The sequence below is a fragment of the Lycium ferocissimum genome, chromosome 3 (assembly GCF_029784015.1).
Source record: "Lycium ferocissimum isolate CSIRO_LF1 chromosome 3, AGI_CSIRO_Lferr_CH_V1, whole genome shotgun sequence".
Taxonomy (NCBI): domain Eukaryota; kingdom Viridiplantae; phylum Streptophyta; class Magnoliopsida; order Solanales; family Solanaceae; genus Lycium; species Lycium ferocissimum.
In genome coordinates this window covers 38,125,113-38,197,201 of record NC_081344.1, presented here as the reverse complement: position 1 = coordinate 38,197,201, position 72,089 = coordinate 38,125,113, and the positions used below count along the sequence as shown (strand labels likewise).

Below are 72,089 nucleotides of genomic sequence, written 5' to 3'. Positions count from 1 at the left end.
GTCATTACTATCGTGGTTCATTACATCCATCCGTAGAGGATTACTCATCATATAAGGAATTTAGTACAAGCGTAACATATCAAGAATCATGAGCTTAGTAGCTTTTAAAGATAGAATCATTTGGAGGACATCATAGGCTCATGGAAGAATAGATATTTGGCCAAGGAATCATTCCTTATGAAACAAGGGTTAGCCTTACATACCTTTCCGTTCAACTATTCTACCACTTGCACGTTCTCCTTCAATGCTCACGTTTCTACCTTCATTAGAGTTATACTGTCATTAGAAAATCGATAGCTTAGCATACATGACTAAAGCTAGAGAAAATTGGACAGCATCTCCTTTATTTATACGACTTCCTCCATGTCATCTATCAACTCCCAAACATCAATAATAACATTCACAACATCATAACAATAGTCTTTATTCACCTACATGATCCTTACTTCTAAATTCACTTCCAATCATCCACATCCATGATCATAGCACACTATTACATTCATTCATATACAATGTCCATCCCATGTTCGTAACCTCATTTATAACATAACCATAATCACAACATATCAAGAATCATGACTCAATCCAAGCTATTACTCAAAAATGACAATATTCCCACATTCATGACCCATTTTCTATATTCTTCTACAATCCAAGTGTTTCAACGTCTCAATAACTTAAACAACACGAAAATACCATAAAACTTACCTTAGATGGTGTAGGAATGACCCTTGGGTGGAAACACTTCACTTGAGCAAAACCCTAGTTTCACCTTCACTCGGATTCCTTGTCTTGGATGAACTTTAATGGTTTCTTACACTTGATTCTCTTGGTTTGATGAAGTTGATCACTAATATCCCTTGAATTCTTGTGGCATAAGTATGGAGAAATGTTATAGAGAGTTCTAGAGAGAAGGGGTGTGAAGGGGAAATGAAATGAAATAACTTGGACCCCTTATTAATAATACTCAAATCTGTCCCGCTCCAAATCTACGGACCAACATACGGTCCGTATAAATTTCACTGACCGTATGTCTGGCCGTAGATTTGGTCCAGTGAGGCTGGCCATCTGGGCTGATTATACGGCCAAACATACGGCCAGTATAATTTATACGGCCAGTATGTTGGGCCGTATAATGCCCAGTTCTTCCGAACTCAGTCTCGTCGACTCGTTTGATCTCCAATCCTTATGGAACCTTCTTGACACTTATTTATCACCTCATTAACAATCTAAGGGACGTTATAACTCTTCTCCAAAGCATCATTAAATTATCATTAACTTGTTACTCGTAAATCCTTTATGATACATATCGTATGCCTTGCCTTCTCTTGGCAAACTTTCTCCTCTTACCTCGAATGTCTTTGAAATCTTAATTAGGATCATCAAATGTCATTCCTTACTTATTGAAATACCGTATACTTCGTGCTCTTCGTTAGTCTATTCACTGTGCATCAACGAAAAAATTTTCGAGGTGTAACATTTTTCCCCCCTTAAGAACATTCGTCCTCGAATGTTAAGTCCTCCACACACGACCCAAATGCATAAAACGGAAAACATACATACCTTATGATCTTGATGTCTCATCTTGGATCTCTTCCGGGGGCTGAAATAAGTGCGGGTACTTGGATTTCATAATTTCTTTTGCTTCCTGTGTCATCTCTTCTCGGTTATTGTTTCCCCATAAAACCTTAACTGAGGCCACTTTTTTGTTTCTAAGCCTCCGTACTTGCCTATCTAATATGGCAATGGGTACCTCTTCATAAGTCAGCTCTTCTATCACTTGAACATCATTTACTGGCACGATCCTAGTAGGATCTCTAACACATTTACGAAGCATCGAAACATGGAAAACTGGGTGAACTGACTCTAAATCAGGAGGTAGATCTAACTTGTAAGCCACTTTGCCTACCTTGCGCACAATCTCATAAGGCCCAATGTACCAGGGACTAAGCTTTCCTTTTTTGCCAAATCTCATAACGCCCTTCATTGGTGACACTTTTAAGAATACCCAATCTTTAACTTGGAACTCTAAGTCCCTTCGACGATTATCTGCATAGGACTTTTGACGACTTTGGGTTGCTAATAACCGATCTTGTATGAGCTTAACTTTTTCTATAGCTTGCTGGACCAAGTCTGGCCCTATCAATTTAGTCTCTCCTGCTGCAAACCACCCAATTGGGGATCTACACTTTCGCCCATATAAAGCCTCATACGGTGCCATTTGAATGCTAGAATGATAACTATTGTTATAAGCAAACTCAATAAGGGGTAAGTGATCATCCCAATTTCCTCCGAAATCCAACATACATGCCCGTAACATATCCTCAAGAGTTTGAATGGTACGTTCAGCTTGTCCGTCAGTCTGCGGATGAAATGCCGTGCTAAGGCTCACATGAGTCCCCAAACCCTCTTGGAAGGACTTCCAAAAATTAGCTGGTAAGCGAGTCCCTCTCGTAGAGATAATCGATCGGAACACCGTGGAGTCGCACTATCTCTTTAACATAAAGCTTTGCATAATCTTCTGCCACATATGTAGTTCTGACTGGTAAGAAATGAGCTGACTTCGTGAGCCTATCCACAATCACCCATATAGAGTCATACTTACGTCGAGAATGGGGTAAGCCTGTAATGAAGTCCATGTTAACTACTTCCCACTTCCAAGTTGGAATTTCTATAGCTTGCAACAATCCACCTGGCTTTTGGTGCTCAATTTTCACTTATTGATAGTTGGGACATTGAGCTACGAATTCCGCTATATCTTTCTTCATCCCATTCCACCAATATATAGATTTAAGATCATGGTACATTTTCATTGCTCCGGGGTGGACAGAATAGCGGGAGCAATGGGCTTCTCTCAATATCTGGTGGCGTAACCCTGCCACATCAGGAACACATAATCTTCCTTGGCATCGGAGAACTCCGTCTCCTGTAATCTCAAATGATGACTTCTCCTTCTGAGGGAGTGTATCTCTGTAATGCATTAGCATGGGATCTTCGTATTGTCGCTCTTATCCACTACTAGCGACGAGGCGCTAAATTACGAATGGTAGTTCACAACACTACCTCGAGTCCACTACTCGAACTCCTAGGCTAACTAGCTCGGAGCTCACGAGCTATTTCTCTTTTCCCCGGTCGTGCATCACACAAACTTCCCATGGATCTACGGCTAAGAGCATCAGCCACAACATTTGCCTTTCCGGGGTGATATAGGATATCAACATCATAATCTTTTAGTAATTCCAACCATCGTCGTTGCCGCAAATTCAACTCTTTTTGCTTGAAGATATCCTAAAGGCTCTTATGATCTGTGTAAATATCCACATGAACATGATACAAGTAATGTCTCCACATCTTTAATGCATGAATCACTGCAGCCAATTCAAGGTCATGGGTTGGATAATTTTTCTCATGTTTTCGTAATTCCCTTGAAGCATACGCAATCACCTTACCATGTTGCATCAACACACCTGAAGCATCGCAATAAACAACATAACCTTCCAATCCCTCTGGAAGTGTCAAGACTGGGGCAGAAGTCAATCTATCTTTTAGCTCTTGGAAAGTACATTCACAAGCACCGTCCATTGAAACTTTGATTTACGGGTCGACTTTGTGAGTGGTGCGAGAAATAGAAGAAAAACCTTCAACAAATATCCTGTAATATCTGCTAAGCCCGAGCTACGAACCTCCGTAGGAGTTGTGGGCCTTGGCCAAGTCTTCACGGCCTCAATCTTTTGGCTATCTACCCGAATACCATCCCAGAAACAATGTGCCCCAAAAAATGTCCTTGAGTTCAACCAAAACTCACACTTAGAAAATTTTGCAAACAACTCTCGAGTTTGAAGAACTCTAAGGACAGTACGCAAATGATCCGCATGTTCTGCCTCGGATCTAGAATACACCAAGATGTCATCGATGAATACAATCACAAATGAATCTAGGAAGGGCCTGAACACATCTATTACACCCCCAAGTTTCGGTACATTGAGATTTATTAGGAGTTAGCTAGTTAACTATAGACACCGGAGTTATTGTCGAAAGGATGCAAGATCATTGGTGCTCGTTTTGCAATACAAGAGTCCGAGTTCGTGTAATAGGTTATGGAAGGACGGGAAAACAAGTGAACTAAGGAGATTAAGCTTCCGAGGCTTTGAAGGAAAGTTAAGGGCAAGGCCATTTTCCGGTTTTGATTTAATGCGCAAGTCGCTTATAAATATTATTGGCATGGAATATTAAGGGCAAACTTGGAATTCGGAAATTATTATTAGTTCATGAAAATTATTATTAGCTCATGACTTTTTTGAGAAGCCAAGTGGTCGTGGGTCCCACCCATGGTTGGCCAATTATCTTAAGCCATGAAGATGTACATGTGGTCATCTTATATTTTAAGGATTAAATGTACGTATGTAGACAAGATGACTAGGAAAGCAAGGAAATTTGTCATCTTTTATGACTTAAGAAAAATTCTAGAAACTTGGAGAAGAGAAAAAAAAAAAAAAAAAGGAAAGAAAAGAGAAAAAAATTGCACATGACCGGCCATGTGCATGTGTGTATATATATATATATATATATATATATATGTGATGAATAATACAAGGCAAGTCATCATATTCTTCCCTTAGAAAAATTTAGAAGCTTGGAGAAAAAGGGAGAAAAGCCATTCGGCCAAGGGGAGGAGCCGAGCAAGGGCAAGAAAAAGTGATCAAAAAAAAATAATTCTCTCTAGCAATTCCACTCCTTAGAAGGTGCATGACAACGTAGTGGAGTCGTTGGAGTAGTAAGAACAAGCGTCGATTCAAGGTGCAAATCATAGCCAATTTGAGGAACTAAGTGAAAGAGGTATGGTTCAATCCTATTTTTCATATGTTATGCATGGTTCGTGTATGTTGTGGAGTGTGGAAACGAACGAAATCCATGAAATTGTGGTGTTGTTGTGGTGGCCGTGTAGTTTGCCTTGGCCGTGTGTATGCCATGTGTGTACGAATGATGAATTCATTTTACTTAGTCTTGTAGTTGTGTTTGTTGTAGATTCTATGATGAAAATGAACGTTTGATGACTCATGTTGACGTTGGAATTGTTGTGGGCTGTTTTGGAAAGTAATATGATGTTAATATAGGTTCTTGTGCTCATAAGAATGATGATTGTTTGCATGCGGATTGTTGGTGTAGTTTATGAATTCGGCAGAACAATTAAATGGTTGAATAGTGAATTGACTAGTTATGGAAATTGGAAAACAGCGAGTGGGCTGTTTTATGGAATATTTGATATGGGAAATGATATTATTGATGTTGGTATTGTTGTTGTTGTTGTTGGTTGATGAATTGAGAATTCGGGCTAGGCACCTAAACGGGGAGATGCGCCGATTTTCGATAGAATATAAAATAGCTTAAGTTGGAACTTGAGATAAGTATGTGATACGGAGACTAACATTAGTGTGAATCCTCTCAAATGTAGATTTGTGAGCTCGGGGCGGATAGACGTAGCCAATAGGAGGTCGAGCGAGGTATGTTAAGGCTCGCCCCTTTCTTTCAAAGGCATGATTCTTAGATTACGATTTCATAAATGCCTCCATAACTTTATTGTTGTCAAAAGTTAGAAGTCTATAATTCTAAGGCATGATTTCTTTTCCCGATGACCCGTAAATGCTTTCTAAAATGTCTGTATCTTTCCAAAATGGAGGTTTATGACTCCGTAAGCTTTCACGACAACTCGATGGATATGTTTTACAAGGACAACGATGATGTCAGAAATGAGAATATTTTCCTACGATGAACATGATGATGATGATTCTATGTTTAAAGGTTCCAAGTTTATGATTTCAATGACGATATGAGAATGTTGAGCTATTTCTTGATTTCTCAATTTTATTCATGAATGATGGCTATTTTTTTTAAGGATTCCAAAGTATATGAACTGATGCCTTATGATCCTATTTTATGTTTCCTCGTGAAGGTATTTCCTCGTGAAGCTATTCTTCATTGACAGTCTCACCTTATAATAATCGTTCCTCCAAAGTGAGACAAAGCGACCACGATTAATCCATAATATGATCGGAGGCTACCGACCTTACGTCACTCCGATAGATACATGACTTTCTTTGGGCTCTCATGCATGCTACTTATATGATATATGAATGTGAAATATGTATGTGTATATGTGGAATATGGGAAAGGGCGAGAGCGTTATATACGCGTAACCACCTGATCAGTTGGTATAATATGACATGATACCGTCCCGGACGCGGGATGCCCGGACGCGGGATATGTGGTTACGGATCGGGCTGCACGTTCCGCAGCAATATATTATATGGATCGGGGTGCACGTTCCGCAGCAATATAATATCTATATATATATATGGATCGGGCTGCACGTTCCGCAGAACTAAGCATGCATGGTACCCGCCTAAAAGGCACTCAGATGTACGTGTGTTACTCTTTATCTCATGATATGTTCCATATTTTCGTCTTGTTACTATTCATGTTTTGTATCCTTCCATATGTTGTTACTCATGCCTTACATACTCGTACATTCCGGGTGCGCGTCCCCTTTGTGGACGGTTGCGTTCATGCCCGCAGTAAACGGGTAGACGCATCGATCCCTAGGAGCTCCACGGCGGCATATTGGGAGCGCTCCGGTTGTTCGAGCTTCGGTTTACCGGTACTACTTTTGTGTACATACTTGGGCACGGTGGAATCCGGCCCCGACTTGTGGATATATGTATCTTATTTAGAGTCTCGTGACGGACGTGTACGGTCAAATGTTTCGTAGTCCTGCTCGCCCTTATGGTTGTATAATCTTTTGGTAAAACCTACTGACACTCGTTCACGAGTATGCTATTGATGATTATGTTGAGTAAGATATGATTGTTTCGTCCATATGGCCCACTCAATAGTACGAATAGAATACATGATAAGAGGTGTCGGTATGATATTATCGGGTACCCGTCACGGCCTCTGGTGGGGTCGTGACAACATCGTTCATCAAATCCATAAATACTGCCGGTGCATTAGTTAGTCCAAATGACATCACCCGGAACTCAAAATGGTCATATCTTGTTCTGAAGGTACGTCTTAGGGATATCTTTCTCCCTAACTCTCACTTGATGATACCGGATCTCAAATCTATCTTCGAAAACCATTTGGCGCCTTGTAATTGGTCAAATAAGTCATCAATCCTCGGAAGAGGATATTTATTCTTAATCGTCACCTTATTCAGTTGCCGATAGTCAATGCACATTCTCAAGGAGCCATCTTTCTTTCGGACAAATAATACGGGTGCTCCCCACGGGGATGAACTAGGCCTAATAAAGCCTTGCTCAAGCAAGTCTTTCAATTGCTCCTTCAACTCTTTCAACTCTACGGGAGCCATTCTATAAGGTGGAATAGATATAGGCTTGGTGTCTGGCAACACATCAATAGAAAAATCAATCTCCCGCTCGGGAGGGAGGCCGGGAAGCTCTTCCGGGAATACATCCGAAAATTCATTCACCACGGGGACTGACTGAAGAGTTGGCAGTTCAGCTTCTACATCTTGATCCCGAACTAGGTGATAAATGCAATCTTTTGTGATCATTTTCCTTGCCTTAAGATAGGAAATAAACCTACCTTTTGGTTACGCGATATTTCCTTTCCATTCTAAAAGCGGTTCTCCGGAAATTGGAAACGAACCATTTCATTCTACAATCAACATTGGCATAGCAAGAAGCCAACCAATCCATGCCCATAATAACATCAAAATCCACCATTTTTAACTCATGTAAGTCAACCATAGTATGATGGTCACAAATCACAACTACACAATTTCTATACACTCGGCTGGCTATTACCGATTCACCAACGGGTGTAGACACCTCAAAAGGTTTGATCGACTCCGGTTTGACTCTAAACCGACCCGCAATATATGGAGTAATATATCACAATGTGGAGCCCGGATCTATCAAATCTCTGGCCTGAAAACCGTGGAGGCGCACTAGTCATAGAATGGCTGGAATGCCTCGCGAGCTGTTGTCTGTGCCCGCCTCTATACTCACTCATCGGACCCGAAGATCTAGCCTTCTTGTTATACCCTCTATCATGCTCACGCTCACTTCTTTGTTGTTGTAGGCTTTCTTCTAAATTTTGAGCATGGGCTTGAATGCGTGAAATATTCATGTTGTCCTGAAGGGATGCAGTCAAGCACCTATCCATCAAATGTGGCCCTAGGCCTTTCACAATTCGGTGCACTCGGTCACCCATATCCGCTACCATGGCTGAAGCATACCTAGCCAAAGAATTGAAGCGGAGAATATACTCTAAAGCACTCATGCTTCCTTGCCTCAAATTCAAGAACTTATCAGCTCTAGGTCGCCGAATATCTAGAGGCAAATAATGTCGGAGGAAGGCATCTACAAATTCTTCCCATACCGGGGGAGGCGCATTGGCTCCCCGTGAAGCCATCCAAACCGTGTACCAATGAACCGCAACATCCCTCAATCTATAGGATGCTAACTCCACCGAATTCGATTGTCCGAAGCATGTATCAACCGAAGTGTCCTCAACATTCCATCAATAAAATTTCGAGGGTCCTCATCGGCTTTGATCCAAAGAATTCGGAGGGTTCAAGCTAATAAAATCACGGGCCCTTGCACTAACTCCCTATCACCTTGCCCCTATGCCGGGTCCGGGCACAACCAATTGAGTAAGCAAATGAATGGCCTCTTTTACATCTTGGCTGAACATCGGGTGGCGGAGCCGTGAGGTACGCGAAGGCAGGCCGAGGGTCCTCGATCCCAGGCACCGAATGAGAGGACCGAGATTGAGCGCATTCCGGGACTCACTCTCCTCTGGCGGTTGGCGGTGCTCTTTCGGCCGTTTTTACGCTACATCGTTGTCTTCCACGCCTTTTGGGTCGCTGTAGCCTTTCTCTTTACGAGCATCTCGAAATACATAACACACGGTTAAGGAAAAAAGAAGTTCTTATGTCATAGCTCTATCGCACGATCTTATGAAGAAAGAAGGTCATTCATTCCTAAAATACCCGCAGCCTCTTATTTATAAGTGTGGCGCGCAACACACCCATAACCAAGACTCTACTGGACACGGCTCGTTGATACACTCTAGGACAGAACTGCTCTGATACCACTTTTGTCACGACCCAACCGGAGGGCCACGACGGCGGCGGTGCTAACCCACCCGAGCACCTCTTATCATACTTTCACATTTACATCTAGGTGAGCCACATAGCTAAATCATACTTTCCATCCATTATTCATACTAATTCCATTGAAGCAACGGTACATATATATCATCATCAATAACAATGCCCGTATAGATGTACATAAGCGACGAGGCTAACAAAATGATATCCAAAATATGGCCGACAAGGCCAAACACATCTAACCATATACACATGTCTACGAGTCTCTAAGGAGAGTATGTCATATCATATAGGCGGGACGGGACCCGCCATGCCCATAAATATATACACAAAAGAATAAATACCAAAAGTCAGAACTCCGAATGAAATGGAGCTCCGCTATATGTAGCCCCTAAGTAATAAAGCTATGGATCAAGTGTGTCTCCGGCAGCACACTGCGGGCATGCGCAGCGTCCACAAACAAAATGTTCGTACGAAGAATGTGCGAGTATGTAAAGCATGATCAACATCATTATGAAAGCATAATAGACAACATAAGAAATAGCATAGAATGGGAGATAGTAGTATCATCGTTATAAACACTTACTTGCTTTTCATAGGGACTTTCCATTTCTAATGCGTGGTTGTGTACATACATCCGTATCCGTTTTCGTACTCATTTACATTTCGTATCCATTTTCGTGTTCATAGCATATTCGTATTTATATTCATAATTCGTTTACCTATTCATATTCATAGCATACCCGACCATGAAGGATCGGTGTTTCACATACCCGCCATGACGAGGCTCGGTGATTATACATACCTGGCCCTTCCAAGGCTCAGGGTTATCCGTACCCAACTGCAGTGGTGTGCGTGCGATACATAACATACCCGGCCATATAAGCTCGGTGTTACATAATAATCATACATAGACACATACACATAGGAGCTCATAAGCATCTTTGACGTCATTACTATCGTCGTTCATTACATCCATCCGTAGAGGATTACTCATCATATAAGGAATTTAGTACAATCGTAACATATCGAGAATCATGAGCTTAGTAGCTTTTAAAGATAGAATCATTTGGAGGACATCATAGGCTCATGGAAGAATTGGCCAAGGAATCATGCCTTATGAAAGAAGGGTTAGCCTTACATACCTTTCCGTTTAACTATTCTACCACTTGCACGTTCTCCTTCAATGCTCACATTTCTACCTTCATTAGAGTTATCCTATCATTAGAAAATCGATAGCTTAGCATACATGACTAAAGCTAGAGAAAATTGGACAGCATCTCCTTTATTTATACGACTTCCTCCATGTCATATATCAACTCCCAAACATCAATAATAGCATTCACAACATCATAACAATAGTCTCTATTTACCTACATTATCCTTACTTCTCAATTCACTTCCAATCATCCACATCCATGATCATAGCACACTATTACATTCATTCATATAAAATGTCCATCCCATGTTCATAACCTCATTTATAACATAACCATAATCACAACATATCAAGAATCATGACTCAATCCAAGCTATTACTCAAAAATGACACTATTCCCACATTTATGACCCATTTTCTATATTCTTCTACAATCCAAGTGTTTCAACTTCTCAATACCTTAAACAACATGGAAATACCATAAAATTTACCTTAGATAGTGTAGGAATGACCCCTGGGTGGAAACACTTCACTTGAGCAAAACCCTAGTTTCACCTTCACTCGGATTCCTTGTCTTGGATGAACTTTAATGGGTTTCTTACACTTGATTTTCTTGGTTTGATGAAGTTGATCACTAATATCCCTTGAATTCTTGTGGGCGAAGTGTGGATAAATGTTCTAGAGAGTTCTAGAGAGAAGGGGTGTGAAGGGGAAATGAAATGAAATACTTGGACCCCTTATTAGTAATACTCAAATCTGTCCCGCTCCAAATCTACGGACCAACATACGGTCCGTATAAATTTCACTGACCGTATGTCTGGCCGTAGATTTGGTCCAGTGAGGCTGGCCTATCCGGGCGATTATACGGCCAAACATACGGCCAGTATAATTTATACGGCCAATATGTTAGGCCGTATAATGCCCAGTTCTTCCGAACTCATTCTCGTCGACTCATTTGATCTCCAATCCTTATGGAACCTTCTTGACACTTGTTTATCACCTCATTAACAATCTAAGGGACGTTATAACTCTTCTCCAAAGCATAATTAAATCATCATTAACTTGTTACTCGTAAATCCTTTCCGATACATATCGTATGCCTTGCCTTCTCTTGGTAAACTTTCTCCTCTTACCTCGAATGTCTTTGAAATCTTAATTAGGATCATCAAATGTCATTCCTTACTTATTGAAATACCGTATACTTCGTGCTCTTCGTTAGTCTATTCACTGTGCATCAACGAAAAATTTTCCGAGGTGTAACATCATGGCCAAAACCTTTATAGGCAAGGATCATTTCTTTCTTTGACCCTTCCGTAGTTCATGATAAAAATGCTACAATATTTGTGACGTACTAAAGTAAGTGACCAATGACTGTTTATGCCAAAATAAAATTTCTTTATTTCTCGCAAACCTCTCGTAGAGGTAAGTTATGGTATTTATCCAACCATACATAAGTACATTCTTATCCATAACTTTTATCATACTTTGCCACATTTACTTTCAAAAATGAGTCTGCGTTCACAATACTTATCTCAGGTCGCATTCTCTTCAAGGAATGGACAATAATCATCTGGAAGTGCTTTATTATTTTTTCCATACCACATTGATGGCAAACATTGCTTCACCTTTTGAAGGATTATCTTGAAAACACTTATTGTTCTTCCTTCCTAAGTACCATAATAATGATTAACATTATTTTGTCCTTTGCCACGCCCACATTTATTTGTTTAACCACTTGTCTTTATTCAGACTTATTATGCACTCTACCATATTCCCTCATGAAATGGAGCATATCAAGTGGGATAGACTTCATGATTTTCATCAAAAGCACATTATTTTGTAGTTTCATATCTTTATATCATCAATATGGTGCATTAGGACTCTAACCCAATGCCTTAATCCATATAAAGGCGTATTAGGCCATAATTCGTTAGGACTCGAACCCAACATCTTATCATCATGGTGCACTAAGACTCGAACCCGATGTCTTATCCTTTTGGTGTGATGGGACTTGAATCTACCGTTTTACCCTTAACCAATAGCATAATAGGCCAAAGTGCAATATGACTCACCCTCGAGTCTTTTATAATATTACCATTTTAGTGATAATATATATATATATATATATATATATATATATATATATATATATATATTATAAATATAAATATAAACACAATCAGTCATAACAACACCTTGAAAAAAATACTCCTCACTTCTGGTGATTCAAGCATAAACATGTTTACTTTAGTGTAAACAATTAGTTTCTAACATATAAAATTCTTTTACAAAAAACTAAAAGAAACTAGTAATATAAATAATTATATCGTGATGAAAAAAAACATAGTAAGAATTACTAATATTCTTATTACTATGTACCAACCCAGTAGAGTTTTCAAGTACCAAACCAAGTACAATCAGTAATCAAGATTAAAATTTGCATTTAAAATTAGGTGCGGTTTATTTCAAGAGATTTGAGTAAAAATGCTTAGAGAAGCAGTACAGGATGTAAGTTTTGTATCCAAATTTTTTTTCTTTAATTGTTGTCAAGTATGTTTTGTATGAAGTAACTCATTTTTCATGCATAATATTTTTAATATTAACCAAAAAAAAAAAGTGGAGTGCATCAGAAATAACTTTTAATTAAAATACAATTTAACTAACAATCAGAAATTAATCCATAATAGCAGAAAGATTATACCTTTATGTTCTAAGATTTATTACCTACACACCCTTTCTTCTTCGACCAAATCTGAAATTTGTTGAAGGGGTGATCCTATCACATCACATCAAGAGAAATCAATAACATATAAGGTTGTTACTCGACTTTAACTGTCCTAAGTTGTTAGGACAACCCATATGTCCAACTTTCTTATTAGATGAAACGAAATTTTAAATAACTAGAAAGAAAAAGGAAATGAAATTGGGATAACATTGCGACTGGTGAATTAAATGTCTATATGTCAAAGCAAACATATCAAGAGACACAATACATGGAACCCGTTTGATATGATTATGTATGTAATTTTTTTAGGAAAACACACTTCACATCTCAAAAGGTTCCCAAATTAAAACCACAACCACAATGGACATTTTAAGGCTTCTGTTAATATATATACTCAAAACATAGGTATGACAACTACGTGCCTTCAATTTTCTTAGAAAAAAAACTAAACTCCACTTACATTTGATGATGAAATTGAGAAGAGCCTCATGCTTCCCTAACAATTTAATCTCTAGACCAAATTTGCTTCAACAAACTAATTCCTCAATAGATGAACAATCGTGCTGATAACGTGTTATAAAATAAAAAGATAAAAAGTAATAATACAAAGAGAATTAACAAGAATATGTACAAAGGAAGAGAGATCTTTCTTATAGCTTCCAAGTATTTCTCAAGTGTATACAATATGAGTTCTTATGTCTCTATTTATAGTGTTACAACGTAACAGCTACATAAAAGCAAACAAAAGGTAGTAAAATTTGCTGAAGCCTAAAACAAGTAAAGCACTTCCTTTAGGCACCAAACATTTTAAGGCCCCTAAATTACTAAATATTATTATATGATATATATTACAATATATAGTTTATTCTAGTGAAATAATGATTTTAGCTCATAAAATTTAACCTTTTTACAAGTGAAATTCATTTTAGCTCATAAAATTTAACCTTTTTACAAGTGAAATTCATGTCCAAACATAGTTTCAACATTCAAATACTCTTTTTCAATTTCAATTTCAAATATTCATTTTTCAATTTCAAACAAATATTGTCCAAACAAGCTGTAAATATTTGAAGTACACATATTTTTTTTTTATTCGTTCCTATGCTTTTTGTTAGATTCTCCAATTACATATTATTTTATTATTATTATTCAAACAAATATTGTCCAAACAAGCTGTAAATATTTGAAGTACACATATTTTTTTTTATTCTTTCTTATGCTTTTTGTTAGATTCTCCAATTACATATTATTTTATTATTATTATTCAAACAAATATTGTCCAAACAAGCTGTAAATATTTGAAGTACACATATTTTTTTAATTCTTTCTTATGCTTTTTGTTAGATTCTCCAATTACATATTACTTTATTATTATTATTACTATTTATAACTGTCAATAGGGGTTTTTTGTAGTCCTCACAGCACCCTTTAGGAATCTTACACATGGCTGTTGTGAATTGTCCTTGCATATTTTCATTTTTTCATTTTTATTTCATTCATTACTAAAGGCCACTTCCCACATGGGCTTTTGTAATTGGTGTGTTGTGTAAATTTTTGAAAAATCTCGTCTTGGTGCTTATTAGATCATTCCTCTAATCCATATTATATGGTGATTTTAATTTTGATATTTAGTTTAAAATAAAAAATTATTTATATAACTAAGCATGTATTATTTTTTTTAAAAAAATTTATCCTTATTTCCGATAAGTGAATTGTTACATAATTAAGAAGTATTAAATTGATAGCATTTAATTAAAGATATTATAGTCTAGGGGTGAGTATTTTTTAAAGGGTGTCTCCAAACTAAAAACGTCATATAATATGAACTGGGGAAGTACCTTTTAAATTATTTGTTTTTAGACTGGTACAATTTAAGTAACTTTGACGCCAAGTTTTCTTTTTCAACTGAAGCATTTATTAGGTCTTACTTTATATTTAAACATATCTTACGTCATATATTCCTCACCAACATTTTCTCTCAATTATTTTAAACTTCCAAAGTTTTGCTTCTTTAGTGAGATCACATATGCTTACAAATATAAAAAGTAAAATTTATTGAATGGTGTTGTAGAGTATTGAAGATTGAAAGTAGCATTATTAGTCAAAATTGAATCTTTATAATCTCTTGTTTGATTGACTAGGAGCTAATCCTTTTAAGCAGAAAGTACATACGAAGAATTAACTTAATTCTTAAGGTTCATCTTAATGAATTTAAGTCATTTCTTGAATTTCGTCTAAAAGTAAGGTTAAAACCCGCATCTAACTAGCATAAAGCCACACATAAAATAAATGAGTGAAAATTTAATTAACATAAAAGACTATTTTTATCTATAAATGAAAATCGCATTCTCACAAAATCATAAAAATACAAAAATATTTTTCAATTTATGATCTTCGCTCCAGTTGTAACTATGATATTTTATCATGTTTATAGAATATTGAATTACTTATGTCACTTTGATATTTGCTAATTTTCATACCAAACTTACTTTCTCATATTATCCAATTATATGACAAAGAAACTTTGATAATTATGAAAATTTATCGATAAGATATGTTTAACCTGCAATTACATTAAATTAATTATGTAGTAGACATATGTGACACAAATTATACTTATTTTATAAAAGTTACATACTATTTTTATATTTTGAGTTTGGACTCGGGCTTAGCACGGGCCTGCTGCAACTAGTGTAGATATATATGAGACTATGAGTCGTACCAAATACTCCTTCTACCTGAAATATTTATGCGCCTCACTTTCTTTTTTAATCTATTTAATAGAAATGCATTTCATATTTAATAAGTTTCTGATCATATTTTCTATTCTAGCCTTGATAACACACTCTCTTGTAGGAATGATATAACATGTTTAAGATTATAAGATTTAAAGAAGATTTTTGATATGCTATACACGTCTTTAGTTTAAGAGCACCAAATTTTACATTCTTAAACTTCATGTCGAGTCAAACGAAGACACATATAAAAAAAAAATGAACGGTATATATTTATGTCGTTCTATTCAAATTTGGCTTTATGCCACAAATTTCACTGAGCCGCCTATGACAAAAGGTAATCATAAATATGACATTAACCATGAAGGTCATGGAGGAAAATCACGAGGCAATTGAAGATATGACATTAAGCCTTTGAGATCATAGATGAGGTCAGGGTTTACTTTTAAAGTAGTGGATATCCACACTAATTATTTCATAACACAAATGATATTATATTTGATTGTTTAAAATTCATTTCCGCTATCACATGAATCCAATACTAGGCCCCCGTGGGATTGACATGTGATTGTGGAATCGATTTGGGTTGGGGGGGGGGGGGGGGGGGAACCAGACCATATTTAGTACTTTCTCCGTCGCAAATTTCAAGACATCTTTTTCTTTTTAGTCGGTTTAAAAAATGACACATTTCTAGTCACCTATAAGTTTAACTTTTTACCCGAAATGATTTCTAGCCACACAAATTTTTATGATTTATTTTAGACTATAAATGTCAAATTTTTTATTTTATTTCTTAAATTTTATATCAAATCAAATATCTTAGTATAAAGTGCGACCTACTAGACCTTTTACGGTAGTTTTGCATTTCAGTGTACCAAAAAAAAAGGCCAAACTCATCGACAGACACCTGTGGTCGTCCACTTCTTTCACTTGAGCACCTAAAGTGACCCTTGTTCCATTTAAACACTTCAGGTGGGTCATTCCTATTCCACTTAGACACTTTTTGCACCGTTATCGGAGTAAAGCCAACACCAAAGGGGGCGCCACCTCATTGCACATCCAACTATCCCAAAAGCTCCCATTTTTACTGGTCAAAACTCCACGAATTTACAAATTAGTGAATTTACAATTAAAATGAGTTGGCATAATTTAATTGAGTTGGCACAATTTAAATGAGCTGGCACAATTTAATTGGCCACTTAATCCACGTACGAGACGGCCAGTGTTGGTTTTGCTCGATAATGGTGCAAAAGTGTCTAAGTGGAATAGGAATGGCCACGTGAAGTGTCTAAATGGAACGAGGGGCACTTTAAGTCTTTCGAAGTGAAAGAAAGTGGACGACCACAAGTGTTTGTCGATGGGTTTGGCCAAAAAAAAAAAAAAAAAAGAAAAGGTAACCATACATAGGTGCCAAATATATAATAATGATTTGTAAAATAGAGTGATTAAACCTACTTCCCCCCCTTAAACCCCATTTCTTGGTTCTCTGTGATACTCTCTCATCAATCAACAATGGCATTCTCATCTCCAATTTCTCCATCTTATTCATGTCATCTCTCCTCTAAAGATAATAAGGAATTAAATTTCAAGCCGAAGGGGACGAAGCTTAACAAGATCTACCACCCATTTTCTCTGCTCCAACGCTCTCCTTTTCTCAAGTAACACTCTTATTTCCTTATTACCCATTTGCTTGCTTTTTTGCTTTTTGGTTTATCTGTGCATGTTATGGTAATTGAAATGTCAAGAGTCTTGGATTTTCCTTAATTTTTTATGTTCTTTTTTGGGGGATGAGTGAGTAATATCAGCTTTTACCCAAAGCTCAAGAAAGTTATCTTTTTTTGATGGGTTTGTGCACGGTTGCATGGGATTGAAATGCATCTTTATTGTGAGATAGAATCTGCAATTTACATCCTTGTGGTATTACATCAGCAGCCACTTTCCTAGAGAAGGAAGGGGTGATTATTTGCTACTTTGTTATGGGTATTAGTCTTGAACTTTAGTAAAAGGAAACTGACAACGGTGGCGTTATGCTAAAAGCATGATAAAAACACTGCCTTAAACTATTTGAATAACATCATCATTCTGCTAGCTTTTGAGCACTAGCCACCTTTTGTGGTTTTATGGTCTTCTACTGACTAGTGAGGAGTGACCCTAGATAGGAAGGTATGGAGGTCCAGAATTAGGGTAGACGGTTAATAGGTAGCCAAGTATTACCGCACTTTTTTGTGGGAGAGACAGGGGGTTAACCTCGTCTCCTCTCTGCTTATTAGTAGCAGTAGTTAGTAATTGCGTGGTTTCTTATTTTCCCTGCTTTTGCTTCAAAAACTTCTCTTTTGAGCCGAGGGTCTATCTGAAACAACCTCCCTACCCCACCAAGGTAGGGGTAAGGTCTGCGTACATCCTACCCTCCCTAGACACCACTTGTCGGACTACTCTGTGTAAGTTGTTGTTGTTGTTGTATTGACTAGTGAGGAGGACTAGGAACTTCCTTTGACATAATTTTAATGTGCTTTGTTTTGTGGGTCCACATTTAGGAAGTCTAGTATCTATGTCTAATTACTCCATCAGAGAATTACTTATCTTGTACTCTAATTAAGCTTTGAATTTCTGTACCATAGCAATGACTGTAAAATGGATAGAGATATTTACTTGCTAGAATATTGGGGAGGGGATTTGTAAAATCACTGGATATTGAACATTTTCCATTGTTGGTCCACATCTTAGATGAATTGTATTCATCTATACTGAGGCTTGCATTCAATTTAAAGAGAAAAAAAAAATCGTTAGTATTGTGTATGTGTTGGCACATAGAGGAAAACAGGAAGAAAAGAAAGAGGGCAAGTATATCTTGGTGAAAGAACATTTCTCTAATAAAGCACTTCTAATTTGCTATTTCAATTAAGGGCAAACTGTTATCAATATCACTGTGTTAGATCATACCATCTTCTTTGGTTTGGCACTATAATTGATGTAGGACAATAGAGGGCCTCTTTAGCCCACAATTGGGAAGAAGACAGGGAAGTTGAGCCTAAATATAGACGCTTATGTTACTGAATCTGGGTTGAAGAAAATAAGAGCATTTGATGGGTAGTTAACTGGTATGGGGTGGGGGACTCTGAGAACGAATAATCAAAGATTCGGGACCTTTTAGGAAGCAGATCAGAGATACCTCCATATAAAGTGTGAGCAGTGAAATTCTCAGAAAACTTTGAAGGAATAAAGAAATGCAATTAACAACTGAATCAACAAATAGTTGTTGAAATGAGCAAGTCCAAAATGTATTCAACTGATATTGTTTCACTATTATGTCCATAAAAGTCTTTATCCATTCTTCTTGTAAGAAGAACAAGGATTATTTTGCACATTCAAATCTGTAATAAGGCTACCAGCACAACCTATTGTGCTGATGATGTTTACAATGCTACCTTTCTGGAAAAAAATTAACATTCATTCAGATACAGCAGTTTGATTGTAGAAAATTTGCCTCATCTGTGGTTACTGGAACAACGTCATCACCTTAAAGAAATAACATAAACAGAAAGCAGCTAACTGATGTCCGCACGATATTGATTAGCAAAGAAGTGAGGATATTCTGCAAAGGTCAAGAGAATAGTTATAGAGGAGCGTGTGCTAGCAAATGTAAGCCTGATGTTTGATCCCGTAAGAGATTGAAACTTCTTAAATAAGCCTGATGTTTGATCCACAAAGAGATGTTTCTCCGACATATCTGATTTCTTCTTTGGTGGAATTTAAGGCTACAAACATTGGAAAGAGAAAGAAAGAAAGAAAGAGAAAATTATCCAACTCAGGGGGATAAGGTGGACTAACCATCTATGAATGAACATGTACTTTATACAAATGCAGATGATGTATAGAGCTAATTGACTAAGGCCATTTTTAATGCACAATGTGTCCATTCATCAACATGAATATCCATATATAATGCAGTTTTACTATTCAGATTCTTTTTTTTGGTGAACACAAGAACAAGATAGCAAAAGACTTGGGTACCATCGAAATGCGAACCTTATAGATCATTATAACAAAGAGCTAGTGCCATGCTTATTAAATGATACACCTTTCAGACATACACAAACCTACATTCATACCTGCATAAATGCTCTTTAATTAAATCGTTTCGGTCATTTATATATCATGAGATGTGAAAAAGAAAAAGTAGAAAATTGATTTTAGTTGCATCTTTATCATGGGAATTTTCTCTTCTTTTTTTTTGTTTTTGCTTTTCCCCCTTTTTCTCCTCTAAAAAAATGTTGTGTCTGCATTTATTTGGTCCATGTTGATGTTACAGAAAAATAGCAAGTAATGATCTGCAGGTAGTTGAGGCAGTCCAATTCCTTTTATCTTCTTCTTGCTAATTTAGAAGAGGTTTCTGATCCATTAGAATTGCATTTACATCATTCTACTTATTCCCTTCTGTTGACTGTTGTAGGACTATTCAAAATTTTGCTGGTCTTGCTAATGCATGACATAACATTGAAGTGGTCCTCATATATAAATAAATTTTGGGCTAATGACCGTACGCCATAAGAAAGTAATGGAGTAGTTTTTCTCATGTCTAAACTTCCAGTTCAATTTTTAAGTTACCCTCCCAAAAGGTGAAAAGAGCGAAGGAGAAAAAGGAAAAAGGAAGAACGAATTTAAGGACCATAGTTGTATACAGTCAGACCTCTCTATAACGGCATCCGCATATAACAACACCTCTCTATAACAGCCAAGTTTTTTCGGAACCGATTTTTTATGTTATATTTTACTTCTCTATAACAGCATTTCACCTATAACAGCAACAACCAACTTTATAACAGTACGCTCTTTGTAAAATTACCCCCCATATAACAGCTATCTTCTTTTTTTGGTAATATAATAATTAACCATCTTTATAAAAATAGAATATCTATGATTACCAATAATAAGTGTAGAGATTTTGACCAAATATTTGATCCTTTAATACAATATTTATGACAAAAAATATCATATGAATATATATATATATATTGTCATCATTAAAAGATTTTCCTTCGTTATACAAAGTGTGATTAAGCTTAGAATTTGGCAATTAAAAATGAAAAATTAGATTTTATGCATCTTTTTTGCCTATAACAGCAAAATATTATTTAAATGCCAATCTTTGTTATAGGTGTATAACAGCAATTCTCTATAACGGCCAAAAAATTTCGGACCCAACGATCTTTGTTATAGAGAGGTTTGACTATACTTACCATTCTCAGAAAAAAATAATGACCATAGTTGTAAGGACCCGCCACCTCGACACATAAGGTTGAGGTTTCAAGTCATCGAAGGAGCGAAGTTGGCAAGGCCACTGTTAGGCTCATGGGTAAGGCGTTCGGAGGGGTGGGGTTTTCAAGATTCCCCCACTCACCCCACCCCCAAAAGAAAAAAAGAATAAGCAAACAAAAAAGAAAATTTTGTTGCCATCTGTGACATATACTTTAAGCTAAAAGGTCCTTATGATATTGTTATTTTGCGAACAAAACTTCTAATGAGCATCCTAGACACTTACTATGTTTGTCCCTTTCCTTTGAGAATCTTCTTTTCACCTCATTGTTTCTCTTCTGGTAAAGTCTTTCCTTGATTTTTTCTTATAATTTCATTTCAGAGTGGATTTTAGTTCACAATGGGAAAGAGGAGAATCATCAAAGTTCAGCATAAGTGCTGCTGTGACGAGCAAAGGTCTAATTTACGCTTAAAGATCTTGTCATCCATGTGTGATTTTCCCTTGTTACTAATTTCCTCTTCCTTTATCCAATGTTGTGACAGAATACATGTTGGATGGAGCGCTAGAAAATAGTCAGCTCCCTAAGGGCGATTGCTGGTCTGTTCATAAATTTGGTGGTACCTGTGTGGGAACATCTGAAAGAATTGGGAATGTAGCTGAGATAATAACTGCTGATCAATCAGAGAGAAAGTTGGTAGTAGTATCTGCAATGTCAAAAGTCACAGACATGATGTATGATCTGATTTATAAGGCGCAGTCTCGAGATGACTCATATCTAACGGCACTTGATACTGTTCTAGAGAAACATAAATTAGCAGCTGTTGATCTACTTGATGGAAACGACCTAGCTAGTTTCTTATCTAAACTGGAAGATGACATCAGCAACCTTAAAGCCATGCTCCGTGCAATATATATTGGTATGGTTGTTTTCCCATTTGTTTGCCTGATGTCCGGAGGAAAAAGCTTCCTGATGCTTCTTTGCTCAAACTGAGTAAACTGCAAGTTTCTAGTTCGAAAAGAATGCTGTAACAGAAAATTATTTTTAGAGCACCCCGATCCCCCTTCCCTACACCTTTGCACATGGTTAATTGGAAGCATATCACGGGCAATAGTTATGGTTATACTTCAGTCTCTGGTTAGCATATTGGTTGTTGCTTCAGTCTCTTGTTTTTTCTAGAACTGAATTTGTTCCTTGTTGGAGTTCCTTTGATTGACCCCCTTCTTTGGCATTAACTTTACAGCTTACTTGTTTTGCAGCTGGTCATGCAACCGAATCTTTTTCCGATTTTGTAGCAGGGCATGGGGAGTTGTGGTCTGCTCAATTGTTGTCATCTGCTGTCAGAAAGGTGGGTTTCTTGTAGATTTCTTCCAATCTTATATAGCTATTATGTCTTCTAGTTATGAAATTAAAATCGTTCCACATCTTGGCTCTACCTTTTAAATTCATGTTTGCAGAATGGCGTAGAGTGCAAGTGGATGGACACAAGGGAAGTGCTTGTTGTGAACCCAACAGGTTCTAACCAAGTTGATCCAGATTATTTGAAGTCAGAGGAGAGACTTGAGAAATGGCACTCTAACAATCCATCTAAAACAATCATTGCAACGGGCTTTATAGCTACCACGCCGCAAAATATTCCTACTACTTTGAAGAGAGATGGTAGTGACTTCTCCGCTGCTATAATGGGGGCTCTTTTAAAAGCACGTCAAGTTACAATTTGGACAGATGTTGATGGCGTATATAGTGCAGATCCCCGAAAAGGTATGTCTAGTGAATGCCTTTTCCAACTTGATGCCTTTCTGGACTTTCATGAGCCAAAAGTTTATCAAGTATTTATCATTGATGTTAGGATGTTTTCCAACTGAAAGATGCTTCATTTGCAGTTAGTGAGGCAGTAATACTGAAGACACTGTCTTATCAAGAGGCGTGGGAAATGGTGAAGTCATGACATTCTATGCCGTTGCTGAATTTAGTATGGCTTCTTATCTGGCCCTTTCTAACAGCAAAATTTCTCATTTATGTGCAGTCCTATTTTGGTGCCAATGTCCTACATCCTCGAACAATTGTTCCAGTGATGCAATACGACATTCCAATAGTTATAAAAAATATCTTCAACCTTTCTGCACCTGGAACAACGATCTGCCGATCCTCTGGCAATGAATATGAAGATGGACAAAAATTGGAATCCCTTGTCAAAGGGTTTGCAACAATTGACAATGTAGCCCTTGTGAATGTTGAGGGGTAAGGCTGCACTTGATTCAGGAATAGCAACACTCAAGAATTCTTATTTTACGTGATGCTTATTACCCTTTTTCAGAACCGGAATGGCTGGTGTTCCTGGTACAGCTAGCGCCATTTTTAGTGCAGTAAAAGACGTTGGTGCTAATGTAGTCATGATATCCCAGGTACATTTATCCAGTGATTTCCTGTTGTGCTTATTACTGTTATGACTACATGAAATTTAATTGGCTGCTATAGTACAGGCTAGCAGTGAGCATTCAGTGTGCTTTGCTGTGCCTGAGAAAGAAGTGAAAGCCGTTGCGGATGTTCTGGAGTCTAGGTTTGGTCAGGCTTTGAGTGCAGGGCGACTTTCTCAGGTATTATGCTTTCCTGATTTCGTTTGAGAAGTTAACAGTGTTGTCGATCCAATAGTAACAGAAATCAAAAAACGGGGTGTAATGTTGTGTTCAGTTCTCGGTTCTATCTTTAGTAAATGCCTTTTGCATCAATTGCACCTTCCGTTTCCTGGTTAAGGTTTGAGCCCTGCTACGTGATAAAGGTCCCCTTCTCTTCTTATATTTTAACTTGTTCATTTAGATGTTGTACAAGACCAGTTAAATGGAAAAACAGAAAATTTGCAGTAAAGATGCAGTGTGAGTGTGACAGAGCTTCAATAGGTCTTCTCGTGGAGAATATAATCCCGTCCTTATGGGGTGGTTGTTAGATATGCATTATGTAACACTGAGAGCTCCAAGGATCATGAAATCTTGCTTAAGAAAAGGCCAAGAAAAGTTGATGTGTTGCTGATTCGATCAGAAAAAGGAAGAGTATAGTTAGGGGTGGCAAATGGGTGGGTTTGGTTGGATTTGGTTTGGTTGAAAATGGTTTGAACAAAAATGGGTTGGGTTTCAAACCGCCCATATTTTATGTGGGTAAATATGGGTTGGGTGATAAATGGCTGGGTTGGTTATGGGTTAACCCATATTATACAAGTGGACTGTTATTTCAAGTATATGTTTATAATTTTTTTCTTTTTTCAAGTTAAATTAATTTTTTCATATAAATTTCAGGCGTGAGGGGTGGGGGTAAGAATTTTTTTTTTTCATTTTTTATAATTTTTTTATAAAAGTAAAATATATGAAATTGATTTTTTTTTTGTTGGGGGGGGGGGGGGGGTCGTGGAGGGGTGGGCCGGGGGTAAGAATTTTTTTTTTTCTCCATTTTTTATAAAACTTTTATAAAAGTAAAATATTTGAAATTGTTTTTTTTGTTTGGGGGGGGGGGCGGGGAGGGGTGGGGGTAAGAAATTTTTTATTTTTTATAAAAGTAAAATATTTGAAATTGAAATTTGTGGGGTGGAGGACTCGTGGAGGGGTGGGGGTAAGAATTTTTTTTCATTTTTTATGAATTTTTTATAAAAGTAAAATATTTGAAATTGAAATTTGTGGGGTGGAGGAGTCGTGGAGGGGTGGGGTGGGGGTAAGAATTTTTTATAAAGGTAAAATCTATGAAATTGGGGGGGGGGGGTATGGTGGGGGTGGGTGTACGGATCGGAGTGGGAGGTAAGAAAAAAAATTTCTCCTTTTTTATAAGCTTTTTATAAAAGAAAAATAAAATATATGAAATAAAAAAAAAGTGTGGGGTGGGGGGGCATGGCGGGGTGGGTGGTGGGGTAAGGGTTGGGGTGGGAAGTAAGAAAGAAATTTCTCATTTTCAAAATGAGTTGTTATTGGGTCTAGTGTGTTCTTATATGGATACCCATATTTTACCCATATTTGCCCATATTTTTATGGGTTAAAGAGAGACTTGAAGCTCATATTTACCCACCTGAAATATGAGTGACCCAACTCACTAACATGTGGGTAAAATGGGCTAATTTTCTAAATATGGGCTCAAATTGCCACCTCTAATATAGTCATCCTCGGATTGAGCATTGTCCGGCAATATTGGGCGAGTTATGATGATAGTCAGATTGGATATTTGTGCCATTAGGTTCTTGGTTTTACTAATTTTTTTTTTTTTTTTGGTAAAGCAATCAAATGTCATTGGTAAAGCATCAAGAAGATGCAAGGTTACAGGTGGGCAAAAGAAGCTGCTTCAATCAAAACGGGAAGCAAACTTAGACAAAAAACCTGTAAAACAGCCAAAAGGAATCCTGCCTATTGTACTAATCTAAGCTAAAGACAGGGAACTAACAAAATCCAAAAAAGTATCCACACTGTTTACAGGGGTAAGAAAATGCCAACTAAATAAGCTTGGTTTTACTAACTTGAAACTTAAAGATCAGCTGAAGAGAGCTTAAGGATTGGTATGGCTGTCAAATTCTATGGGTAGTAGATGCAAAGAGGAAAGAGGAAAACCTGAAACAACAGCTTTTGGATGCCTGGCAACAGTGATATAAGCTCTAACGCAGTCTCTCTTGAGGCTTCTTTCTTCTGTAGAGTGGATAATAAATATGGCCAGCCAATTGGAAACAAACTGAGAAATTGTGGATCTGGAGGCTTAGCATTGCAGAAATAAGAGGACAGAGGAGGATAAACCCGGAACATCTATATATTGTCTGGGCTAGTCAAACTGATTATGGGCATCACAATCCACTAGTATATTCACACTGCAGAGCTACTCTGATAAAAAAATATTATACAAAACACCCATTAAAGAAACTAAATTTACCTATAATGCTGCTGCTAAACAAATTTCACTATTCAAAGCACTGATTAGATAAAAAAGGACTCGGACTACTCTTTGCCCAACCTTCCAGATTGTGCAATTTATGGTTTCAACAAGTAGGGTCTCTTTGACCTTTGGATTCAGCTTTGAAACAGTGATAGGCTTGTTTCTTTCTACTGTAGCAAAGTGGGTTGGGGTTTTTCTTTCTAACTTCAGATTCTTCTTTTAGTCGCTTCACTGGTGGCAACATTATACTATAGCTACCTGATTAAAGGTACTTTTGAAACAAGCTGATAATACTTTCAATTCTTCTCAGATTGCAATAATTCCGAATTGTAGCATTTTGGCAGCTGTTGGTCAGAGAATGGCTAGCACTCCCGGAGTTAGTGCCACACTTTTCACTGCACTTGCAAAGGTTTGACAATTTTCTACCCTTATATATCCAAAAGATTCTCTTTGAGGCTGTATCTCATGAATACAACAGTAGCACAAACAAAATGTCAAGCAAAGTTTCACAGTGACGATCACTATAATATGAATAATGTAATTTTATATGATCCTGGTAATTTTTCTGAATGATATAGTCTTCAAAAAGTAGCATTTTAGTGCAGGCTAATATCAACATTCGTGCTATAGCTCAAGGCTGCACAGAGTACAACATTACAGTAGTTGTTAAGCGAGAAGATTGTGTAAGAGCTTTACGTGCTGTGCACTCAAAATTTTATTTGTCAAGAACAATAATTGCTGTGGGCATTGTTGGACCTGGATTGATTGGAGGTACATTGCTTGACCAATTAAAGGATCAGGTTTGTCTATTCACCTTTTTGTTAATTTGATCTTTCCTATTTCGTTCTGACTTCTCTTATTGAAATTAAGTAGTTACTTTTTACTCTTTGGTTATTGTTTCTTCTATAATATCAATATCCATGATTGTTTTTAGAACATATTTTGATTTTCCGTCCATGCCCTCTCAGTAATATAGTTTGAGTCTCTTCAGAATTTCAAAGGCTGATCTTTGGAATATAGCCTTATCATTTGCTATGTCTGCTTTACTTCTGTATTTTATCTTTTTAAAACTGCTTTGAGATGAGTTACCTTGAGCCGAGGGTCTTTCGGAAACAGCCTCTCTAGGGGTAATGTCTGCGTACACCCTACCCTCCCCAGACCCCACCTGTGGGATTACACTAGGTATGTTGTTGCTGATCTTAGGAATATAGCCCATAATCATCTCCATCAGAAGGCCAAGTCCAATTTCACATTTCTATCTAGTCATTACACTTGTAAAATGCCCAGAACAATAGGTGTTTCTTTCAAATTTGATTTCCACTTGAAACGATACAATAGAATGATTTATAACCTACTTTATTTCTTCCCAATTGAAATATTACCCGCCTTTTGCAATTTTGATTTTAAATTTCAATTTTTACATGATTTCCTTTGTATGATCTGGGCTATTAATTTCTGGTCATGTATCGTGGAGAGTTTCCTTGTACTTTGATCACTCTTTTCCTCTCCTCCCTTTTTGTGCCATGGGGTTTCTTATTGTTGCTACTGGTTTACAACTACATTTAGGGTGTGTTTGGTACGAAGGAAAATGTTGTTTATGGAAAATGTTTTCCTAGAAAATGCTCTCTTTGAAAACTAGTAGGTTTCTTACTTATTCTCTAGTGTTTGGTAAGTAAGCAAAAAAATATTATCCCAAGAGCATTTACACTTTGTTTGGATGGTTGTTACATATTGTTTCATAATGTATCGTACTGTATTGTAATGTGTTGTATTGTATCGTGTTGTATTGTTTTGATTAACAGAACGTTTGGATAGATTGTATCGCTTCCTATCGTTACATAATCTCACCTATCAGCGATTTGAAGGATAAACCTACAAAAAAAAAAAAAGTAGGGTACAGGATAAAGCTACCATAAAAAGTAGCGTAAATGATAAAATAGAATTATTAGATAATACAAATGAGAAAAAAGATTTACATAAAATGAGACTTTTCGTCGTTACGTAACGATGGATTTAATGATACGATACATTAAAATTTAAGTAACAATCAAAACAACCATTGTATTTAAACTCACAACACAGTACACTACAATAGGTAACAACCATCCAAACAAGCTGTTATGTGTAATCCAGCAAAACACTGTGGGGGTGGGATGGGCTGGGGTGGCAGGGGATGGGATGATCAAGGGGTGGGGGTTGGGTGGGTGGGTGGGGAAAAGACGATGAACTCGGAATATCACTTATGGAACTTGTTTTCCCTACTTCCATTAGGGAACATTTTCCTCATTTTTAAGGAACTTGTTTTCCTAGAGAAAATGTTTCCCAAAACATTTTGACCAACCAAACATGGGAAAATTGGAAAACATTTTCTGGAAAAGAAAATGTTTTCCTCCATACTAAGGGTGAAAATGTTTTGCTCCATACCTAACACACCCTTAGTATGCTGATTTATATTCATAATTTTAGTGACTTTAGTGATGTTTGTTATAGTCATTGCTTTATTAAATTCCTTTATACATTAAGTTTTTCCCTTTTCCCTATCCATTAAATTTCTAAAGATCTAATCTAGTTGAGCCTTTCAGCATTTCCAAGCTGCAGATCATTTTGCTTTTGTTATGAACTTTCTTGTTCGAGTAGTTTACCTTTTCCTCATCTCTACATGACATGTGCCTGGAAGATGTGGTTAACTGTTTCAATTTTTTAGCACTACAAAACATCAGCTAACAAGTCAAACTTGAAGAGTCAAAACTTAAATTTTAAACTTTATGTCTATGTTAGCTCCTGTTTGATAAGATCTTTTGCTTATAAGGATGTTTCAAATGTTGTTCTTCTGTTTCAGGAACAATATTTTTTACGGGTTATGGCTCGTCATTTTTAAAGTGATAATATCTTTTCATAGACCATCTTGCTAGACATAAGCCGTGGTCAACAAATTGATACTGTCTGTTTTAGCTTCCCCCCCCCCCCCCCCCTTGTTTTCTCCTGGAAAAGAAAAAAATAGGAAACAACAGAAGCGAGTAAAACACAGAAGGAAAGCATAACTAGAAAGAAACACATATCAGGATATGAAGGCCCATTTTTGCATGTCTATTAAACATGCTTTCCTGCTTATTTCTTACTTTACTTTCGTTTCTGAAGGGTCTCTCTACTACAATGCTACAGATACAGTATGAAATATTCTGGTGATCTGGTCCACTCGTTGTGGTTGTTAGTTTTTCTGGAAGTGGACCTGAAGCAGAGTAATTATGTGTTTGATGCCACTTGCACCTTCGGTTTCCGAAGCACAGTTTGTCAGCTTTCGTTGGAATGTTGTTTGACATTTATTGAGGACACTTTCAAAATATTATATATGACTTTTATGCTTCTTGTTTTAAAGGTTAGAACTTTGATGTATGTCAATATGGCATGCATAGGAAAACCTTTCATTATCCTCTTAGTAGTTGAATACCGAGGAGATATCTGCAAGCCTGCATACTTGTTCAAGTTCAAAGCCGGTCTTTCTTCCGGTAGCTTAGAATTATATTGGGTTAAATTGATTAAGATTTTTGATGCATTAGTGCTGTGAATGCAGCACTCAGGTTATTGAGGAATCGAAAATAAAGTGCTAATTAACCTTTTAACTTCTTGTGTAATTTGTGGCAAGTTTTCAAGGAAAATTTGGTGAAAAACGCTTCAATAATTTTCTTTCTTTGGCAGACAGCTGTATTAAAGGAGAAATTCAACATTGACTTGCGTGTGATGGGTATAACTGGATCGAGGACAATGCTACTGAGCCAGTCGTAAGTCTTTTCTTTTAGATTCTCACTGATATATGTTATGCTTCTAAATATGGCCTTTATTTATTCCAGCTTTGACGTAAAAGATGAAAGAGCAGCACATTTAAGCTAAGTTACTCGGACTCTTCATTTTCGCTGCCGCACCCGTGTCGACACATGGGTGTGGGTGTGGGTATGGGATCCGTACCCGATTTGGTCAGACAATTTTGGGTACTTTGACCAGAATCGATAGTGAAATTTGAGACAGACAATGATTTCTGAAATCAAAACGAAAGCTAGGGCTATTGCAATAGCCATGTTACACCTCTATATCATTGCAATAGCCATGTTACACCAAAAAACTGAAGGAGATGCATCTATACTTAATAATAATTACACATTCAAACTTGCTCTCAAAATTCGTGCATTCTTTTCCTTCTAAATAGTCCACTATAATTTGGGCATATTTATTATAACTTTATTTTTAGATATTTGAATTATTTTTAGCCGAATCCCAGCACCCGTATACATACCTGGATCCGTACCCCCGAATCTTAAGATTTAGATCATGAAGGATCCGACCTATAGATTTGCACCCGTATCGGACACCCGCACCCGAGTCCGAGCAACATAGCATTTAAGTATGCCGCATAGTAGGAACCTGATTGATTAACTAATGGAACTAAGTCTATTCTGTTGTTTGAATTTGATGAAGTAATGGTCAATTAAAAATATGTACATCTACTTCTCTGAAGTTAGTCCTCCAAGGGAAATTTTATTATGATTTGGTTTGCATGACAGTTTGCCAACAATGCTTGCTGAGGTTGCAGAATAATGGAAGTCAAATTTCAAAATTTGTAGTGCTTCAGGATTATTTTTTTCGAGATTTGTAGTCAATCAAAGGGGAGAAATAGTCTTCTAAATCTCCTTCCATCTTATTCTTTAACTAGGAAAAAAGAAATAGAAAAAAAGTTTGAATGGTTATTTGGTTAGTAATACGTTTAAGATAATAGATTTGGTGTTAAATGTGAAGGAGTTTGTTGAAGAATTAACAAAGAAAATACAAACTTAGTGTGTACTCACAAGGATGGCACTTCAAATGCTTCTTAGCTGGTTGGTTATACTGCTGTACATATCGATAATATTAAATGCTCTTTAGGAGTATTATTCTAAGGCATTCTTGTCAATGTTTACAGGGGTATTGACTTGTCAAGATGGAGAGATCTGCTACATCAAAAAGGAGAAATGGCCGATATGAATAAATTTGTTCACCATGTACGTGGCAATCATTTCATCCCAAACACTGTAATGGTGGACTGCACTGCAGACTCTGATATCGCAAGCCATTACTATGGCTGGTTGCATAGAGGAATACATGTTGTCACCCCAAATAAAAAGGCTAACTCAGGACCGCTAGACCAGGTAATTAAGTACTTACGTATTTGACATTTCTAAACTTGCCCGCTTTCTGGAAATAGTACTTCAACTTCTCACCATTTTCTGGTCATTTTTAGCTTTCACCTTCTTTCCACTCAATCATAAAGGGGAAAAGATGACGATTTTTTTAAAGGAGTTGTTTTTTCTCTTTTACTGAAAATTCTGAAATAGATGAGACGGAGCTTCTCATACCTGTTATCTAAATTGCTTTCCAGTACTTGAAGCTGAGAGCTCTACAGCGACAATCATACACTCATTACTTCTATGAAGCTACTGTCGGAGCTGGTCTACCAATCATTAGCACCTTACGCGGACTTCTTGAAACTGGGGACAAGATATTGCGGATTGAGGGCATTTTTAGGTTGGTACCGTTAATAAGTGCAAATTCATTTCTAAATATTCAATTGTTACTGATAAGGTGACTCATGCTTCACTACCTCATGCACTATGGGAAACAAAATTTGTTAGTTTGGTTTCCTTGTATTCAGTTTCATCTTCTCTCGTTTTTGCAGTGGAACTTTGAGTTACATATTTAATAACTTTACGGACTCAAGGGCGTTCAGCCAAGTTGTGGAGGAGGCAAAAGAGGCGGGTTATACCGAACCAGATCCAAGGGATGACCTGTCTGGAACAGATGTTGCCAGAAAGGTATTTGGTGATGGTTTCAAGTATTTTATTTCTTGTCATTTAAGTGTTAGCCTGAAATAAACTATTCCTCCACTTCCATTTTTCCACAAAGTCCGCGATTCAATGAAGATTTTTAGCAAGAAGAAAATGCTTCTTGTATTTCTGAATAATTATACAACCCATAAGAATGGGTAATTATACATAAGTTCTAAGACTAAATAAGGAAAGACAATATTACACAATCAATTCCTAATCAATTACATTACTACAATATATTTCTAAAATTAAGCTATCAATCTTAATCATCAAATATCAAATCAACATCTCAATCTTAATCATCAATATCAAATCAACATCTCAATCTTAATCATTAATACCAAATCAACACTCCCTCGAGTTGGTGCAAAGATGTCGCACGTACCCAACTTGCAAATCGATGTATGAAAAGTCGTTTGTTGAGGCCTTTGGTAAACACGTCGGCTAGTTGTTTTTCGGATGACACGTGGAACAAACTCGAACACCACCGTGACTTTTTCTTTGATGAGGTGTCGATCAATTTGACATGCTTTGTTCGGTCATCTTTGGATTGGATTTCGAGCTATCTGCGATTGCGACCTTGTTGTCACAACACAAGGAAAGTTTCCTTTTTCGGACAATCTCAATTCTTCTAGTATCTTTTGTAACCACAAAAGTTCACAAACACCCTACTGGGCCATAGCTTTATATTCGCCTCCGCACTTGATCTAGCAACTACACTTTGCTTCGCTTCTCCAAGTGATCAAGTTTCCTCACCGAGTGTACGATAACCGGATGTAGACCTTGTCATCCGGAGATCCACCCCAATCTGCATCCGCATCCGTAAAGGCTTCTTTTGGAGGTGACCATGCGGAGTAAAGTAGATCTTTTCTGGAGCGGACTTGAATCCGCAAAATGTGGAAAACAGCTTGCATATGAGGATCTCGGGGATCATGCATAAACTGACTCACCAGGCTGACTGAATAGGCTATGTCTGGTCTAGTGTGAGAGAGATAAATGAGTCTTCCAACCAGCCTCTGCTATCTCTCTTTATCAATTGACTTTCCAACTTCGCTTTGTAGTTTGTGATTGCTTTCAATGGGTGATTCGCGGTTTGCAACTGTCATACTGTTTCTTTCAAGAGATCCAGAATATACTTTCTTTGAGAAATAAAGATTCCTCTTTTTGATCTAGCAACTTCAATTCTCAAGAAGTACTGCAATTTTCCTAGATCCTTGATATCAAATTCCTGTGCCAACAACTTTTTCAATCGGGTTATCTCCTGTCATTACTATGTCATCAACATAAACTATGAGAAGAGTGAGTTTACCCTTTTGATGTCTTATAAAGAGGGTGTGATCCGCATTGCTTTTCTTTGGTAACTAAAAGAGATCAACGCTTTATAGAATCGTCCAAACCAAGCTAGGAGATTGCTTGATCCGTACAAGGCTTTCTTCAGTCTGCATACCTTTCCTTGACTTTGTTCAGTACCAAAACCAGGAGGAATCTCCACGTACACCTCTTCTTCTAAGTCTCCATGGAGAAATGCATTCTTCACATCAAACTGTTGTAAGTCTCAGTCAAGATTAGGCACTGAACGAGAAGAATTCTAATAGTGTTCATTTTGCAAGCGGAGCAAATGTCTCTTGATAATCCACTCCATAAGTCGAGTGAATCCTTTAGCCCCAATCTTGCTTTGAACCTTTCAATGGAACCGTCACTTTATGTTTTACGGTGAAAACCCATTTGCAACCAACCAACTTCAGTACGGTGGTGATGCGACAAGTTCCCAAGTCTCGTTCTTTGATAAGGCCTTCATTTCTTCCGTCATAGCTTGCTTCCATTTAGAATGCGCAAAAGCTTCCCTCCGATTACGGGGAATAGACACGGAGAAGAAATAGACAAGGTAAAGGCTCTATAGGAGGCCGACAAAGTATTATAGGAAACAAAGTTAGATAAAGGGTGTTTAGTGCAAGATCTGACTCCTTTCCTGTGAGCAATAGGCAAATCTACTCACCATAAGAAGGAGGTTCGGCTTCGGCAGGTTGCATGATGGCTTCTTCTGCTCTATTTCTCCTTGAGTAAGTTATCAAATCAGGCCTATCCAAACGCCCCGACGCTTCCCCCTGAATTCTTTCTCCAATTTCACTTTCCCTTGTGGCAGTAGTTTCAAGTCTCCCCCTGAATTCTTTCTCCAATTTCACTTTCCCTTGTGGTAGTAGTTTCAACAATGGGACTAGGAAAAACCATCTCTTCTTCCTTATAATTCCCCCCCCCCCTCCCGAAGAGGTGATGGTGTAATACTGAAATAGGGCTCAGATTCCGGAAAGGTAACATCCATACTGACAAAGAATCTCCTAGAAGGAGGGTGATAACATTTGTACCCTTTCTGTGTTGGAGAATACCTAATAAAGACACATTTAAGAGCTCTAGGTTCAAGTTTCCCAGAGTTCCTAGCGTGAACAAAGCAAACATACCCAAATATCTTTGGAGGAACAATATAGTCATTTTTACCCTTTAAAGCTTCTAAAGGACTCTGAAAATTAAGAGTTTTAAGTGGCATCTATTGATGAGATAGGCAGCTACTAGAATGGCATCCCCCAGTAAGGCTTCGGCAAATTCATGGTAAACAAAAGGGATCTTGCTACTTCTAACAAATGCTTATTTTTTCTTTCAGCAACCCCATTTTGTGCACTAGTATAAGGACAACTAGTTTGATGGATTATCCCAAAAGACTCCAAGTAAGCTCCAAAAGTTTTATCCATGTATACATTGCCATTGTCGATTCAAAATATCTTTATCTTAGCCTCTGAGTACAAATCATCTTATGAAATGATTGAAAACAGGAGAAAACTTCACTTTTGGCTTTTAACAGATATACCCATGTCATTCTAGTGCAACAATCGATAAAAGTAACAAACCACCGACTACCAGACAAAGAAAATGTTTGAATAGGACCCCAGACATCAGAATGAATAGTCGAAAAGGGAATTGTGCTTTTATTGTCACTCAGAGGATAAGAGTTTTTAGTGTGCTTGGCATATTCACATGCATCACAAGATAAAGATTCAAACTCAGTTCTAGAAAATAAACTAGGGTATAACTTTTTTAAAGCAAAAAAAGATGGGTGCCCAACTACATGCCTTTGTATTATTTCTCGGTTGACATCCTTATTTCCTACAAAAAAGGCCTGACCAGTCCTGAGTTCCATCGATCAAATATAAGCCATCATGCAATCTACCAATGCCAATCTTCTTCCTTGTATGACGGTCTTGAAAAACATAATAATCAGGAAAGAATCTGACACTACAATTTAGTTCTTTGGTGATAGCGCTAACAGATAATAGGTTAATAGGAAAATCAGGCACATGAAGAATGGATGATAAGGTAATATCAGGAGTACAAACGATTGAACCTGTTCCAGAGATAGGGGTTAGGGAGCCATTGGCTATTCTGACATAATCCCCTTTGGGATTAGGAGAGTAATTTTGAAGGCCTTTAGAAGAGCCTGCCGTGTGTCTATTCGCACCAGAATCAATAATCCAACAATTAAGCTGAGCATTAAAAGCAATACCTGACTGCACATAACTGGGGCTAGCAACACTAGAAGAGTCAAGTTTGTTCAGAAGACGGCGAAGATGTTGAACTTCATCCTGAGACAAAGTCTCTCCAGAAGTAGTGTCACCCATATTATCTATCATTTTTGTGTCACCCATAATTTTAACAGATAATAACCCAAACAGAATTTAGAATCTGAAAAGAGCAACTTTAGAACCTGGATGGGAAGGGTCAGAATAGGCTACGACCCGAGATTTGAAAAAACAATTCCAGAAAAAAAATCGCCGGAAAGTTGGCTGCCACGCCGGAATCCTAATTTAGGTGATCGGAAAAAATCAAAACGGGTAGGGATAGGCTCAGAATGTTCCAGCGACCCCAACAGAGAAAAACAATCCAGACTGAACGGGAGGAGTTTTTTGGTGCGGACAGCCACAAAGAGAGAAAAACTCGACCTCTGTGGTAAAACACGGAACCCTAGTCTTTGCGAGGGAGAAAACTCATCTCAAAAAAGTGATGGCTCGATACCATGAAGATTTTTAGCAAGAAGAAAAGGCTTCTTGTATTTACGAATAATTATACAACCCATAAGAATGGGTACTTATACATGAGTTCTAAGACTAAATAAGGAAAGACAATATTACACAATCAATTCCTAATCAATTACATTAATACAATATATTCCTAAAATTAAGCTATCAATCTTAATCATCAATATCAAATCAACATCTCAATCTTAATCATTAATACCAAATCAACATTCACATTTTGCATAAACTAACATCTTGGGAGCACTATATGGCCAGAGTATTATACTCTGATTTTATTTATAGAAAATGGCCAGAGTATAATACTCTGATTTTATCTTTAAAACATGGTCACAGTAAAATGAAATTGCAAGTCATGACTTTTTGTTGCAAATACCATGTTGATCAATTTGTTTCCAGCTGATGCTGTTGTGAGGATTTTCCTTGTCATCTAAACGTTAAAAATAAAAATTAAGTTCCGTATCTACTAATTCTGTAGTTTCTTATACAATGGCTTCAACGTTCCAGGTGATAATTCTTGCTAGGGAAAGTGGGTTAAAGCTAGAACTTTCAGATATTCCTGTTCAGAGCCTTGTGCCTGAACCATTAAGGGTGAGTTCTTAGTTTAACTATGAGCAGCATTAGTTAGATAGCTGTTTTTCTCCATGAAGTAAATTTTGTTAGTTTATTTCAGGCTAGTGCATCTCCCGAGGAGTTTATGCAGCAGTTGCCACAATTTGATGAACAGATGTCTATGCAGAGGCAAGTGGCTGGAGACGCCGGGGAAGTGAGTACTCTGGACTTAAATTTTGCAGAAATGAGCTTGAATGTTACAAATACTTTGTGCTGTGATGGTTGTCTTGTCCGAAAGAAACCTTTGTCTTGCACTCTTCCATCAGAAATTGATGTTTGCCTTTCAATTGAAAATAATTTTCATTTTCCTAGAATGGGAAGTTTTCCCACACATTGGGAAGTTTTCCCACACATTACATAACTTTAGAAACTTTACATGGGACTCATTTAACACTTCAGATCCAAACTTTTTCTCGGTACTCTTGAAAATGCTGTTCTACTTTGGCAAATACACCTTTTCCTATGTCATTTTAATGTATGTACTGTGTTGAACGTGGATGTTCAATTTAGGATAGAGGGAGCAAAACAATTTTATAAGATACAAAAAAGTAGGAAAGAGAAGCATGAAATATTTGTGTATTTCACTCGTTAAAAGTTATTGCATAGAGAAATTGCTGGTTCATTTAGCATTTCAATCAAAGAAGTACCACATTATTCGTATTATGTAGAGATTCATCATTGACTACTGATTTGATTCAATCTTTGAGGCAGAAACTAAGTGAGAGAAGTCTTTCTGGAAGATGCGTGGATAATTGTTTATTTCTAATGTAATGTTTGATTTGGTCACAAGCATCATTTTTGTGTGAATCAATCTAGTTCAGCAGCAGTACATCTGCACATGCATGATAATATTTTCCTGTCTCAAGATTGTTGGAGTAGGTCTCTAAGCATGTACTATAAGTTTTGTTTTCTTGCATTTGTGCTATTTTATATGAAAAAATTGATGTAGGTTTTGAGATATGTCGGAGTCGTGGATGTTGTCAACGGAAAAGGGACTGTTGAGCTGCGAAGATACCGCAAAGAGCACCCATTTGCACAACTCTCTGGATCAGATAACATAATTGCATTCACAACTGAAAGATATGCGAAGCAACCTCTAATAGTGCGTGGTCCTGGTGCTGGGGCTGAAGTGACAGCCGGTGGAGTATTCTGTGACATTTTACGACTTGCATCATATCTTGGTGCTCCATCATAATTCATTTACTGCAAGCCACTTAAATTCCGATTCTCTCACTACCCTATGTATGCTTCACATGATTGGTGTTGCAGTTTCAGCAAAAGTGTGGCTCACTCTGTTGACTAGGTTCTTCTCTTCTTCTATTGGAGTAATTGTAACTTGCTCATTTATGAATTGATTTGATTACGCTGTATTTTGTTCGACATGCACATATCTTGTAGGGATACTCCCTTATTAGTGAAGTGGACTGGTGATGTATGTCGATGTAAGTGAGTGTTCAAGGGGTTGTTTATCTCGACTGTTTAGTGTTAATTATTCCATATCCGTGCTTCCTTTGCTCAAATTTGTTATATGAGCTCATTTTACACTTGGTGGGCACTAATTGGTGCTTTTAGTGTAAAAGATGATTTTGTTTCTTTTAATTAGCTCGTATGTGGCGTTCCAAATTGAGTAGAGAGTTATCTCCACAGCAGATAATGAGTACAATGATGTTGGGGTATTGGCTCCCCTCCCAACTTGTATTCACCACACACCCAGTTTTTCTATGTTCCAGTCATTATCAAATGAAAAATAAGAAAAATCACGTTGTAATGTACTAGGGGCAATTCGCAGGATTGCCCTTCCTTTGGGGTGGTCTTTATTTGGTGCCCCTCAAATTGTTGGTCTTTAATTTTTGCCCTTCGCGTTGCGAATTCAAAACGCGCCAAATCGTGAGGGTTACGGTTCGAAAGCATAAGATTTTAAAAAATATTTTTGCAATGCAAGCCAAAAGCAAGGCTTGGATGCGTGTTTGCCTATACCGGTATAACCTTGTTAAAAAATAACTAAAGTTATGCCGGTAAGTTCCGCCTTATAAGTCAAAGTTTATGCTCAAGGAAAAGTTCCGCTTTAGGGGCATACTTTTAGTTATGCCTTAAACTAAAAGTCTGCCCCCATAAGGCACAACTAAAAGGATGCCCCATAAGGTGGAATTTTTCCTTAAAGCATAATTAAAAGTTTGCCTTATAAGGCAAAGATTATTTCTTAAGAAAATGTTATGCCTTATGTGACATACTTTTAGACATGTTTTAACTAAAAGTACGTAAAGCGAGGGCTAAGCCATGCGCTTAAGGAAAAATTATGCGCTATGGGGGCGACTTTTAGTTAAAGGCATATAAAAAGTACGCCGTAAGGCATAGTTATCGTCTTGCACTGTGATAACTTTAGTTATTTTTTAACAAGGTTATGCCGGTACAGGTAGACAGACACGCGTCCAAATCTTGCATTGCGAAAATATTTTTTAATTTTATGCTTGAGCGGGGGTTCGAACCTAGAATCTCAGTATTCGCTCACTTTTTCAAGCGAGTGGTAAAGCTTAAAGACCACAAATATGAGGGGCAATATATAAAGACCACCCCAAAGGAAGGGCAATCCGCGCAATTTTTTGATGTACTAGATATAAGAAGTTTTAGTGAGTATGAGAAATGTCCCTAGGACCAGGCAGCAAGGTATCGCAAAATGATCATTGTTCAAATGCAATGGGACAGAACAGCAACACTAGACAATCATCAGAACATAACAAGACTGAATACAGTGAACTTTTCTATGAGTAACTATATACCTTTTATTTGAAGCAAACGGTAATATCTTTTCTTGTTGATGTTTTTAGGGAAAAGATACACACAGAAATTTGTTGGGCTTAATACCCTAAGTCGGCCCAAAGAATTGACAAGTGCTAGCCTAGCTGGCCATTCACTAAAAAAAAATAAAAAAAATTAGACTATTTGTGGCCACTAAAGATCGACGAAAAAAATTTATATTGAGCCTTTAAAAAATATCCCAAAACATCTTTTATATGTGTATATTTAAAAAGTATACGTTAATTGAGTCTTCAAGAAACATCCTAAAACATGTATAATATGTGTATAGTTAGTAAGTATACATTAATTATACATCTATTAAACATAAATTATACACCAATGATACATTTTCTAATTATACGTTGATTATACATCTATTATACAACAATGATATATTTTCTATACATATACAGTAGTGATACATATTCTATACAATAATGATACAGTTTCTATACGTATGATACATTTTCTATACATATACAGTAGTGATATATATATGACAATCTGATTTATATACGTATCTTTTGGAATTAGTTGAAAAATGGCTAGAAAATGTAATTATTTTGAAAAGGCTAAAAAATGACTTTTAAGAGTCTTAGGCCATCGGGTGTCAATAGTTTCACCCGAATGACCATTTGTGTCCTTTTCCCATGTTGTCATCCCTACTTGTCAGTTGTAACCAAGAAACTTTCTCGTTAAAATTATTTTATGTATTTTTTTTTGTGTCCTAGCATATGTCATGTTTCGCATTTGAGAATCACCCCATTATCTATCAGTTATGAACTTCACAGTTGCAATTTCATTGAGGAGAGAGAGTTCAAAGTTTTATGCTTGGATAATTTCCTTATTTTGCACCACTATAAATTAGAAGATTTGCACAAATAGGAAACTTCAACATAGCTATTTAATTTTTTTCGTTGTTTAAGGATTTTGTGCAAAAACATCGGGTGGCATAACTTTGGTACACTAGTCTTATTGGATTGATAAAATTTGCCTTGTTCACAAATTATGCCAGACGAGGCATAACTTTGGCATAAATTGTTCGTAACGTTCTGCCAAATTGACAAAACTTGTCTTCTTCACAACTTACGACGAGTAGACATATTTTACTACAAAATTGCTTAAAAGTTTTGCTACATTGGCAAAACTTGTTCATAAGTTTTGTCGGATTGCAGAAACTTCATACTGTCTTCATTCTACCTTCTTATGAAATTGTTCACACAAGTCTTGCTGGATGGCCTAAGCTAGCGAGGTACACAATATATTGTTAAATATTCAATATGACTCCACAAAATCTAATTTCGTCAAGTAACAGGTTCTAGCTAATTAAAGGCATCTTCTGACCATTTATATGTGTTGTTATGTTAATTGTCTCAATGCGTAGGTGGAAGACACAAATTCATCTTCCTCAAGGAGAATCCCCTTGGCGAAGAATTGTAAAGATCTTCCAATCTTGCATTCGCCTCTGAACAAATTTCAAAATTATATAATTTATGTGACACACAAGCATGGAGAGATAGATGAGACAACCAGAGAAAGAAGCGGAAGGAATAAAATTTTTTTGCTTGTGAAGGAGGAAGAAGAAGAAGTTATGACATAAGAGTTTATATTTGCATAACTTTTAATACGGAGAAAAATAAAAGAGCATGAATTGAGGTCATTCCATAATCACATTTTGAGCTGAAATCCCTTTGAAATAGAGTGTAGTTTTAGTCGATAAATTACAAGACTCCACAAATGATCTTGTAGGAAATTGCCAAAGTAGTTGATGGCTGTAACATAAATTAATCCCAATAGAAGATATGTCTAGACTCTAGTTATCGATTAATCTCTGAGTATTTATCCTTCATTGGTATCAAAAGATGTTAGACGTGTTTTCTTCCACCATTGTATGGATAAAAGTTAGAAAAAAACTGAATTTTCCATTTGACAGATGTTGCATGTCAGAAGATTTGTGAAAAATATGATTAATATTTTTATTTTCGACTGCATCATCTTTCCGTATAGGCTTCTTCCATATGTGAGCCTTATATTACTGAAAAGGTCTTTTTGATATCTTTCCCGCAATATATTATTTGTAATATTTTAATAACGGATGAAGGAGATATGATTATCGAAAGTCGGCATGTGCGTCCCAATTTGCCATACGTTTTTTCTCGCTCTTCAGGCTTCAATTATGTGAGTTACATATCACAAGTTTATTTTTATATATATTTCTAACAATATATTATTTGTGATTTTGGTATCCGCTGAAGGAGATATGAGTGTTAAAAATTGGTTGACTAATAAACTGGGTCGGGGCGGGTCAGGGAATTGGGTATTTTTTCCACTAAATTGGGTAATTTAAGAGGATTTGGGTTTTCCATCCAAACAGGGTACAAGTGTTAAGTTTGTAGATGGTAGGGGTATATTTGACCACTTTAGCTAACGGAGGGAAAAGTTGACTAATAAACTAAAGTAAAGGGGTATATTTGACCCTTTTCCCTACTATATATGCACATTTGACTCACGTTATGGACTAAAAATTCTTTAATTTGACAAATGGTGAGTTTTAATATAATCTTTTTGAGTTTAAAAACTTATCGAGAATATGTTTTATTTTATGAAAAAAATAATAATATAGTACGACGTTCACATTGGTTATGTCCACATTTTTATGAGATAGAACAACACACACACACACATATATATTTTATATTTTCGCGTGGGAGTTCTAAAATGGTACACAACTTAATTATCTATAGCTATTATTGACCAACTTGCACAAATTTGATTTAAAAAATTTCTTAAGGTTCATGTGATGAAAGTAAGACAAACATAGACTTTCAAACAAGACCCTATAGTACATCAATGTTAGTTTAGATGCAAATTTGTGGCAAATATAGATATTGTGTTAGTACTTATATGTGCTATGTCTTCTATGTGCGTAGATAAGTTTATAAAATAGCTTCTAAGACTATCATTGCTGCATAATAAGGGTGAAAAATTGAATGTGATAATTATGACATCTGACACCGTAAGATTCGGTTCATCCTTGAGGAACAAGAGGTTTTGGATGTAACACCTTGTGACTTCGGACTATGGTTTGACTCGTAAAATGTAGATATAATGGAATCAAGATGGGAAGTGTAGGAATTGTTTTGAAACCTATAAAAGGTATAAGAAGAGTCTTTGGGCAAATTAAAGTTGGAAGCTACGCAACAGACCATGTCTTCAAATGAACTTTCATAAGGCCTCACTTCAAGCGGGCATAATCCCCTTATTTGTTGGGAATTTGGGAAAACTTCCTTAATGAAAATTATAGTCCTTTGAAATACCTTTACATTCATATAAGGACCGGGCTAAACGGATCTTTGTAAAAGAAGTTATTCCTATTTTTCTAAAGGCAGTGGCCGGCACCCCCGCGTCGCGCGGGTGGCGCACGACAGCACCCTCTCAGAATCTTTTTTGTTCTTGTGTGGCTCCCATGCGACGCACAGGTGGCGTATGAGTCGGGATTTTTCCAGGCTTCGTATTTCATAAGTATCCAAGGTTGGGGTTTATTTCCCCAACTTCCCTAAGTCCGAAAAACGTTCTAGAGAGAGGTAAAGCTCGTTTAAGGCATCAAGAACCCTTCAAGGTGAGTTTTAATAGTGCTTTAGCATTGATTCCAACTCTCCAATACTCTTAGTAACAAGGTTAAACCTTGGGAGTTCATATGTTATCGCTTGAATCTTCATCTAAGAAAACAAGCCCTAGAATCCGAAAGTTTAAGAACTTGATATCAAAAGGTAAGACCATTCCTATGATTCTTAATCACTACTAGCATTAAATACATGATTCTCGAACGAAAACATAGGAATTCCAAGTTATATCTCTCAAGCATCCAAAGCTAGGGTTTTGGTGTTCTTTTTCAGAAACTCAGTTTAGTTCGTTAGATTGGACTGGATACAGGTATGCAAGGCAAATTCTCTACGTGCGTGAATGTTAGTGATCTTCACCACGCCACGTTCGTTCACTATTACTACGAATTGCTTCAGATATAGAGTTATGCTATAGTCTCATGAAAATCTTTAGAACTTGTATTCTTTAAACGATATAGTTGTTGACACCTAATTTTTGACTTCCCGTAATTTATTTTAAGTGCTCGGAGTCCTTGGACAATAAATAAAATCAGCTGTGCACCCTAAATGGTCTAGGTAATTTTTTATGAAATTATAATATTTCACCCTTTTAAATTGATGAAGGAATCTCCAGGGTATTTTAAATTTTGTGGAAATTAATGATATTCAAGGATTTTTTTTTATTAAAGTCAATCAAAGGGCAAAAAACCCTTTTTTTTATAATTATTTGCCTAATTAATTAAATCAAGGTAAATTAGATTAAGGGGTAATTTTATTCCATTTTATTGTCCAAGGTACTTTGAGTAATTAAAAGAATTGACCATTTTGCCCTCTAAATCTTGATTCTGTGTGCGTTTGCGTAGTTGATTAATTTTCTTTTTATCTCGTTAATTAATTCAAAACATATCTGCAAAATGATTTTTATTTATGAGTCATGTTTTAAATTAAATAAGTCCTAATGGACTAATAATTTGTTATATCCCGTGTTTTTGCACATTCGGAAATTTGGACATAATTGTGATTTGTAAGAAATAAGGCCACTTTTGGATCTTACTAGTACGAATATGTCGGCTATGGAGACATTGGTGCGGAATTATCGAGGAAGGTTAAGGTTAAAATCGGAATTTTGGAAGTTGGCTTCATGAATTACAAAAAAAATATGGCCAACAATTGGGCTAAAAAAAATAAGAAAAGGGGCCCAAATGGTGGAGGTGGCCGGCCAACCTAGCCCAAGTCCATGGAAATTTAATCCATGTGATTAATATGTATAAAAAGGGGCTAGTCTTCAAGAAATTTCAAGAAACACAAAGCAAAAACTAGAACAAAAAAAGAAAGAAGCAATCGGCCAAGAGGAAAAAAAAAAAAAAGAAAAGAAAAAATTCTTGGAGCCTCAATCTTTGATGCAAAAATCTTGTCCTTCTTGAATTCTTAACAAGTTCAAGACGCTCTTCGACGTGGTATAATTAGTTTGGTGAAAGAACCACGTTTGCGGCAAGTTGGAATTTCAAGAAAGAGGTAAGAATTCTATTCTTTTATGTCATGGAAGATGTGTGTATATTATAATGATTAGAATTGAATGAGAATTATGGAAATGGTGATGTGTGGTCGCATGGCCGTGTGTGTGTGTGAAGGGGATGTGGCCGTGAGCCATGTTGGATGAAGGAGAAATGAATTAATTTTCACTTAGTTGTTAGTTGTGTTGTTGTGATGTTTGCGATGAAAAGAAAGGTTTAATGAACCAAGTTGGTGTTGAAGTGGGTTATATGTTGTTATGAGAAATTTATGTGATTTTTATATAGTTTTTATATAATGATGAAAGTAAGATCTTAGATGTGAATTATGATTATGAATTGTGAAATTGGAAGATGGAAAAATGTTATGAATATCCATGTTGAAGATTAGAGGTTTTGGATAGAATATGGAATTGGTGGAAATACTTGAATTCGTGAATATTGTTCGGAAAGTCATTGAAATATGTTTGAATAACCTTGAGATAGCAAGTGAATATGAGAATAATGATATTAGTTGGATATTGTGAAGTTGGAATGGAATTTGTTGCCTTATGTAGAAAAGAAGACTATTTATCTTATAGCGTGTTTTGTGGCGATTACTGATATTCTTGGTATTGTTGTGTTGTGGTTGTTGATATTTTGGGCGAGACGAGTCTAGGGATGTGGAATTTATAGGGAAATGTTTGAAATTTCGGTAGACAAGTATGGATTTAAGTTGAATTCATAAAAGCTTGAAACTCACATTTGGTAACAATGACCAATTGTAGATTCTTGACGAAACGGGAATCGAAATTGGACGAGCGTAAAGCTTAATTAAGGTATGTAAAGCTATTCCTTTCCTTCTCTTGGCATGTCCTAGGTGTGCTAGGTTCGGGTTTGAGCCACACAGGGTTATTCGTTCATAGAAATCCAAGTACGAATTTGAGTACTATTCATTCAGTGTGACTGAATTAGGATCTTTATATCTTGTTGGAAAATACTCAAACATCTATAACTTTCATAAATGTAATTGAATTGCCTTGAAACTTTCATAAATGACTCCATTAAATTTAGCGTATGTAATTTGCGTGCGCCACCTCCGTTGACCCGGAGCGGGCCCACTATTCCCGAATCCCTCTATAATTTTATTTGACTTATTTCTGTACCATAATTGAAGAAAAACCTTTGGCCATTGTCCCAACTACTAAGCGATAGTTGTTTAACTACCTCATTAAGTTCTATAATATATTTTGTGATGTTCCTAATATGATTATCGCTGCGGTTCTCTAAGAATGGCTCCTGAAATACTCGTAACTTCCTCGCACTAAGTCAGGTTGACTCGAAACTTGTTTCTGGGCTTTTAGGTGTCAGTAAGTAAACGTGAGTTCGATTTTTTTTTTCAAAACCACTCCGAAGGGAGTGCGATACCTTATTATATAAGACTCTTCAAACCACTCCGGCGGGGTGCGAGATTTTACTATTTCATTCCACCTACGACTTATGTCTACATTCCACAACGCTATTATTAATATTATTATTATTATTATTATGCCGAAGGGGGCTAGGATTAGTATTATGTCACGAGTGGCATGCCGAAGGGCGGGGGTAGCCGTATGTCACGAGTGGCATGCCGAAGGGCTAGGAATATTATGTCGGGGCCGAGATGTATCGAAGGGGTCGGGATAGAAGTATGTTGGACCGGCATGCCGGAAGAACCATCGTTATTTTCGGGACGGCATGCCCGAAGGGGCCAGGATAAACGTATGTCGGGACCGGCACACCCGAAGGGGATTATTATCATTATTATCGTTGTTGTTATCATTATTATTACTATTATTATTATTATTAGGAAGCGGCCGTCCGAAGGGACTATTTTATTTGGACATTAAATTCATACTGGGTATCTAACTTTGCCATCGTTGTACTTTTCGATTCATGCTTCCGTGATGCTTTACATATTCGATATATTCCACCGACCCCTTTCTTCGGGCTGCGTTTCATGCCGCAGTCCGAGGCGCGACTCGGCGATCCGCTTATTGGGGGACCGATCGGGAGTCGACGACTTCTCTTGTTTCGGAGGCTGTCCCTGTTTTGGTATAGTTTCATAGGCCTTTTTGGCTCACCTTGTTCTATGCCGTATATATATACAACATGTTTGGGGATGCTTGAGCTACGTGTTGATTTTGGTATTTCATTTACAATTTTTAATTTGAAAAATAAATAAATTTTGAGTTAACGTTTAAGGGTTCGCTCGACTCTGATGAGAGTCGGGTGCCCATCATGCCCTGACAGAAATTGGGGCGTGACATAATTAGTTTTTATTTTTATTTTACTTATTCATTATTTTATTTTTCCCCGACCCTCTATACATATATATATATACACACACACCATGTATATACCAATGTACATGGTGCGCGTGTGTGTGTGTGTGTGTATATATATATATATATATATATATATGTATATACAGATAGTGAAAGGACCAGGCCCAGCGTTTTTAAAGAAAAGGACCGAGAGCCCGAGTTAATATGGACCAAGACCCGGTCCAATAAGAAATTAAAAGGGAGGGAGTATATACTCCTCTTCTCCGTCCATTTTCAAGTCCCTAGGGGTCTGTTAGCAAAGCAAGAAGAGGGGAGGCGGCTAGGGGTTAAACCCTAGCACCGCCCCCTGTTCCACCACCTACCCTGCCCCTTTTTCAGCCATGTCCCATCGTAGTGGGCATGTAGCATGAGGAGAGAAGGCGAAGCCATTAATGCTTCGTTCTTCTCTCCACAAAATCAGGCCAAACAGGCCCTTGAAGGTACGATCCCCCCCTTTTCATATTTTTTTTGTCATTATTATTAGTATTGAGGCTTGTAGACCGTTGATTTAGTTTTTGTACCTTGAATATGACCGTGTGTTGGATTTGTGAGTGAGACTTGCATAAATTTTCAAGTCCCACATCGTTGGTTGCAATTCTAAGAGGCATTCTAGGGCTTCTATAAATAGAAACCCCCATTTGTTCAAGAAGGTAGGGTTGGAAACAAAAAAGAGGTTGAAAATTGCTATTTTTAAGTCTTAAGAGTTCCAAAGTCAAAAATTTTAGTTTTAAACCTAAGGGTTTTCAGTTTTCTAGTTCTAAATTTTTTCTTTCATTGTTTGTGTGGCCTGAGTTTGGCATTGGAGCACAAAAGCCTCCAAATCCATCGCTTGACCCCGATTGCACTCACAAAAGGTAAATACCTTTTAGTTTATTGCTTTATATTTAGATTTATGTTAATGTTTAGTTAATAAGATTACGTGTGGTTTAAGTTAGTATTGTAGTTTATTGCTTTTCATACTTAGATTATGTTTATGTTATGTTCAGTTAGTAGGATTATGTGTGGTTTTATGATAAAGTTTAAGTAGTTTATTGCTTTTAATACTTAGATTCTGTTTGTGTTATGCTTAGGTAGTATGATTGTGTGGTTTATGAGATTTAAGTTAGTGCTTTAGCTTATTACCTTTATATCTAGATTCTGTCTACATTATGCTCATTTAAGGTGCTCTAAGTGTGGTTAGAGTGTAGTTTCAAGCTAGTAGGCTGGTTTGACTCAGTCTTTTATTTAGGATTTCTGTTCATATTTAGTGACTAATTGTTCCTTTTTCTCTACATATAATCTAGACTATAACATTAAGCTGATGCACTTGCTTGACTTAGACTTCCATTTAGCTTTCCTATTTGTACCGTTGCTTGTTTAGTTGTGACTAAGGGTCTTTACGTGTGGTTTAGAACTATGGTTTGAGTTGAGGAGTTTGTTTGATTTGGATTTCCCTTCTGTGTTTTCTGTTCTATCATGTTTGTCCAAACATCAGTAAATGCTCTATGTGAGGGTCTGGGATGTATTTTAAACTAATGTATTGCTGGATGTAAATCCTGTGTTTTTTTTAAAATAAAGTCAAAGAAGGTCTATTAAATGTCATGAGTGGTCTAGTCCCATGTGTCTCATGTGATAAGCTTGGTTCATGGGGGTTAGTTTGAAGTCACAGGCTCTTTGGTACTGATTTACCTTATGTTCTTGTTGTTGTTCACTTGGAGGTATGTCTTGGTCTGGAGGTCAAGAGGCTTGTTCAAACAGGGAAGTTGAAGTCTTGTTATGTTGAACTTTAGTCTGGTTGTTGTTGTCCTATGTGACCAGGTGTTAGTTTGGAAGTTTGAAGTCTTGAACCTAGTCTGGGTCATGGTTTGTCCTACCTGATCATGTATTAGTTGGGAAGTCTTGAAGTTTTGAATTCAGTCTGGTTATTATTGTCTTACCTGATCATGTACTTATTTGAAAAGTTGAAAGTCTAATAGGAACTAGACTCAGTCTGATCATTACTTGTCTTTCTTAATCCTATTGTTTGTTTGGAAGTTGGAGTGTTGATATGCCTTAGACCTAGCCTGACCATGTCTGTCCTATCTAATGATGCCTTGATTCTAAAAAGTGAAAGTGTACTGTGTGCTCTTTGTGGAATTCTACTTGTTTTACTTGGTAACCTGCTTGGCCTTAAGGGTGTTGGGGGTTTCAAGGGATCAGATGTTACACCTCGGAAAATTTTCCGTTTATGCACAGCGAATAGACTAACAAAGAACACGAAGCATATGGTATTTCAATAAGTAAGGAATGACATTTGATGACCCTAATTAAGATTTCAAAGACATTCGAGGTTAGAGGAGAAAGTTTGCCAAGAGAAGGCAAGGCATACGATATGTATCGGAAAGGATTTACGAGTAACAAGTTAACGATGATTTAATGATATTTTGGAGAAGAGTTATAACGCCTTTTAGATTGCTAATGAGGTGATCAACACGTGTCAAGAAGGTTCCATAAGGATTGGAGATCAAACGAGTCAACGAGAATGAGTTCGGAAGAACTGGGCATTATACGGCCCAACATACTGGCCGTATAAATTTATCTTTGGCCGTATGTTTGGCCGTATAATCAGCCCGGATTACCAGCCTCATCGGACCAAATCTACTGCCAGACATACGGTCAGTATAATTTATACGGACCGTATGTTGGTCCGTAGATTTGGAGCGGGACAGATTGAGCATTATTAATAAGGGGTCCAAGTTTATTTGATTTCATTTCCCTTTCACACCCCTTCTCTCTAGAACACTTCTCCCCACTTCTCCCACAAGAATTCAAGAGATATTAGTGATCAACTTCATCAAACCAAGTGAATCAAGTGTAAGAAACCCATTAAAGTTCATCCAAGACAAGAAATCCAAGTGAAGGTGAAACTAGGGTTTTGCTCAAGTGAAGTGTTTCCACCCAAGGTTCATTCCTACACCATCTAAGGTAAGTTTTATGGTATTTCCATGTTGTTTAAGGTATTGAAAAGTTGAAACACTTGGATTGTAGAAGGATATAGAAAATGGGTCATGAATGTGGGAATAGTGTCATTTTTGAGTAATAGTTTGGATTGAGTCATGATTATTGATATGTTGCGATTATGGTTATGTTACAAATGATGTTAAGAACATGGGATAGACATTGTATATGAATGAATGTAATAATGTGCTATGACCATGGATATGGATGATTGGAAGTGAATTGAGAAGTAAGGATAATGTAGGTGAATAAAGACCATTGTTATGATGTTGTGAATGTTATTATTGATGTTTGGGAGTTGATATATGATATGGAGGAAGTCGTATAAATAAAGGAGATGCTGTCCAATTTTCTCTAGCTTTAGTCATGTATGCTAAGCTATCGATTTTCTAATGATAGTATAGCTCTAATGAAGGTAGAAACGTGAGCATTAACGGAGAACGTGAAAGTGATAGAATAGTTGAACGGAAAGGTATGTAAGGCTAACCCTTCTTTCATAAGGCATGGTTCCTTGGCCAAATATCTATTCTTCTATGAGCCTATGATGTCCTCCAAATGATTCTATCTTTAAAAGCTACTAAGCTCATGATTCTCGATATGTTACGATTGTACTAAATTCCTTATATGATGAGTAATCCTCTAGGGATAGATGTAATGAACGACGATAGTAATGATGCTAAAGATGTTTATGGGCTTTTGTGTATATGTGCCTATGTATGGCTATTATGAAACCCCGAGCTTATATGGCTGGGTAGAATATAGAATATATATATATATATATATATATATATATATATATATATATATATATATATATATACGGATAACCACGAGCCTTGGTAGGGCCAGGTATGTATGAAACAATCGAGCCTTGGTAGGGTCGGCATGTAACCTTCATGTCGGGTATGATATGTATATGTAAATGATATGTATATGATATGAATATGAATACGAATATGCTATGAATACGGAAATGCTATGAATATGAATATGTAAATGAATACGAGTATGAATGGAAATATGACTACGAATACGAATATGGATATGGAATGTAAACGAGTTCGGATACGGATATGGATGTATGTACACAATCACGCATTAGAAATGGAAAGTCCCTATGAAAAGCAAGTAAGTGTTTATGACGATGATACTATTATCTCCCATCCTATGCTATTTCTTATGTTGTCTATTATGCTTTCATAATGATGTTGATCATGCTTTACATACTCAGTACATTCTTCGTACTGACGTCCTTTTGTTTGTGGACGCTGCGTCATGCCGGCTGGTGGCCAGGGAGACGGGCTTGATCCATAGCTTCATTTCTCAGGGACTACATAGTGGAGCTCCATTTCATTCGGAGCTACAGCTTTTGGTATTTATTCTTTTGTGTACATATTTATGGGCATGGCGGGGTCCTGTCCCGCCTATATGATATGACATACTCTCCTTAGAGGCTCGTAGACATGTGTATATGGTTAGATGTATTTGGCCTTGTCGGCCTATATTTTGGATATCATTTTGTTAGCCTCGTCGGCTTATGTACATCTATATGGGCATTGTTATTGATGATGATATATATGTATTGTTGAATGGAATTAGTATGAATAATGGATGGAAAGTATGATTTAGCTATGTGGCTCACCTAGATGTAAATGTGAAAGTATGATAAGAGGTGCCGGGTGGGTTAGCAAGGTGCCGATCGCGCCCTCCGGTTGGGTCGTGACAAAAGTGGTATCAGAGCAGTTTTGTCCTAGGGTGTGTCTACGAGCCGTGTCTAGTAGAGTCTTGTTTATGGGTGTGTTGCGCGCCACGCTTATAAACAAGAGGCTGCGGGCATTTTAGGAATGAATGACCTTCTTTCTTCATAAGATCGTGCGATAGAGATATGACATAAGAACTTCTTTTTCCTTAACCGTGTGTTATGTATTTCAGAGATGCCTGTAAAGAGAAAGGCTACGGCAGCCCAAAAGGGCAAGACAGTGGCAGAAAAGCGGGCTGAAAGAGCACCGCCAATGGTTGTAGAGGAAAGTGAGTCCCAGAATGCGGCTCAATCTCAGTCCTCCCATTCAGTGCCTATTTTGAGGAGCGTGAGGGAGCCTCGGCCCGGCTCCGGCACCTCCGGTTCCTCTCACGGATGCTTCGAGGGCCAAGATGTAAAAGAGGCCATTCATTTGCTTACTCAATTGGTTCTTTGCCCGGACTCGGCGGCAAAGTACGGGGCAAGGTGATAGGGGCTGTTAGTGCAAGGGCCCGTGATTTTATTAGCTTGAACCCTTCGAAATTCTTTGGATCAAAGCCGGATGAGGACCCTCAGAATTTTATTGATGGAATGTTGAGGACACTTCGGTTGATACATGCTTTGGACACCGAATCGGTGGAGTTAGCATCCTATAGATTGAGGGATGTTGCGGTTCATTGGTACACGGTTTGGATGGCTTCACGAGGAGCCAATGCGCCTCCCCTGATATGGCAAGAATTTGTAGATGCTTTCCTCCGACATTATTTGCCTCCAGAAGTTCGGCGAGCTAGAGCCGATAAGTTTTTGAATTTGAGGCAAGGAAGTATGAGTGCTCTAGGGTATAGTCTCCGCTTCAATTCTTTGGCTAGGTATACTTCGGCCATGGTAGCGGATATGGGTGACTGAGTGCACCGATTTGTGAAAGGCCTAGGGACACATTTGATGGATATGTGCTTGACTGCGTCCCTTCAGGATAATATGGATATTTCACGCATTCAGGCCCATGCTCAAAATTTAGAAGAAAGCCTACAACAACAAAGAAGTGAGCGTGAGCATGATAGAGGGTATAACAAGAGGGCTAGATCTTCGGGTTCGATGAGTGAGTATAGAGGCGGGCACAGACAACAGTTTTCGAGGCATTCAGGCCATTCTATGACTAGTGCGCCTCCACGATTTTCAGGCTAGAGATTTGATAGATCTACTCATTCCGGGCCGAGTCAGAGCTTTTCGGGATCTCAGTTCAGGGGTGATTCGGGTCAGGCGAGGCCACCCGTGCCATGATGTTCCCAGTGTGGGAAGTTACATTGGGGTCAGTGCCGATTGGGTTCAGAGGTTTGTTATTCATGTGGTCGGCCAGGCCATATTATGCGTGATTGCCCCTCAGTTGGTGGTAGAGGTAGGACCCAGCCTTCGGGGTCGGTAGCGGATCTTCATCATCCATACGCCCTATGGGGCCGAGGTTCACATGCGCCCGGTCGGCCATGGTAGAGGAGAGGAGAGTCCCCAGTTCTAGCGGTCCTCAGCACCGTATTTATGCTTTGGCTGGACGCCAAGATCTTGAGTCTTCTCCTGATGTTGTCACAGGTATATTATCGGTATTTTCTCATGATGTATATGCTTTGATAGATCCGGGCTCCACATTGTCATATGTTACTCCGTATATTGCGGGTCGGTTTAGAGTCAAACCGGAGTCGATCAAACCTTTTGAGGTGTCTACACCCGTTGGTGAATCGGTAATAGCTAGCTGAGTATATAGAAGTTGTATAGTTGTGATTTGTGACCATCGTACTATGGTTGACTTACATGAGTTAAAAATGGTGGATTTTGATGTTATTATGGGCATGGATTGGTTGGCTTCTTGCTATGCCAATGTTGATTGTAGAATGAAAATGGTTCGTTTCCAATTTTTGGGAGAACCAATTTTTAGAATGGAAAAGAAAATCTTGCGTCACCAAAAGGTAGGTTTATTTCCTATCTCAAGGCAAGGAAAATGATCACAAAAGGTTGCATTTATCATCTAGTGCGGGTTCAAGATGTAGAAGCTGAACCGCCAACTCTTCAGTCAGTTCCCGTGGTGAATGAATTTTCGGATGTATTCCCGGAAGAGCTTCCAGGCCTCCCTCCCGAAAGAGAGATTGATTTTGCTATTGATGTGTTTCCAGACACCAAGCCTATATCTATTCCTCCTTATAGAATGGCTCCCGCAGAATTGAAAGAGTTGAAGGAGCAATTGAAAGACTTACTTGAGAAAGGCTTTATTAGGCCTAGTTCATCCCCGTGGGGAGCACCCGTATTGTTTGTCCGAAAGAAAGATGGCTCCTTGAGAATGTGCATTGACTATCGGCAGCTGAATAAGGTGACGATTAAGAATAAATATCCTCTTCCGAGGATTGATGACTTATTTGACCAATTACAAGGCGCCAAATGGTTTTCAAAGATAGATTTGAGATCCGGGTATCATCAAGTGAGAGTTAGGGAGAAAGATATCCCTAAGACAGCCTTCAGAATAAGATATGGCCATTTTGAGTTTCGGGTGATGTCATTTGGACTAACTAATGCACCGGCAGTGTTTATGGATTTGATGAACGATGTGTTCAGACCCTTCCTAGATTTATTTGTGATTGTATTCATAGATGATATCTTGGTGTATTCTAGATCCGAGGCAGAGCATGCGGATCATTTGTGTACTGTCCTTAGAGTTCTTCAAACTCGAGAGTTGTTTGCAAAATTTTCTAAGTGTGAGTTTTGGTTGAACTCAGTGACATTTTTGGGACACATTGTTTCAGCCGATGGTATTCGGGTAGATAGCCAAAAGATTGAGGCCGTGAAGACTTGGCCAAGGCCCACAACTCCTACGGAGGTTCGTAGCTTTCTAGGCTTAGCAGGTTATTACAGGAGATTTGTTGAAGGTTTTTCTTCTATTTCTGCACCACTCACAAAGCTGACGCGACGAGAAATCGGCAAAGTTTCAATGGACGGATGCTTGTGAACGTAGTTTCCTAAGAGCTAAAAGATAGATTGACTTCCCCAGTCCCGACACTTCCGGAGGGATTGGAAGGTTATGTTGTTTATTGTGATGCTTCGGGCATTGGGCTAGGTGTGTGTGTTGATGCAACATGGTAAGGTGATTGCGTATGCTTCAAGGCAATTACGAAAACATGAGAAAAATTATCCAACCCATGACCTTGAATTGGGCTGCGATGATTCATGCATTAAAAATGTGGAGACATTACTTGTATGGTGTTCATGTGGATATTTATACGGATCATAAGAGCCTTGGTACATCTTCAAGCAAAAAGAGTTGAATTTGCGGCAACGACGATGGTTGGAATTGCTAAAAGATTATGATGTTGATATCCTATATCACCCCGGAAAGGCAAATGTTGTGGATGATGCTCTTAGCCGTAGATCTATGGGAAGTTTGTGTGATGTACAACCGAGAGAAAAGAGAAATGGCTCGTGAGCTCCGGCGGTTAGCTAGCCTAGGAGTTCGAGTAGTGGACTCGGGTAGCGAGGGGAACTACCATTCGAATTCGACGGTCTCGTCGCTATTAGTGGAAGTGAAAGAGCGACAATACGAAGATCCCATGCTAATGCATTACGGAGATACACTCTCTCAGAAGGAGAAGTCATCATTTGAGATTGCAGGAGACGGAGTTCTCCGATGCCAAGGCAGATTATGTGTTCCTGATGTGGCAGGGTTACGCCACCAAATATTGAGAGAAGCCCATTGTTCCCGTTATTCTATCCACCCCGGAGCAACGAAAATGTATCATGATCTTAAGTCTATATATTGGTGGAATGGGATGAAGAAAGATATAGCGGAATTTGTAGCTCAATGTCCCAATTGTCAACAAGTGAAAATCGAGCACCAAAAGCCGGGCGGATTGTTGCAAGCTATAGAAATTCCAACTTGGAAGTGGGAAGTAATTAACATGGACTTCATTACAGGCTTACCCCGTTCTCGACGTAAGTATGATTCTATATGGGTGATTGTGGATAGACTCACGAAGTTAGCTCATTTCTTACCAGTCAGAACTACATATGTGGCCGAAGATTATGCAAAGCTTTATGTTAAAGAGATAGTGCGACTCCATGGTGTTCCAGTATCTATTATTTCAGATAGAGGAACTCAGTTTACAACTAATTTTTGGAAGTCCTTCGAAGAGGGTTTGGGGACTCAAGTGAGCCTTAGCACGACATTTCACCCACAGACTGACGGACAAGCTGAACGTACCATTCAGACTCTTGAGGATATGTTACGGGCATGTATGTTGGATTTCGGAGGAAATTGGGATGATCACTTACCCCTTATTGAATTTGCTTATAACAATAGTTATCATTCTAGCATTCAAATGGCACCGTATGAGGCTTTATATGGGCGAAAGTGTAGATCCCCAATTGGGTGGTTTGAAGCAGGAGAGACTAAAGTGATAGGGCCAGACTTGGTCCAGCAGGCCATAGAAAAAGTTAAGCTCATACAAGGTCGGCTATTAGCAGCCCAAAGTCGTCAAAAGTCCTATGCGGATAATCGTCGAAGGGACTTAGAGTTCCAAGTTAAAGATTGGGTATTCTTAAAGGTGTCGCCGATGAAGGGCGTTATGAGATTTGGCAAAAAGGGGAAGCTTAGTCCCGGTACATTGGGCCTTATGAGATTGTGCGCAAGGTAGGCAAAATGGCTTATGAATTGGATCTACCTTCGACTTGGAGTCGATTCACCCAGTTTTCCATGTTTCGATGCTTCGTAAATGTGTTGGAGATCCTACTAGGATCGTGCCAGTAAATGATGTTCAAGTGATAGAAAAGTTGACTTATGAAAGAGGTACCCATTGCCATATTAGATAGGCAAGTACGGAGGCTTAGAAACAAAGAAGTGGCCTCGATTAAGGTTTTGTGGAGAAACAATAACCGAGAAGAGATGACATGGGAAGCGGAAGAAATTATGAAATCCAAGTACCCGCACTTATTTCAGCCCCCGGAAGAGATCCAAGATGAGACATCAAGATCATAAGGTATGTATGTTTTCCTTTTTATGCATTTGGGTCGTGTGTGGCCAAACTCTATTGCTATTATGTTGTGGCCTTGTGAGGCATTGTTATTATGGGCTGTTGTGACAGGATGGTAGTGCCATATTACAAGGAAAACTCTGGCGAAATTTTTTATAGAATCCCCGAGGACTTAACATTCGAGGACGAATGTTCTTAAGGGGGGAAGAATGTTACACCTCGAAAAATTTTCCGTTAATGCACAGTGAATAGACTAACGAAGAGCACGAAGTATATGGTATTTCAATAAGTAAGGAATGACATTTGATGACCCTAATTAAGATTTCAAAGACATTCGAGGTAAGAGGAGAAAGTTTGCCAAGAGAAGGCAAGGCATACGATATGTATCGGAAAGGATTTACGAGTAACAAGTTAATGATGATTTAATGATGCTTTGGAGAAGAGTTATAATATCCCTTAGATTGTTAATGAGGTGATAAACAAGTGTCAAGAAGGTTCCATAAGGATTGGAGATCAAACGAGTCAACGAGAATGAGTTCGGAAGAACTGGGCATTATACGGCCCAACATACTGGCTGTATAAATTATACTGGTCGTATGTTTGGCCGTATAATCAGCCCAGATTAGCACATCTCTCTGGACCAAATCTACGGCCAAACATACGGTCAGTATAATTTATACGAACAGTATGTTGGTCCATAGATTTTTTCGGGACAGATTTTGCATTATTAATAAGGGGTCCAAGTTATTTCATTTCATTTCTCTTTCACACCCCTTCTCTCTAGAACATCTTCTCCACACTTCTCCCACAAGAATTCAAGAGATATTAGTGATCAACTTCATCAAACCAAGTGAATCAAGTGTAAGAAACCCATTAAAGTTCATCCAAGGCAAGAAATCCAAGTAGAGGTGGAACTAGGGTTTTTCTCAAGTGAAGTGTTTCCACCCAAGGTTCATTCCTACACCATCTAAGGTAAGTTTTATGGTATTTTCATGTTGTTTAAGGTATTGAAAGTTGAAACACTTGGATTGTAGAAGGATATAGAAAATGGGTCATGAATGTGGGAATAGTGTCATTTTTGAGTAATAGCTTGGATTGAGTCATGATTCTTGATATGTTGCGATTATGGTTATGTTATAAATGATGTTAAGAACATGGGATAGACATTGTATATGAATGAATGTAATCGTGTGCTATGACCATGGATATGGATGATTGGAAGTGAATTGAGAAGTAAGGATAATGTAGGTGAATAAAGACTATTGTTATGATGTTGTGAATGTTATTATTGATGTTTGGGAGTTGATATATGATATGGAGGAAGTCGTATAAATAAAGGAGATGCTTTGTCCAATTTTCTCTAGCTTTAGTCATGTATGCTAAGCTATCGATTTTCTAATGATAGTATAACTCTAATGAAGGTAGAAACGTGAGCATTGAAGGAGAACGTGCAAGTGATAGAATAGTTGAACGGAAAGGTATGTAAGGCTAACCCTTCTTTCATAAGGCATGGTTCCTTGGCCAAATATCTATTCTTCTATGAGCCTATGATGTCCTCCAAATGATTCTATCTTTAAAAGCTACTAAGCTCATGATTCTCGATATGTTACGATTGTACTAAATTCCTTATATGATGAGTAATCCCCTAGGGATAGATGTAATGAACGACGATAGTAATGATGCTAAAGATGCTTATGGGCTTTTATGTATATGTGCCTATGTATGGCTATTATGAAACCCCGAGCTTATATGGCCGGGTAGAATATATATATATATATATATATATATATATATATATATATATATATATATATATATATGCGCGCGCGCCATTACGGTTGGGTACGGACAACCCGAGCCTTGGTAGGGCCCGGTATGTATGACCACGAGCCTTGGTAGGGCTAGGTATGTGAAACACCGAACCTTCATGGTCGGGTATGCTATGTATATGATATGTATATAATATGTATATGATATGAATATGAATATGAATATGTAAATGAATACGAGTATGAATGGAAATATGACTACGAATACGAATATGGATATGGAATGTAAACGAGTTTGGATACGGATATGGATGTATGTACACAATCACGCATTAGAAATGGGAAGTCCTATGAAAAGCAAGTAAGTGTTTATGACGATGATACTACTATCTCCCATCCTATGCTATTTCTTATGTTGTCTATTATGCTTTCATAATGATGTTGATCATGCTTTACATACTCAGTACATTCTTTGTGCTGACGTCCTTTTGTTTGTGGACGCCGCGTCATGCCCGTAGGTGGCCGGGGAGACAGCTTGATCCATAGCTTTATTACTCGGGGACTACATAGCGGAGCTCCATTTCATTCGGAGCTACGGCTTTTGGTATTTATTCTTTTGTGTACATATTTATGGGCATGGCGGGGTCCTGTCCCGCCTATATGATATGACATACTCTCCTTAGAGGCTCGTAGACATGTGTATATGGTTAGATGTATTTAGCCTTGTCGGCCTATATTTTGGATATCATTTTGTTAGCCTCGTCGGCTTATGTACACCTATATGGGCATTGTTATTGATGATGATATATATGTATTGTTGCCCAATGGAATTAGTATGAATAATGGATGGAAAGTATGATTTAGCTATGTGGCTCACCTAGATGTAAATGTGAAAGTATGATAAGAGGTGCCCGGGTGGGTTAGCACCGGGTGCCCGTCGCGCCCTCCGGTTGGGTCGTGACATCAGATGCCCTTGGTTGGTCTGATCTCTGTCTACTCCCTCTAAGTCTTACTTACTTGATAAAACTTGGCATTTTGGGTCACATTAATGTATATTGAAACAAAGGTCTTAAAAAGTGATCCTGTGGAGGGGAGGGATTTTAACTTGGCCAAAGTATTTCACTTGGCTCTGCATTTGTCTAATTGTCCTGCTTGTGGTAAGTGTGGGAATCTGTTAAACTACCTCTGAGTAAAACATGTGGAATGTGTGGTTGTGATGTGTTTAAGTCTAAAAGGTTTCTAATGTTGCTATAATAAACTGGGTTCAGGGCAGGACAATCACCTAGTCTAACAGTTTGGTTAAGAGGTTTCATGTTTGTGTGAAAATAAGTTTATTTTGAGGACTGATCACCAAGTTGTGATAACTGTAAAGGTAAAGGATAAAAGGAGGCAGAGTAATGGGAACCTTGATATAAGTCTCTTGTCTTTGTGTGGCTTCTCTGGATTCTTCCTGTTGATATTATAAACCAAGTTTTTTTTTTTTAGTAATGATAAGGCTAGACTAAATGTTTAGAGTCTGTTGATGTTTTTTTGTGTGGTTTGATCCTGATGAAAAAGGGAATATGCTCTCTCTCTCTTGAAATATAATGTTGGTAAGAACAAGACCTTTCTCACAATCAGTTTTAGTTTGAAGTTGTTAAGGAAAACTAGTTTATTGTTGTTTGCTCTGTATCTATGGTGTGTCTGCTTTTAGTACATCATATCTGGACTTGGAAATAAAGGTGACATAGTCTTTATGAATTAATTAGCTTGTTACTGTGTGCTATGTGTTTGTAAGGGGGCTATTCCTAGTGTTCACAGTTGAATTTGGTAATAAGGACCTTTTAAAATCTGGACATTAGTTCCATGGGTTCCTTTGTGGAAACTGTATGGTAGAGTTAAGTTGTTCTAGATCTTCCCTTGGCCCTTAGTGGTGTCACTGGGATATGAGAGGGAGTTCATAACGGAGAGGAAAGAGGTCTCAGGAGAGTGAAAGGTGAGCCTGGGCATGAACTGGAGGTAATGACTAGTGGAACCCAGGATCCCTTTGCTGAAAGGAGATTCAAAAGGAGGAGATGGGGAGGTGATGACCTCGCCCTATCCTATTTCCCTTTCCTTACCCTGAGACCCCATCCTTTTCTTTTAGAACTTCTTTTCATGACCTTGGGACACACAAAGGCCATAGTCGGGTTGGAATAGTCTAACTATGTCTAAAAGGGAGGGGAAGATACACCTAGAACCAAATAAGCTACTGTCAATACTTGCCAAGTCTAAGTGTTGTATGATTCCCACCTTCCCTTATGAGAGTTTCTTTTTCTAAGAAGTCTGTAGGTTCTTAAGCCATATGTTTTAAAATTGGTTGGGTGTAAGGGAAAATGGGGCTAATGGGCATGAGTCCACCTCTAAGAAGACTAAGTGTCCACTGGGTTATTTGCCATTTATTTTGCTGCTGGCCATATGTCTTTATCCACTTTCCCTAACTTGTTTATCTATACTGATGAGTGATGTCTGAGACTTGCCATTTGGTTTATTGATTAAGACTTGCTTTATGTGATGTTTGGGTCCCTTGTTTGCCAAAACTGTGATCATGTTATAGGTCCACTTCTTGCTTCCTCTTCCTCTCCTTTTGTTCTTTGAAGAAGCTTCTGGTTAGTCTAAATATGCGTAAAGACCATCTCTGAGAATCAAACTGTCTTAGGGCTACATGAATGAGTGTCCATATGACTTGCCCAATGGGAATCTTTTTTTTTTTATTCATCAAAGACCTACAAAACTTATTTATTTTTAACAAGTGATCCTGATTAATGAACCAGCTTGTTATGTGCTTGAGTTAATAAAGAGGGGTAGGTTTTAGAAGCTTCCAGTTTTAAATGTGTACTTTAAAAATCCTAAGTGTTGTCAAAACGTCTTTCACCTGAAACAAGAGACACTAACATGAGTGATAGTTGTCTGTGAAACATTTCCAGGCCCCTTTTCCTGTGAATGTTGTGTTTGTTTTTGGACTTGGTTGTGTGTAATATTGAGATTAGTTGGGATAGGGTGAATGCCATCACTTGAATTAGTGTAACCATGTCTTGTTTCCTCTAGGCAGTGGCTTGAACCTTAATAAAAGAGTAAGTCTGGCTGTCTAGACATGTGCATTTGGAATTTTTTATGAGGAGTCTTGGGCTAAGTGATTGTCTGAGAAGAGATAAGCTTGTATTTGACCATAAACCCTGTTGTATTTGCTTTGACATGTCTGAACTGTTCCAGCTTATTCCTTCTGTTACTATGATTATCTTAATAAGTCCATGTCTTGACTGATCATTATCTGTGTTCCCTCTAAAGCAGTTGTGTGCATTACCTTTGTTATCATCCAGTCATGAAACTAAGTTTGCCCTCATTACTCTTATACTCTGCTAATTATCTAGTCTTATTTAGATGCTGTTATTGGCTGTGTTTGATATAGCTGCCTGTCCTTAGAGTATGACACTTGACTGATGATTGTTTGTGAGTTTACTCAAAATCCGTTGCCACTCCTAAGTTCTGTACTCTTGTTTTTTCTTGCTTGGGTATATTGATTGAGACAAACTATGGTAGTTCGGGGTCGTCCAGGCCTTCTTGGTGTTAGTCATGCTTGGGATTCTTAGAAGCCCCTTGGAACTTGTGTGACATCATGAATACAAGGTAAGGAATTAGTCTCTATGCCATTGCAAAATCTTCAATCAAAATAAACCCACTCAAGGAAAAATGGTGCAAGTATAGAACAATATGAGTACTTTTATGTTTTGGGTCCAGTCAAAGCCTACCTATTGGGCTAATAGGAAATTAATTCAAAATCGAGTCCGCGAAGGTGAAGTAAATAGCGAGGCACGCAGAAGGCCCATCCATGGGTGAAAATGGCTAAACTAGGGGCTTGGTACGCCCCTAGTCTAACTCTATTCCATTATAATTTCATTTTTTTTATTATTATTATTATTATTATTATTATTATTATTATTTGTTTTAAGCTTTGTTGTATTTGTAATTTGTATCAAACTCATGTTATAGTGGAAAATGTTATGGTTAGAATTAGCCGTCTTAGGACAACGGTGCTTATATCATTTAGATGACTTTAGGTCCCCAACGAATTTTTCCAAAACCCCGAGCAAATTCAATGGTTTTTTTTTGAGGTTAAGTGTAAAAAATGAGATTTTATAAACTCCTTTTTATATAACTTGATGTTTTAAACTCCAAACGGATAAAGACGTTTATTGATAACAAAAGCATTTTTAGAAGCTTCATAAAATCACAAACTCCTTTTAAACAAACTCGTTTTTCTTAAGCTTAAAAGGGATTCTTTTACAACTACTTGAAACAAATTTTGGGCCTCAGCACACGGGTAATCTCTAATCAAAGGCCAATTTTGTATCATTTACAGATTTCAGAAAAGACGGACCAATTCCATACTTAAATCTTTTAAACAGACAGGGACCAGATTTGATAAAAGAAATATGTTACAACTCTTTTTCGTGAAAATTAAAACAGAACCAAAGCCTTGCCTATGTTTGCAGTTTTGGGCCAAGGAAAAGGCCAAAAAAGACGAGGGTTTTTTCGCGGTATTTGAATAAACCCTTCAAAACCGATTTTCTTAATTTCCTAAAAATTAGGTGGCGACTCTTTTAAAACAAAGTCCGAAAGAGCACCAACGAGTTCGTAGTAGCCTTTTATGCCTTAACTGTCGCGTAAAAAGCGAACCGCAACAATAGTTTTGTAGTCCGGTCATGTATGTTATTCTGAACAACATGAACTCAATACTTAATCAGTGTATACTCATGTTTGACATCCCATGAGTCTAAGTCTTGAAAACACAGAATGCTTATGACCAGTTAATACTCTAAATTCTATGAACAACTCATAATTCCATGTCTTAGAATAGTGATACTCGTATTCCATGTTATAAATTACAGTATGTTTCTCAAATTCATGATATAAATTGTTAAATGATGAACACATGTATTTAGGCCCGAGACCATAATTTACGTGTACGTATACTTAAGCTCAAGGCCACAGAATTGTGCACTTATAATTGGGCCAGAGGCCACAGCTTATGAGCTCATATAAGCAGGTGATTTCCCCATATTCAAAAAAGGGAGTACTTGTGTCTTTGATTCTCATGCTCAGTTCAGTTATCCTTATGTTTCTGTTTCAGTATTTGTATACTTCATGTTTATTGATTTGGGCTTCTCTTTCCTCGAGCACCCCACATCTATTTATTCTTTCAGTTGGTTTTACATACAGGATGACGGATCTGTTTGTTAGGACCTCCTACGTATCAGCTGCTTGGTGAGCTCCAGTCTCTTTCGGGGCATTGCTTTTACTTTCATTATTCAGTTATGTTATATTGTCAGGTATGCCGAGGTCCTTGTCCCGATAAACAATCAGTATTTCAGTACTCTTCAGAGGCTTCATAGACTAGAGTATCAGTCAGTCAGTATTTTCAGACATTGAGTTAGCCCTGTCGGCTACACCTTTATATTCTCAGATATCTCTCAGTATTTCTTATTTATAAGATTTAGTCAGAAATTTAGTAGCTTAGCATGTTTATAAATTACATTCCGCATCAGTACATGTCCCATGTTGATTCAGTCAGCCATGTGGTTTGCTCAGTCACATGCAGTTAGGCACCAAGTGTCGTATTATGTCCAGGCCCAGGTTTAGGGCGTGTCAAAGCTTGGTATCAGAGCACTAGGTTCAAGTGTCCTAGGGAGTCTATGAAGCCATGTCTAGTGAGGTCACTTTTATGTGTGTGTGTGCCACACATATATATAGTTGACCATTAAGACATTTAGGATTGTCTCATTTCTTTCATACTCTAGATCATGCAATTAGAGCTATGCCTTTAGGAACTCTTCTAACTCGTGCGTATTGCGTTTCTTTCAGAAAATGCCTGCTAAGAGAAAGTATACCAAGAGAAAGTCATCGACTAGCCAAAGGGCTAATATGGATCTTTGCCCGAGAAGTGGACTCTCAGACTCAGGGAGTTCGCACCAGGACTCAGGGACCTGTATGGGGTTCAGTACCCCAAACATCACCCCGACCTGCTATTGAGAGGCCTGCGGAGGTCCGTTCTATAGTCACTCCGATGCCCAGTGCTACTGATATGGATGTTAAGGGAGCTATCCAGTTTCTCACCTAGATTGTTGCTACATAAGCTGAGCGCCAGGGAACGGCTCCAAGTGCAGGTACTCATGAGGGGTCGTCCAGCTCCAGGACCAGGGAGTTCATTTGTATGAACCCTCCAGTGTTCACAAGGTCCAATAAAGCTGAGGATAAACAAAATGTCATCGATGACGTTCAGAAGATTTTTCGTGTTATGCATGCTACCGAAATAGAGGCAGAAGTGTTCGCTGCTTATCAGCTGAAAGATGTTGCTTCTATTTGGTATAAATCATGGGAAGAGTCCCGAGGTAAGGATGCACTTTCTGCAACTTGGGATGAATTTATAGAGGCATTTATTGAGCACTTCCTACCATTAGAGGTCAGATAGGCAAAGGCCCTAGAATTCGAGAGGCTTATGAAGAATGACATGAGTGTGAATGAATACTACCTCAAGTTCATTTTGCTGGCCAAGTATGCTCCACATATGATTACTGATATAAGGGCCAGAGCTAGGCGTTTTGTGTTGGGTCTTGCACCCTACTTATTTGGTGATGCTAATATCGCTGCTCAGAATAAAGACATGACTATTACTAAGATGGTTGGCTTTGCACAAGGTAACAAGGACATATAGAAGAAGAGCAATTGCAGAAAGAGAAAGACAGGGAATTCAATAAGAGCGCTAAGTCTACAGGTAACTTCAGCCATGGGGGATCTCAGAGAGGCGAAGGTAGACGATTTTTCAAAAAGAGGTCATCAAGACTCGCTCCTTCCGTAGCCAGTGCACCAGTCCCGAGGTCTAAGTATGATCAAAAAAGCCAGAATTTCAGAGCAGCAGGCTCACAGTCACAAGCCAGTGTGGGCCACAGGGGTTTTTAGAATCCTATGTGCAACAAATGTGGTAAGAGGCACCAAAGGGTGCGTCGTTCAGGCACGGATGGTTGTTTTGGGTGTGGACAGCAAGGTCACTATCTAAGAGATTTCCTATTAGCGAGACAGAGTACCGGGGGTAATGTGGCTCAGTCCATGAATTCAGCAACTCCTCGTAATTCTCAAGCCCAATCAAGGCGTGGTGCAACTAAGTCTAGTAATTAATGTAGGTGGAGGTAAGAACCGCTTGTATGCACTAGCAGGTCGTCAAGTTACAGAGGCACGTGCAGATATTGTAACAAGTATATTAACAGTTTTCACCTTTGATGTTGATGCCCCTGTGGATCTAGGATCCACTTTATCTCATGTAACCCCGTTTGTCACTAAGAAATCTGGGATAGAAGCAAAGAAGTTGTATGAACCCTGTGAAGTGTCCACTCCAGTTGAAGAGTCAGTTATAGTTAGAAGTGTGTAAAGGGGCTATCTAGTTAGAGTCTATCTGTAACACTCGATAAATTTGGATTAGGTGTGAATGTGTTGAAAGAGTATTAATGTGACATTTTAGACGTATGAAGTCCTATCGAGATGAGTTTGGGTGAAAATAGTTGTTTTAAGATCAACATGAATAGTGAGGTGTATAAGATTCGATAGAATTGACTTAATTTTCGGTAGACTTGAGTTCCAGCCTGTTTACGTGAAAATTCGTTAAGAATTTGAGAAAACTTAAAACATAAAAGTTGTATATCTTTGAAATACCTTGCCATCCATATTAGGTAGAGCTTAAGAGGAGCTCTGTGCTAGTAGTTATGCCCATTTTACTAAACATTCTTGACAAAATTGAAAAAACGTAAAATTTTGGCTAAGTATGAAATAGACATGGGAGCTCACTAAGAGAGCTCCAAAGAGATATAGGAGCTTACCACAGCCCTTGCTCAGTGAGGTAGAGTGTCCAAAAGTGAAAAATTAAGAAAAATCGACTAAGTCCATTTTGGCCGAGTGAGCTTTCTAAGCATAGCCCATAGCGAGGCCACCCTTCGCTTTTGAGCTCGCTCGGTGAACCAGGTTGTCCAAATGCCCCGTGCTATAAATTCAACACTTAACTCGAAATTTCATTTATCGGACATTCCAACTTCGTAGAAAACCCTTGAAGGCTGACTTTTTGAGAGCAAACAACCCTAAGGCTTCCCCAAAACATCTAAGGTAAGTTCTTGATCAATTTAAATGATTATTACCTCAGTCTAACAAAGATAAACATTAGAAACCTCACCTATTCCATAGATTGTGAGAATTTAATTCAAGAACGGTTGAAGAGGAGAATTGTTGAGAATTCATTGTGAGGTAAGTTTCTGAAATTCAAGTATAGTTATGGGGATTGTTTGGGGTTTATAAATCATTTATATATCATCAAAATCAATAGGTGAATTTCATGAAAGCAAGAACACGAAATTTGGCCTAGAAACCCTAGTTTTCAAAAAGGGTATGAATTTTATGGAAAGATGTAAAGTTCTAATCATTCTAAGCTAAAACCATTGTAGTGTGATTGTTGAACCTTGCGAATTACATTTGAGCGGGACTTGAGGTATGTCTATGTTTTGAAAATCTTCTTTGAAGCATAACAATTTTATTGAAACGTATTAAAGTATGTTCTTTTTTTCCTATGCATGTGGATGAATACATGTGTCTTGAAATCCTTCTGTAGATTATGAACATGACTGAAAACTCTTGTTTTTGTGGATGCTTCATTCGAATTTATTTTTGGAATGTGAGATGATTTTGAATAAGGTCATGCGCGTGTAGGGTCAAGCCCGTATTGAACCTTAAACGAATTAAACTATCACAATGAACACGTTTTGCCCCATTATGGGAGGATTGAATTTATTTCTAAAATACTGAAGCTTTAAATGTCTTTTGCCTTGAATGGATGATCTTTAATTGAACATAATTTTCTAAATTGAATGTGATATGAAATACCTCTATTGTGAGAAGATGGACTGAGAAATGAATTCGGCTATAAGCCATGATTGATGATTCGGTTATATGCCATGATTGTAATTGTTTGTGTTTGGACCTGTATCGGCAAGCTGTGCTAGTCCAGAGGATGATTAGCCATTATAGATCCTAACGTATCGATACAATTATTGTTGTGTTAGTCTAGAGGACGATTAACCTCCGAGGCATGCAGTCTGGTGCATCTATTGTTGTGCTAGTCTACAGGATGATTAGCCTCCGTGGCTTCTTAGCCCGGAGTATCGAGTGGTTGATATTTGGTTGCCTGTGAGTGGCTTGTGGTGATGTTACGTTCGTAAGTGAAATACTTGACACGATAAACGGTAATGAGTTAACTTGATGTGTTCTTCATTGTTGGATCTGATGATTTGTTTAAGATTACTAGTTTACTCTATCTCTGGATTTGAACGGTCTTTCATTGATACTGTTTTACGAATTTTATTTATCTTATTTTGTTTTTAATAACTATTTCCCCTTAGACACTCACTGAGTACCAGTACTGTGCATACCATTGTTATTTTTTATGGTGTGTCAGGTAACATTGAGGAGCAAGTTCGTGATACGTGTGCGGACTAGGAGAGCTTGCTATTTTCAGACTTATTGGTGAGCCCGCATGCTTCTTCGTGGGACACCATCCTCTCTTTACTTATTTATTTTAGTTTTCTGGGCTGCGTCCCGATGAGTTAGACATTTATTTATTATATTAGAAGCTCCATAGATAGTTTTCAGATTATTGGTAGTATGTTGGAGTCTCATATGACTCGTTGAGGCATTTTGCCACATTTTATAACTAAGTATTTGATTTGACTTCCACTGAATTATCTCTAAGTATGATTATCCTTTCATCCAAATTATAAATGACTTGTTTCATATTTATTAAGATAGGCTGTTTAACATAAAGGATTAGATGTTTGTTGATTCATGAAGGGCTTCTAGTGTTGTTCATAGCATAAGATGTCTGTTACGTCCAGGTCGGGTTTGGGGCGTGACAAGCTTGGTATCAAAGCCTAGGTTTAGTGTGTCCTAGGATGTGTCTGTCTTTGTGGAGTTGTGTTTAGTGGCGTCTTCATTGTGCAGCTTGATCACCTACATGATCGAAAGACTACCAGGATATTTTTAGGTGCTTCTCATTCTTTTATATTCTAGATTGTGCTATAGAGCTTGAATGTTTCTCATTCTTTTATATTCTAGATTGTTCTATAGAGCTTGAACTTCCCTTAGGATCATTCTGATGTGTTTATTAATTCGTGCCTCATAAAAATGGCTATAACCTATGCTAGAGCTACTAAGCAATGGTGCTTCTGGTTCAACATCTGGCGAACGAGCCGCTAGAGTCACTAACCACACCATTGTTGAGGCCAATGCTGCGGTTGAGAAAAACTATAGGGACCAAGCACCACTTCTGGCACCACATGCTCCTGAGCCCCGCGCGGTGCATGGCTGAGATTGGGTCGATGCAAAATACGATCCAGATGCTTACCACTCTCATGGAAGCTTAACAGCAGCATAGGGGTACAGATCCAGCACCGAGTGGTGGAGGAAGAATTAAGCACTTTTTGGGGTTGAATCCGCCCAAGTTCTTTTGTTCGCGGGAAGAAGATGATCATTAGTACTTTATGGATAAGACTTTCAAGGCTCTAAGGCCAATGAATGCCCAAGGTTCTGAAGCTGTGGAATTCACAGCATACCAACTGAAGGATACCGCTCATGCTTGGTTTGAATTATGGGAGACTGAGTGCGGTACTGACGCTCTGGCTCCTACTTGGGCTGAGTTCAAGGAAGCGTTTATGGAGAGGTTCTTGTCTGATGAGGAGCGGTTTACTATGGCTACTAAGTTTGAGAAGCTTGAGCAGTGCATTATGTCTGTTCGTGAGTATAGTTTGAAGTTTACTCATTTGGTGAGGTATGTAATGTTTATGATTCTGATGGAAAAACACAAGTTGAACCGATTTGTGCGTGATCTGGTGCCACGTATTAAGTATGTATGTGTTGCTGCTGCTATGTCTCCTACTTGTACATTTTCTTCCTTGGTTGGGTTCGTTGAACATCAAGAGAATTGGAAGGGTGAGGAGCGATTAGAAAGGGAACAAAGTAGGAAGGCCCGACTACGGGTGGTTTCAGTGGCTCGCAAAATGGAGGGTAAAGGAAAGGGTATTTTGCATCTGCTCAGTCTGGCGCTTATTCTAGTGCTGGTGTTCCGTCTTGTAGACAAGGTCAGAGAAACAACAATCAGACCAGATTTTCGCAAGGTAACAACCGACATTCATCTGTATGGGAGGATCGTATTTGTCATCATTGTGGTATAGGGGGTCATATCAAGAAAGATTGTAGAAAGTGGCTTCGTGAAATGGCAAACTCTTTTGGCCAGAGAAATAATTCATCTCCTCCTGTTGCTATTAAAAATTCGCCTGCTGGTAATCCTAACAATGTTCCTAATGCTCGTGGTAATGGACTAGTAAAGAGGTTCCTAACATTACTAATAGGAGACAAGCCCGACTTTATAGTTTGACTCGTAGGGAGGCAGCTGCAGCCTCATATGCTGTGGTCACAGGTATTCTCACTATTTGCTCTTTTGATGCGTATTCGTTGATTGATCCAGGTTCAGATCTCTTTTATGTGACACCATATTTTACTGTTGATTTTGGGGTGGAACCCAAACTTTTGTTAGAGCCCTTCTCTGTGGATACCCCTACCGGTGCTATTGCTTCTAGAGTTTATAGAGGTTGTGTAGTTGTAGTTAAGGATCGTGAGACTATAGCTGATTTGTTTGAACTATAGATGGTAGATTTTGATGTAATTATGAGGATGGATTGGCTGTCCGCGTGTTATGCAAATGTGGATTGCCGGCATAAATTAGTTCGTTTTGAATTCCCTAATGAGCCTGTGATTGTGTGGAAAGGTGAAGTTGCTAAGCCTCAAGGTAGGTTCATTTCATAGCTTAAGCCTCATAAAATGATTTTGAATGGGTGTATTTATCATCTAGTTGCCGTCAATGACATTTAAGCTGTAGTACCTGAATTTGAGTCTGTTCCTATAGTTAATGAATTTCGCGAAGTGTTTCCAGAAGATCTTTACGGTATTCCACCTGATAAAGTTATTGATTTTTGGATTGATGCTATTCATGATACTCAACCGATCTCTATTCCACCGTATTATATGGCCCTGGCAGAGCTATGAGAATTGAAAGACCAATTGAAGGACTTGTTGGATAAAAGTTTTATTCGACCAAGTACCTCACCTTGGGGTGCTCCTGTCCTGTTCGTTAGAAAGAAGGATGGTTCTCTTAGAATGTGTGTTGATTATCGTCAACTTAATAAGGTGATCATTAAGAATAAGCATCCTTTGCCTAGGATAGATGACTTGTTCGACCAGCTTCAGGGTGATATGTTCTTTTTCAAGATTGACTTGAGGTTTGGGTATCATCAGCTGAAAATAAAGGAGCACGATATTCTAAAAATAGCTTTTCGTACCCATTATGGGCACTTTGAATTTCTAGTGATGTCCTTTGTTCTGACGAATTCTCCTGCTGCATTTATGGATCTAATGAATCGCATTTTCTAACCCTTTCTTGACCATTTTATTATTGTCTTTATTGATGATAGTATTCGAAGAGTCGTGAGGAACGTGCAGGTCACTTGAGAATAACCTTAAAATCACTTGAGGAGAACAAGCTGTATGCAAAATTTTTTAAGTATGAGTTATGGCTTAACTCTGTGGCATTCTTGGGTCACGCCGTGTCTAGCCGAGGCCCACGAATGCAACTGATATTCGTAGCTTCTTGGGTTTGGCAAGTTACTATCAGAAGTTCGTGGAGGGCTTCTCATGTATAGCCCCACCACTGACGAAATTGACACCGAAGACTGCTAAATTTCAATGGTCTGAAGCCTGTTAAAAGAGCTTCCAAGAGCTTAAGGTAAGATTGACTTCAACTCCTATTTTGACCCTACCTTCAGGATCTGGTGGTTATGTAGTTTATTGTGATGCTTCTAGAATTATTTTGGGTTGTGTGTTGATGCAAAATCGTAAGGTGATCGCCTATGCTTCGCGACAGTTGAAGAAGCATGAGAAGAATTATCCGACTCATGATTTGGAATTGGCTGTTGTGGTTTTCGCTTTAAAGATTTGGCGTCACTACTTGTATGGTGAGCACTGTGATGTCTTCACTGATCACAAGAGCTTGCAATACATCTTCAAGCAACGAGAGTTGAATCTCAAACATAAGAGATGGTCAGAGTTGTTGAAAGATTGCGACTTGAATATCTTGTACCATCCTGGTAAAGCGAATGTTGTTGCTGATGCTTTGAGCCGAAAGTCTATGGGTATGCTACCATATTTGCGTGTTCAGGATATGCCGATGGGTAGGGAAATTCAAAGACTTGCTATTCTTGGAGTTCGACTTGATGAAACTGAGGATAAGGAGTTAGTGGGAATCACGCAAGCGCAGTCTGATATTATGGAGAGAATTAAGGCCAAGCAATATGAAGATGGACTTCTGGTGAGACTGCGAGATGGAGTTAAAAGGGGTGAGTACTCTTTATTCACCGTTGGAGCGGATGACGATGTTCTAAGATTGTAAATGAGCTTATGTGTCCCTACTGTTGATGGTCTCCGACAAGAGTTGATGGTGGAAGCGCATAGTTCTAAATATTCTATGCATCCAGGATCCACCAAGATGTATAAGGATTTGAAACAACCCTATTGGTGGAAGTGCATGAAGGTAGATATCTCTAACTTTGTGGCTAAGTGTTTGAACTGTCAGCAGGTGAAGGCTGAACACCAAAGACTTGGTAGTTTGACTCAGAATATTGAGATTCCCCAATGGAAGTGGGAGATGATCAACATGGACTTTCTTGTGGGTTTACCTCGCATAAGGGCCAAGTTCGATTCTATTTGGTTGATCGTGGAAAGACTCACCAAGTCTGCT

General features: G+C 38.0%; 1 protein-coding gene across 2 annotated transcripts; it reads left to right on the top strand.

The window, feature by feature from the left end:
• Positions 1-17,203: 17,203 nt before the first annotated feature.
• LOC132050213 (bifunctional aspartokinase/homoserine dehydrogenase, chloroplastic-like) lies at positions 17,204-37,969 on the top strand. Of its 2 annotated transcripts, none has more exons than XM_059441351.1 (18): positions 17,204-17,410; positions 21,388-21,461; positions 21,549-21,923; positions 22,264-22,352; positions 22,462-22,765; positions 22,888-22,940; positions 23,031-23,245; positions 23,322-23,409; positions 23,488-23,601; positions 26,211-26,309; positions 26,506-26,700; positions 29,597-29,679; positions 30,852-31,077; positions 31,308-31,453; positions 31,605-31,740; positions 36,345-36,428; positions 36,511-36,603; positions 37,399-37,969. In XM_059441351.1, the coding sequence occupies exons 1-18, from the start codon at positions 17,265-17,267 to the stop codon at positions 37,642-37,644; spliced, it is 2,766 nt and encodes a 921-aa protein (XP_059297334.1). In that variant the 5' UTR covers positions 17,204-17,264; the 3' UTR covers positions 37,645-37,969. The 2 variants fall into 2 exon arrangements, with proteins under 2 accessions (XP_059297334.1, XP_059297333.1); XM_059441350.1 differs by having other exon boundaries at positions 22,252-22,352.
• The last annotated feature ends 34,120 nt before the right edge of the window (positions 37,970-72,089 follow it).

What these genes read in the sequence shown, in the direction of transcription:
- LOC132050213 (XM_059441350.1), top strand. Translation starts at nt 17,265, where the DNA reads ATGGCATTCTCATCTCCAATTTCTCCATCTTATTCATGTCATCTCTCC. An exon ending in TGCTGCTGTGACGAGCAAAG is followed by an intron (nt 21,462 to 21,548) that starts GTCTAATTTACG and finishes ATGTTGTGACAG; the next exon opens with AATACATGTTGGATGGAGCG. An exon ending in TTTTCACTGCACTTGCAAAG is followed by an intron (nt 26,310 to 26,505) that starts GTTTGACAATTT and finishes ATTTTAGTGCAG; the next exon opens with GCTAATATCAACATTCGTGC.